Source organism: Pleurodeles waltl, chromosome 4_1 (assembly GCF_031143425.1).
Source record: "Pleurodeles waltl isolate 20211129_DDA chromosome 4_1, aPleWal1.hap1.20221129, whole genome shotgun sequence".
NCBI lineage: Eukaryota > Metazoa > Chordata > Amphibia > Caudata > Salamandridae > Pleurodeles > Pleurodeles waltl.
In genome coordinates this window covers 293,470,638-293,542,726 of record NC_090442.1, presented here as the reverse complement: position 1 = coordinate 293,542,726, position 72,089 = coordinate 293,470,638, and positions in this window count along the sequence as shown.

Genomic DNA, 72,089 nt, shown 5'->3' with positions numbered 1-72,089 from the left:
GTGAGTGTTTGCATTGTTCAGCACTCCGTCCATCATCCTTTTGTATTGATTGGGATATGGGACACACATGATGGCTTTGACTGGCCTGTGGATGACACCTAGGCACATGTTAGAACTTACAGATATATGGTGAACTATGTACACTCATGCTGTTGACTGGTATATGGGATTGAGAAAGATCCAGATTAATAAACTCATTATAAAAAGAAGAAAGTAGCAGTCTTGACCACTGTGAGAAATTGGATTATGATATGAGGGATATGGTAGTCCACCACAAATAATAATTTCACTCTTCTTGGTAGGTCCGGTAAAGGTTGAGTAATTTAAACCTGATCTCAACCCCTGGTATATAGGGCACAGAGCAGACAGGCTTAATTTAAGATGTGTACAGAATTTAGAAGTGTCAAAACAGTTATAAAGTAGAACACACAACACAATAAAAATCCCACACCAATTTGTAATAATAGAGAATAATTGAATGAGCAAAAGAATACCAAAAATGATAAAATCCAATAAGCGGAAATATGAATTATAAAGTTTTAAATAGAAATAGTGCCAAAAAGCAGTAAGCACCAACCACAGTCATCTGGTTGACCTTAAAAGGCATATAGGCATGATTTAAGGCCAACCATGGTGGAGCACAGGTTGATACAGAAACCAGGTTTGACCAGGTCAGAAGTTTCACAATCTGAATTAGACTCTGAAATGTAAGTTGAAAGCCCTCCGTCTGGCAAGGAAGCAGTCGGTGGCCAAGATGGGTTCCATGAGGCCGAATATCCCTCAGGCGTGGTCCCACTAAGGCTGTTGACTTCTGGAGGGAAAGCTCCAAGCAGCAGAAATTCAAAATGTTGTGCCCAAGGAAGGTCCCTCATCAGCCAGGTAGTTTTGGCACCTTCACTCAGTGAAAATCACTATGCATGAACGTAGTCTCCTTTTTTTCGGAGCTCGGATTCCTCTAGCAGGGCAAGGCTGCAAGATGTTGACAACAGGGCTGCACAAGATGAGATACCCTCACAGTGATGTCCTGCTGAAATGATTTTACTTACTGCAGAAATTATTCAAGCTGGAGCAACTGGAATCTTTGACTCAGCACATATGTCCCAATCCTCCGAAGATCTTAAAAGCACAAAAGTTTCAAAGTCCCAGGTGTTTCAGGATGTTAAGTGGAGTACACTTTCACACAGCCAACAGTCCCAGGACGTCAGGAACAGTATGTGGGTATCAAAACTCATTCCAGTAGAATTATTCAGGTAAAAAGCTTCTAGCAGTTTGTTGTGTCCCTGTAGCTTAAGAGTAGGTCAGTCAACTGACTCACTGAGTCCACTTCTGTCTTCCAGAGGTCCAGTATTGTCCTGAAGAGGGTGCTCTGGCATATCACATTTATACCTGGCACTAGCTTGTGGGTGGGAGTGACTCCTGGCCCCTCTGTAAACAATATTGAAAAAGGTCCCTGGGGTTACCACAACTACAAGTGCAACAGTTAATATGTGCTATATCACAAACAACCCCACAGTGCTCCTCTCTACCTACAACCAAGATGGCAGAACCTTTTTTATTCTGTATCAACCAAGAGGTGAGGCCAGAGAAATGAGCTACCCCTTCCCTGTGGTCACTTCAAAGCACTTCTATGGGCAGCTATTTCAATGGGATTGATGTCTGCCTGAGTAGGTGAAATAATGAGGACCATGCCCAGGTGTCAGCAAGCATTTACCTGTGACAAGGCAGGGCTTTTTGAAGTTAATCAAGTTCCTAGGCACAGCCCATATGGTCATCTTGCCAGAGGAACAGAACACCTCTTCTCACCCAAGCCTTTTGTCTTGCTTTGGGAGCACGTTCACATCTCATCAAGGGGGCTATTCAGCTGCTGGGTGGAGCTCATGCACATGGGCTTCTACAGGTTTTAGACAGGGAAAGGGTAACATTCTAAAAGTACCTTTTCCAAATTACTTCTTACATTTCTAATTCTACCAGTGAATTGGGGTTGTAATAAATATTTTAAAAAGTCCAAGAACTACTTTTGTAGCTGTTACCTAGCTGGAGTTATCATTATTTAATTTAATTTTGTATCCCAAAGCTTTCCCATGGAACAGCTAATACTGCTACAGTGAAAAGAGCCTTTGAGGTCTTTTTACTGTAAGAACATTTTTAACATTACACTTATACATGTCCTACTTATGTGCATCATGCACCTGCCTCATGGACAGTAAAGGCAACTTCGGGTGACTTATTAATATTTAAAAGGAGGGTTCAGGCTTGTCAAAAAGGGGTTATATTCACAGATCAAATTTAAATTGCAATCTGTTTTAAAACAATGCAGACAGGCTACCATGGTAGGCGTGCAGTCCACTAGCGCTATTTAACTTGCAGGTCCTTGGTACACTTCACATCAAATACTAGGAACCTATAGGTAAGTTAAATATCACAATTAGGAGTGTAGATGGTTTGACATGTTTGAGGGGTCAGAGCAGATACACCGGGGCCTGGGTAGCAGTGTCCCAGTGCATAAAGACAAAAATCTAGCAACATCAGTTCAAAAAATGATGGTGGTCATGCAACATAAGCATTGTCCTACATACAACCGCTAACAAAAAAAAATGTATGCCTCAGAAACAGAGAATTCCCATGCAGAAAAGGATATGGGCAGCAATGCTTCTTCACACTTCAGTGGAAAATATATTAGCTCACCACACTCTCAAGAGTTATCTTGACACAAATTCTACTGATTAATAAATTGAAATACAAATTCTGGATAGTCACATGAATGCTCCCTGCAGAGTTTACAATGTAGAAATACAAACCGAGCATTAGATATTATACATTATAGAAAGGTAGTTGTCTGGTTACATTGGTCAGAGGCCAAGATATAATTCTGGCTTAAGATGATTGTCCTCCTTCCTTTTTTAAGAGACATGTCTCTTTGAGAGGAAGTAATACTGGAAGCTTTGGGATTGTAGTGCCTAACGTTCTCAGAGATAAATATGCATTGGAGTAGTCTTTGAAACAAGCTCCAGTGTTGTACAGAAATCAAAGGGGCAGGATAAAGACTCTTAAACAGACAACATTCCTTTTCGGAGTGAGGCAAAGGTACACGCTCAATAGTCATTTAAGCCAGAGGCGAAGCGCAATTTAAAAATTATTCTGACACTTAACTACAGTATCACAGCATCACTTGATTATAAATGCTTATCTATTTCCTTTGGTTAAACCAGAAGATACTTATTGTACAGTACTGCAGTATATATACTCACAAATGTACAAGATTACCAAAAGGATATACAAATATGCCAGGTTTATTCATAGAACAAACAATTAACATTTTACAGGAAGATGCTGATGTGTTGTTATATACTGAAAACATAGATTTCACTGACAACAAAATAGGTGAACATTTGGAAATGATGGACAAAACTGTGGAATTTTAGCCTGAGACAGATATAAAATACATTTCAGAAATCTTGATGTAATTCTTTTGGGGTATGAACTATTCCCATGATGGCAAAGAATTGGCACCACATTTCTTGCAGAATTGTGCTAGTTTGCAGCCTCGGATACAATCAGATAGTTAAAAAACCTAACAAGATTCCCGAATTCTGGAAGGGCTTATCTGTCACACTATGCAAAGTGGGTGTAAACATTATGCAATTTAATGTCATCGACCTTTTCGGAAAAGAGCTGGACAGATATACCTATGGTAGTTCTATGTGGGTTACAAGAAGGTATGTTTGAGGATGAATATTTACAAAGAGGGACAAAAAGAAATACCTATTCAGTAGTGTTGTTCCAAGCACATCAGGCTAAACATATGCTTTATTCATTGAGGAATTAACAACCTCAATAGCCTATAAATACCATCTATATACAGCAACCGAGGGGCGATTCACTGCAACTAGGAACATTTTCACAGCTGTCCAGTCAGCCATTTTCATTACACATGGAAAACATTTTATAAAGATTATAATAGTTTCTGTCATACTTATTTTAGAGGCAGCTGCTAAAGTTAGCATAACAAATGTATTTGCATTAAACCTGAGCTGGGAGCAATTGGTCTCACCTCAGAATTTAAAGGATATAAAATATGAATACGACTCCACACTCAAAACACAATAACGTTAGCAGGCAATATTACAGACCCCTCACCACAATACATGAGTATAAGGTATTTCCAAACCTGTGGATGGCAATAAGCAAGAAAAAGATGGTGCTTGTGCTGCTGTGCAGGGAGTTTTCCGAAATGGCAACTTCAAGAAGCTACTTACTCAAACTAAAACAATGGGTGATTACACTGCAGCGAGGGCTGAGATTCTTTCCTCCTACCAGCCCTTCAGAAGACAAATAAATTACTTCTCACATTTATTGTGTCAGACTCTATTTTCTGTCCGTAGAGTTACAATGTAGACCTAGCCTATGAGTGCTTAAATATATTCAGAAATTAAAAAGATAAATTGATAAAACCTGAACAGCTTTGCCACAAGGAGGTTGCCCTGCAGAATGGGCTTTCTTTGACCCATGTTCAATATACTATGGCCCATAAAAGTGAAGGGATTCTCACTAAAGGGAGCTGTGAGGCTGAAGTGACAGTTAAGACAGCTGTGCAAGCCTGCATGGTTGCAGCTGTGACACTATCTGAAACTATGATTGTTGAAGATGTAATTGTAGTTGTAGGGTTACATTAAAAGGGATTAATCTTTATGAAGGATACCGTATTACATTCCAGTTTACTTGTTGATCATGTCCCTTTGGTGTTTATACCATGGTAAGGGGATAGACTCCTCCCAATGAAGCAATGGGTAAGCCCTCTTAAAGGCAGAGCATGAGAGCATTGCACCTACCCATGCAGGCGTACATTTTACAGTATCAATAGTACAGCAATAATATTGGTGGCCATATATGTCCAAAGCTACAAAGGAATTCATACTACATTGTTCTATTTGCCAAAAGATGAAATCCTCTACTGCGAGGGCCAAGTGATAGACATTTTGTCGTCATCTACCTTGACTATATCAACCCTTTGCCAATTGGTTGCAGTCAATTTCTACTCTAGATTCCTGTGTGTATGAACATGAGTCCATGAAAGACTTACAGTGCCTACTAGCAATGGGAGCAGTGCTTGCATTTTTTTCAGACAATGGTCCAACATTCATCGCTAAGGCACTTGCTGATGCTATGTCTGCTTTGGGAGTACTACTGCTATTCTCTAATCCATGCCATCCAGAGTCAAACGGAATCATTGAGTGAGCCATTGCTATGTGTAATAATGCCTTTTTGGCAAGAGTATTGTAAAGGACTGTTGTATATCATAAATTATATCAGTCTCAGTGGGCAATCTGAGGAGGGATGTATGAAATTATTGTACAGTGTACAAACTTTTTTTGGGAATACCTATGTATGTTGCTGAGTTACTGCTCCTTCTAAAGGCAGAGATGCAAAATGATTCATCTGACTCGGGTCTCAATCCTTTGATGAATCTCCATGATTTGAGAGGGAAACTCGTTAACCTGAAGAGTTCTTTTGACTTCACCATCTAAGGTAAAGCTTCCTGTGTGTGGGTCTCAAAACTGGAACTAGTCTAGGAAAGGATTCCTAAAAAAGTACCTTTTGGTCAATTATACAGGCCGCCTGTTCCAGTTCTCAGGGTCAAAGGCACAGGCGCTGTAATTTTGTTACCATTACCTGTTGCACAGAGACACGGAAGGTTGACAATTAATCACATCAGAATGTATCATATTGTCCATTCTGTACAGCAGACCCGCTCCATTGCCAAGAAGCCTCTAGATTAGACCAATATGTCCTCTTCCTATTATAGTGTTACCCCAAGAAGACATCATAAGTTGAAATTATCTCCACAATTGGAGGGACTACTTTGCCTCCAGCTGTTCACTGGCCAAATCATGGTAGGGTCCCAGGAACGACTAGACCTACTTCAACTTTCACTGCATATCTGTGAAATATTAAATTCTTTTGCAAGATGATGCATTGCCAGGAAATGATCCTGAAGAAATAAGAGTTGTTCATCTTCCATCTCTCCTAGAAACACAGAAGCCTGAAATCTGTATCAGTCATTTAGGTGGTTAATCACCTGATGCTGTGGGTGTGAAGGGTACCCACAGTCATATATTTTTGGCTTTTCACAGCAAGTTCATCCTTCCCTTTGTGGATAACATTAGTGATTATCATCTTGAGGATGGTGCATGGGTAGTAGTGGAACAAATGTGACATGTTCTGCACATTTTATTGGATGGCATTATTGTGCCAGAGATCCTAGATGATTTGAATTTGAATTCCTATCTTTCAAAAGACATGAAGATTCATATCCCGATGCAGAAAGGTATGAAAAGATTGTTTCCATCACTTCATTCATCAGTCAACTAGCCAATTTTATATATAAATTTGGCTAGTTGACTGATGAATTTAGTGATGAAAACAATCTTTTCATACCTGTCTGCATCATTATATATATTCCTTCAACGGGAACACTTTGAAACTCATTGGGTTGACAGTTTAAAAGATCTGATTCTGCTGCATGTTTTTATTTCTATGTTCCAGGTTATTGCCAATAGTTTTGGTCACTCGATATAAAGCTATGTATGCCCCTGAATTTTCAGAGATCTTTTAAGAATGAGGTTACACATATTGGCATGAATCCATTCCAGTGAAAAGTACTTGAGGCACTGAACCCAGGCAAATTAAAGGATATGATACATTAATACCTGCTTGTTTATATCCTAAAGATTTCATTTTCTCTCATTGCAACAGCTCAGCAAACTACAAGCCTGAGTTTCATATTGTTTAAAGATATGAAAGTTTCCTGTGCTTCATAAGTTAATTACAAGCACTTTCAAGACTGAAAATGGGGAAGAGCTTTATCCAATGATGAAATTAATAAATTAATTACAAATGCATGGGCAAATATGTCATAACATTTTCCAAATGGATTAACATTAGTATGGCCAGTCCATATTAATCAATATATTCAAGGGTTTTTTTGTTTGACAAAAACCAGAGGTGCTTTAGCAAACAGCAAACAGACCGCAACATCACACATTTGCCACATATAGGGCCTGATTACGAGTTTGGGGGTCGGAAAACCCGACCGCCCGACCCATGGAGAGGAGACCACCGCAGAGCTGAACTCATTATGAGTTTTCCACTGGGCTGACTGGCGGAAACTAAAGTTTCCGCCAGTCAGCCCAGTGGAAAACATGCAACAACATTGGACTCGGCTCCACATGAAGCCAAATCCAATGCTGTCGCACGGGCCCCCCCTTGCACCTTTGGAATGCGCACTGTCTGCACAGCAGACAGTGCGCATTCTGACATTGTTGGGGAGGGGGCCTCTGCACTGCCCTCAACAATGTTGTGGGCAGTGCATGGGCCACCCTGTGGCCCTTTGCACTTCTTCCCCTCCAGCCTTTTTATGGTGGTTGAACCGCCATGAAAAGATTAGCAGAGAACATGGTTGTAATCAGCATGGTAGCACTGACTTCAGCACCGCCGTGGCTCATTACAACCACAACCACCGTCATTCTGTCAGAATCACAGATCCTGGTGGAAACAGCAGTCTTTTGGCAGCACCCACTGCCAATCTTGTAATATGACAGTCGGACCTTCACCGCAAGTCTTCATACTGCCAGACTCGTAATCGGGCCTTTAGTGTTGGTAAGCTCTGCAAAGTGATTGTTGTCAAGATCTGTCCTCAATTCAGTGAAAAAGCACATCATACAAGCAGTCCAGGACGTTCCACAGGGTGGCTGCTTTCTGAAGATCTCCAAACGAATCACAGGGAAAGTTCACCATTTCACAACATATGGCAGTGCTTGAGACTAACACTACAACTACAGGGGACATGGCACCCACCAGAGATCTGTTCACGCTATGGTGCTTGCTATTCTGTGACCATGGAGTCTGCTTGCACCAAAACAGGCTGCATGCAGAGATGGACCCTTGCAGCAGTGATGCAGCCTTGAAGAGAGTGGCAGTGATTGCTGATCGATCTAGGTGCTATCTTAACAGAGAGATATTGGAGACACTGGACATTGTTTTCACTGCAGAGTTAGCCCATTTCTCCAGCTATTTAAGTGTTGCCATTCGCCCTGGGCCTTACAATTTTGAGTTGGCTTGGTGCCTGTTAAGATATACTGCCACGGTGAAACTGGCATTAATTGAGTAGCCATGGCCTTCTGCATCAAAAGGAACATTCAATAGCTTAAATTGGCGCCAAGTGAAGTAGGTATGTTTTTTGACTCAATGACATGAGCAGTCTATGCACATGCCTCCAGTAACACTGGTGAAAGGCCAGAAGCAATTTCTGTTTTCGAAGGCTTTGTCTGTGGCAATAAAGACAACAATGGCACAGACACAGAGTGAATTGAAAATGACAGAAGTATCAATAATCATATTGATGGGAGAATCAGCACTCATTAAGACTTGATTAAGTCCTCAATAGGTAAGATGAGGAACGGCATGGCTGCAAAGGCCACAAAGGTTAAAACTATGCATTCTAAACTTGCATAGTAGCAGATGTCAACTGACAGGAATGAAAAACCAACTCAACTGTATCAATACCAGTTCAGATATGGGGCAGGAGATATGGCACCTTTGTCAAAAGGTCGTGGACATGGAAGATAGAAGTTGACATAATAGTGTGAGCATTATAGAAAGACCTGAAAGCCTGACATGATGATGTTTCTGGTTATGTTTTTCAACAATATTCTTCTGTGCAACTTTTACCCTTTAGTGGAATTGCAAAGAACCAAAAGAATGCTCCTGAGGCACAGGAAACTGAAGTAGATTTTGACCTATTATTGCCTGTTTTCTTGCGGGAGAGATGATTGGCCTTGCCAAGCAGCAGAACAGCTGATTCAAACTCCAGGAACACATTTTCATTACCATAGATTTTTATCTTGGGGTCATATGCAAAATGTAGGAAACTCCTGGCCTTGTGCCCAAGATGTCCAAAATAGGGCACAAGAAACTGGCTTCTTCAATACTTCTTCAATACTCCACCATGAAGTTTAAATACGATGGGTCTAATAACAAATTTGAAGAGCTGGAAAACTTCAGAGAAATTTCTTGACACTTTAGGAGTTCCTGACATTGATACAACTTCAGATGGTTCTCAACGTGGTAAGAAAAAGACACTGAGGCAATGAGGAGACCTATTTCCAGCAGGGCTGATGCTTCAGGAGCAGACACTGCTGGTTGGTAGTTGTAATGAGAAGGTGGTAGGATAAAGACTACTCCATTGAAAGAAGGGACAGTGATAAATCGAGATGCACTTTAATAGCATGATTTACAGCCAGGCTGGGATGGATAGTGCCTTATGTTTTTGCAAAATGACTGTACACTATGAAATATATCCTTAGCAGTCTTAAACTTTTCCAGGTCTCATTCTCCCCTTTCCATTGCATTTTTTGGCTCTTTCTTCACTTTCCTATTTTTTCCCTTTGCTTCTTTTCCTTTTTCCTTCTCATTTTCTAATTTTTCTTCCTTTTTCTTATTCATCCCCCCAGTTTCTGTCACCCACTGTTCAATACTTTGCTCTTATGTGATAATGCCGCCTCTTTGATGTTTATATCATAAAGGTGTGCTCCCTTAGCCAGGGGAATGGAGATTAGAAATGTATGCCCACTTGTTTAAAAATGGTCTGCTGGGGTCTGTTATTTTTCCCTTATTGAAGAAATGTATTGTACAACCATTATTTCTAGAAATGTAGACCAAGACTTTAGAGGATATAGACCGTGAACTATCAAGCTATATACATACTTTTGGATTATACATTTCTATCTCACTAGAAATACAGTCAGTTCATCCAAACATCACTAGCCACTAAGAATTAGACATCTAGATGGTCTATCCTACTCTTTCTAAAGTTTGGTCTATTATGTCCCCTGCTACAAACATCAAGATATAGAATATAAGACCTATAACACCAATCTCAGGAATACAAACATTTTGTTTCTTTCAACTTCAATGGCTTAACATGTTATATTTAAAGGTAAAAGAAGGGGTGTGTGGCTAGCTGCTGGAGGTGACAGGCGGATTTCACTGGAGCTCCGCAGGGCGCTCTGGGAATCTCGCTATCCTCCCCATTTGCAGCTATACTAACTGTGGGGATGTGGAGAACTGCCTCTCCTACCCCTGATGGCTGCCTTAATCGTTGCCGGATACATTGATCCTCGGCAGAGCTCCATGCTGCAGGGAATACACGGAGGCTGCTAGCGCGGCCTGTCCTCATAAGTCAGGCAGGGCTCTGCTTCCCTTCTATCACAGATGCTGAAGAAAGCCTCCCAGAACCTTTCAGCGCAGGCACTTTAACATCCTCCCTGCTGACGATTGGTGGCAGGTGTGGGGGGGCTCCTACCTAATATCGAGAGAGTCCCATCAGGTGCAATTGCAGGCAGCCATGGGCCGCCAACCCAGGGAGGACTGGCTGGCTCAACAAGAGAGGTGAGGTCCTGCAGATTTACTTCTGGAGGCCGATGGAGGCCACATCAGTGCCTCTGGCCTGAGATAGAGGCACTCCGCAGCCCCCAGGGGATATTCTTTCACCATACCAGGCTGCAGAAATGGAGTACCATCTTGGGCTCCCTGGCACTTCTGCATCACTCAGGCTGGCTGTGCCTTCTAGATGCCCACTCCAGGACGAGACTTTTTGGTTCAGGTCCCCTTTCTTTATCCAAGGACCTCCTCTGCCTGTACATGGCTCTGGGGTCCACAGATGATGGGGCCCTCCATTGGGTTCCTCCGCACTACCACTTATGACCTGCGAGGTGCCTTCTGGACATTGCTGGGGCTCCTCGCAGACACTGTGGCAGGCCTCAAGGGCCCCTGGGTGCATGTTTAGGCAACAAGATGTTGACTGAAAGGTGGAGTCCGTACTGGACTGCCCACCCCTGACTTCGTACCCCATGACACCTTGCACACCACTCACCTGATTCCAGATTGCAGTCATAGGTCACAGTAAGTGCACAAAACCAGCCCATATGCCATGTCATGACAGTCCCTAGTTGACACTGATGCAATTAGATGGACCTCCTCTCTGCACGGGAGAGAATTACATTCCAATGACAACGGCAGGCACTGCTCTGAATAAGCTCAATCTTATTCTGCAAGAAATAAGAGCCTTCAGACCCCGCGGGTGATAAGCTGCGCTAAAGAAGTACTGTTAGATTTGACAGCCTTAGGGTAGTCACCCCTAACTTTTTGCCTGCCTCCCTCCACTTTTTGGACACTGTTTTCGCTGGCTTTTAGACTCTGCGCACTTTACCACTGCTAACCAGTGCTAAAGTGCATATGCTCTCTCCCTTTAAACATGGTAACCTTGGATCATACCTGATTGGACTATTTAATTTACTTATAAGTCCCTAGTAATGTGCACTATATGTGCCTAGGTCGTGTAGATTAAATGCTACTAGTGGGCCTGCAGCACTGGTTGTGCCACCCACTTAAGTAGCCCCTTTACCTTGTCTCAGGCCTGCTGTTGCAAGGCCTGTGTGTGCAGTTTCACTGTCACCTCGACTTGGCATTTAAAAGTACTTGCCAAGCCTCAACCTCCCCTTTCTCCACATATAAGTCACCTCTAATGTGTGCCCTAGGTAACCCCTAGAGCAGGGTGCTGTGTGGGTGAAAGACAGGACATGAACCTGTGTAGTTTACATGTCCTGGTAGTGTAAAACTCCTAAATTCGTTTTTGCACTACTGTGAGGCCTGCTCCCTTCATAGGCTAACATTGGGGCTGTCCTCATACAGTATTGAAGTGGTAGCTGCTGATCTGAAAGGAGTAGGAAGGTCATATTTAGGTTGGCCAGAATGGTAATACCAAATCCTGCTGACTGGTGAAGTTGGATTTAATATTACTATTCTAGAAATGCCACTTTTAGAAAGTGAGCATTTCTTTGCACTTAAATCTTTCTGTGCCTTACAATCCACGTCTGGCTTGTGCATTCACTCAGACACACCCCAAACACAGGGTACTCAGCCTCACTTGCATACATCTGCATTTTGAATTGGTCTTCATGGGCTGGGAGGGTGGAGAGCCTGCTCTCACACAAAGGACTGCCATACCCCCTACTGGGACCCTGGCAGACAGGATTGAACTGAAAGGGGACCTGGTGCACTTCTTAGCCACTCTTTGAAGTCTCCCCCACTTCAAAGGCACATTTGGGTATAAAACAGGGCCTCTGCCCTACCTCATCAGACACTTGCTGGAGAAGAAACCTGAACCAGAACCTGCATCCTGCCAAGAAGAACTGCCTGGCTACCTAAAGGACTCACCTGTCTGCTTTCTACAAAGGACTGCTGCCTTGCTGTTGCCCTGCTGCCTTGCTGAACTGTTGCCTTGCTGCTGAAGTGCTCTCCAAGGGCTTGGATAGAGCTTGCCTCCTGTTCCCTAAAGTCTCAGGACCAAAAAGACTTTTCTTTTTCATTTGGATGCCTTGTGCACCGAAAAATTCGACGCACAGCTTGCTCCGCTGTGAAAAATTCATGCACGCCGATCCGGAAAGACGCCACTCGAGGCGACGCCTGCGGTGCGACTGGAACTTCGACGCACAGCCTCGCCTGCACAACGCCGCCCGACTTCAGAAAGGAAATCGACGCAACGCCTGCCGTGAGGGAGAAGATTCCACGCACAGCCCACCGGAACGACGCGCAGCCGGAAAACAAGTCTAGGATTCCACGCACAGACCCCGGGACATCTGGTAATCCCGCGAACCACAGAAGGAGACTGTCCGCACGCCGGAAAATGACGCACGACTTCCCCGCGTGAAAAATAACGATGTAAGTCCCTGTGTGCAGGGGAGAAATCGACGCACACACCATTTTTACACGTATCTCTTCTTCTGCGGCCCCTTTGCGGAGATTTTCCACTTTAAACCAGGTACTTTGTGCTTGAAAGAAACTTTGTTTGCTTTTTAAAGACTTAAGACACCTTGGCGGTGATTCTAACCGCGGCGGGCGGCGGTCGCCGCCCGCCATGCGGTTACCGCCAAATGACCGCACCGCGGTCACAAGACCGCGGCGGCCATTCTGGCTTTCCCGCTGTGCTGGCGGGCGACCGCCAAAAGGCAGCCCGCCAGCACAGCGGGAAAGACCCAGCAACGATGAAGCCGGCTCCGAATGGAGCCGGCGGAGTTGCTGGAGTGCGACGGGTGCAGTAGCACCCGTCGCGAATTTCAGTGTCTGCTAGCCAGACACTGAAATTCTTTTTGGGGCCCTCTTACGGGGGCCCCTGCAGTGCCCATGCCATTGGCATGGGCACTGCAGGGGCCCCCAGGGGCCCCGCGGCACTCCCTACCGCCATCCTGTTCCTGGCGGGAGACCCGCCAGGAACTGGATGGCGGTAGGGGGTGTCAGAATCCCCATGGCGGCGGAGCGCGCTCCGCCGCCATGGAGGATTCTCAAGGGCAGCGGAAAGTCGGCGGTACAACGCCGACTTTCCGTTTCTGGCCGCGGCTGAACCGCCGCGGTCAGAATGCCCAGCGGTGCACCGCCAGCCTGTTGGCGGTGCTACCGCGGTCAGAATGACCCCCTTTATATCACTTTTCAGTGATATCTCTACAATTTCATATTGCATCTTTATTCATTTTGACCTACAAATATCCAGATAAATATTATATATGTTTCTAAACACTGTGTGGTGTATTTTTGTGGTGCTATATTGTGTTATTGTATGATTTATTGCACAAATACTTTACACATTGCCTTCTAAGTTAAGCCTGACTGCTCGTGCCAAGCTACCAGAGGGTGGGCACAGGATAATTTTGGATTGTGTGTGACTTACCCTGACTAGAGTGAGGGTTCTTGCTTGGACAGGGGGTAACCTGACTGCCAACCAAAAACCCCATTTCTAACATTGGTGATCAGCGGTGAGGATAGGACTTGTATTTGTGCAGTGACATACAGTAGCTAAGTATTTCACTACCTACCCACAGTTGAAGGTCAACTTGATTTTTATCTCTTTTTTGCAAATTCGTTTTTCCTGACAATTTTCAAAAACTAAATCCTCACTCAACATGTCTCTGGCTGGGTCTCAAGTAGGAGACTTTGACCTAGCCCTGTTGGATACATATACTGTCAAACAGCTAAGAGGATTCTGCAGGGTGATGAGAGTACCCACCCAAGGGGCCTCCAAAAAGGAGGACTTTCAACTGGCTCTGAGGGCCTGGGCAGAAGCCCATTTAGAGAAGGATGATGAGGAAGAGGAGCCAGAAAATGGTCCCTCAGGGGATTTGTTGCTACCAGTGGGTGATGTTACCACTGCAATTGTGCCCCCTTCCAGACCAGGGAGCAGTGTCTCTGTGCAAAGCCTGACCACAGAGGAAAGGAGAGAAGAAAGGGAGTTCCAATTGGAAATGGCAAAACTGAAAATTGAGGCTCAACGGGAGGAAAGAATGGCAGAGAGAGAAGCCAATCAAGCTGAGGCTGAAAGAGCAGCCAAACAGATTGAAGCTGAAAGAGCTGAAGCTGCAGCTGAGAGAGCCTTGGCTGAAAAGAAACTTTTGTTGGCTCATAAACTGAGTCTCAAGGAGCTGGATCTCAAGGCAAAGCAGTCTGAATCCAGCAGTAATGGTGGCAGCATTCAGACAGGACCTGCTGGAGAAAAGAAGGTTCGTATACCCAAAAATGTGGTTCCCAGTTTTGTGGTGGGAGATGACATAGATAAATGGTTAGATGCTCATGAAGTAGCACTAAGGGCTCATGAGGTTCCAGAAGGGCAATGGGGGGTAGCTATGTGGGGTTATGTGCCGCCTTTGGGGAGGGACACACTTCTCACATTGGACAAACCAGATCAAAACACATACCCACTTCAGAAAGCCATTTTACTTGCCAAGTTTGGGCTGACCCCTGAGAGATACCGTCAGAGGTTCAGGGACAGCACCACACTATCCACACAAACTTGGGTAGATTTTTTTTACTTTTCCAGTAAGGCACTGAATTGATGGGTGCGGGGCTGCAAAGTAGATGATTACACAGGATTACATAATTTGATTCTGAGAGAGCATATGCTTGGTATTTGTTTTACAGAGTTGCGCCAGCACCTAGTAGACAGTAAGCTGACTGATCCCAGGAAGCCTGATGAGGAGGCGGACCTCTGGACTAGTACCAGAGTGTCCAAGAAGGTATCTGGGGGGACACCCACAAAGGTGGTCAGGGTTCCCATCAGAAGAAAGAGGGGGGAGAAAAACTTAAAAACAAGTTCTCAAAAGACCCCCAAAATAGTTCAGAAGGGAGTAATGGTAACCAGTCCCGGTCTGATTCTCAAAAGAAAGGTTTCACTGACCATAAGACAGGGAGGTTTGTACACCACTGTTCAGAGTGCATTAAGTATGGGCACTCTGAGGGCGAGTCCAAGTGTCCCAAGAGGGCACAGCCCCCCCAAGGAGGGCAGACACCTGGGTTGGCTAGCGAAGCACTCGGGGAGGAGATGGTCCCAGACAGTTTTGGGGTGCAGACAGAGGTAACTCTAGTGTCCCTGGGGGATGCAGAGATGGTGCCAAAAGCCCACATGCCTGTCAATACTTCCAAGTATAGACAGTGGGTCACCATCAAAGGGCAAAGGGTGGTGGCTCCGCGTGACACAGGAGCCAACATGACTACTATCAAGGGTCAGCTGGTGTCAGCAGAGCAGGTCATCCCCAATACATTTCACCAGGTCATAGTGGCTGACAATCGCGAGAGCCACCTACCGGTAGCTCTGGTTCCCTTTGAGTGGGGGGGGTCTCTGGTACTCTGAAAGTAGCTGTGAGTCCTGCCATGCCTGTAGATTGTCTGTAAGGCAATGACCTAGAGCACACTACCTGGAAGGAGGTAGAGCTAAGGACACACTTGGAAATGTTAGGATTGCCTGAGTGGGTCTGCATGACCACACGGTCCATGGCTGACCGAGAGGGAAGTCAAGGGCGTCTGGAGCCTGGAACAATGGCCCAGACAACTGCCAAGAGGAGGGGCAAGGGGCGCAGGAAACCGGTCCCAGAAGTTCCAGCAGTGGTTGACGGGGTTCCTGAGGAGGAGGCCCCCAAGCCAACTGGGGAAGACATTGCCACCCTAGGTGATCTACCTGAGCTTGCTGGCTGGCAAGTTGAGGGTGGACCCACTAGGGAGGAATTCTGCAAGGCGCAGAAAGAATGTCCCACTCTAGAGGGTATGAGGAACCAAGCCTCAGCCCAGGCATCAGGTGAAGCCTCTGGCGATCACCACATATATTGGGAGAATGATCTCCTCTACACTGAGCCTAAGGTTCCGGCCATTGGGGCAGCGCGTGCGCTGGTGGTCCCCCAGTGTTACCGAACCTTCCTACTGGGTCTGGCTCACGACATTCCCCTGGCAGGACATTTGGGGCAAGACAAGATCTTTGACAGGCTTGTCACCCACTTTTATTGGCCCAGAATAAGGACGAACTCAGATACGTTCTGTAGATCTTGTCCTACCTGCCAGGCCAGTGGTAAAACAAGAAAAAGGGTTAAGGCCCCCCCTGATTCCACTACCTGTCGTTGGCATCCCCTTTGAAAGGGTGGGCATCGACATTGTTGGTCCATTAGACCCCAAAACTGCCCTAGGCAACAGGTTTATCCTGGTTTTGGTGGGCCATGCCACCCGTTACCCAGACGCAATCCCTCTGAGGACCGCAACTGCACCGGTGGTGACCAGAACTCTGATGGGGATATTTACCCGTGTGGGATTCCCAAAGGAGATAGTGTCTGACAGAGGCACTAACTTCATGTCCGCATACATGAAGTCTATGTGGGATGCGTTTGGTGTAACCTACAAGTTCACCAAAACCTATCACACCCAATTTAATGGTCTTGTGGAGAGATTCAACAAGACCTTGAAAGGCATGATTGGTGGCCTCCCTGAGGCCCTGAGGCATAAGTGGGACGTCCTCTTACCATGCCTTCTCTTTGCTTACAAAGAGGTATCCCAGAAGGGGGTAGGGTTCAGTCCCTTTGAGCTTCTCTATGGGTACCCTGTCAGGGGACCCTTAAGCATTGTCAAGGAGGGGTTGGAGAAAGCTCCAAAGGCACCCCCCCAGGATGTGGTCAGCTACATGTTGGCCCTCCGCAACCAGATGAACCGCTTCTGGAAAGAAGCCAAAAGTAACCTTGAGGCCAGTCAAGAGGTAATGAAACGCTGGTATGACCAGAAGGCCACCCTGGTAGAGTTTCAAGCTGGAGACAAAGTGTGGGTAATGGAGCCAGTAGAGCCTAGAGCTCTCCAGGACCGCTGGTCTGGCCCATTTGAAGTAAAGGAGCGGAAAGGGGAGGCCACTTACCTAGTGGACCTCCAATCCCCTAGGAACCCCCTAAGGGTGCTCCATGTCAACCGACTGAAGCCTCATTTTGAGAGGTCTGAAGTCAACATGCTTCTGGTCACAGATGAAGGAATGGAAGAGGAGAGTGAACCTCTCCCCGACCTCCTCTCTGCCCAAGAAGGTGATGGGTCAGTGAGAGGGGTCATTCTCTCTGACTCCCTGACTCTAAACCAGAGAGGAGACTGCAATGAGCTGTTAGAGCAGTTCTCCCCCCTGTTCTCCCTTACTCCTGGACTGGCCCACCTCTGTGTTCATGACATTCACACAGGTGACAGTCTCCCTGTGAAGAACAAAATGTACAGGTTATCGGATAAGGTGAAGGCCAGCATCAAGGAGGAGGTCTCCAAGATGTTAGCTTTAAGGGTTATTGAGAAATCCAGTAGTCCCTGGGCCAGCCCTGTGGTGTTAGTCCCCAAGGCTGCTGCCCCAGGTGCGAAGCCAGAACTCAGGTTCTGTGTGGACTACCAGGGTCTCAACTCAGTCACAAGGACTGATGCTCACCCCATCCCCCGAGCTGATGAGCTCGTTGACAGACTAGGCGCTGCCAAGTTCCTGATTACATTTGATCTTACTTCAGGGTACTGGCAGATCGCCCTGACTGAGGGGGCTAAAGAGAGATCAGCATTTTCCACACCTGATGGCCATTACCAGTTCCAAGTGATGCCATTTGGGTTGAAAAATGCCCCCGCTACCTTCCAGCGGTTGGTTAACGGGGTCCTAGCTGGCAAGGATGCCTTCTGTGGAGCCTACCTGGACGACATAGCTGTCTACAGTTCCAGCTGGGAGGAACACCTGCTCCACCTCAAAGAGGTACTTCAGGCCCTGCAACAGACAGGCCTGACCATCAAGGCTAGTAAGTAAGATTGGGCAGGGTTCCGTGGTGTCCTTGGGACACCTAGTAGGTGGTGGCAAGGTGCAGCCACTCCAGGCCAAGATTGAAACTATCAAGGCCTGGCAACCACCTAGAACACAGACTGAGGTGAAAGCCTTTTTAGGCCTCACTTAATACTACCGCAGATTTGTCAAGGGCTATGGTACAATTGTGTCACCCTTGACAGAACTCACTTCCAAGAAACAACCTAGGTTTGTGAATTGGACTTTCTGAAGGAAGCCATGTGCACGGCCCCCGTGCTCAAGGCCCCTGACTACTCCAAGGAATGTATCGTGCAGACAGACGCTTCAGAGCATGGCATAGGGGTGGTCCTAGCACAGCTAAATGAGGAGGGCCTAGACCAACCAGTAGTCTTTATTAGCAGAAGACTATTACCACGGGAACAGAGGTGGAGTGCTATTGAGAGAGAAGCTTTTGCTATGGTCTGGGCACTGAAGAAGCTGAGGCCATACCTGTTTGGGACTCACTTCCGGGTTTAGACAGACCACAGGCCCCTCAGATGGCTCATGCGGATGAGGGGTGAAAATCCTAAACTCTTGAGGTGGTCCATTTCCCTACAGGGGATGGACTTTACGGTGGAGCATCGCCCAGGGGTTGACCACGCCAATGCTGATGGTCTCTCCAGATACTTCGCCTTAGCGATGAGAGCTCCCAGGAGGTTGGGTAGCTCTCCCCACTTTCAGCTGGGGGGACGACACATGTTAGACCTGACAGCCTTAGGGTAGTCACCCCTAACTTTTTGCCTGCCTCCCTCCACTTTTTGGACACTGTTTTCGCTGGCTTTTATTTCTCTGCGCACTTTACCACTGCTAATCAGTGCTAAAGTGCATATGCTCTCTCCCATTAAACATGGTAACCTTGGATCATACCTGATTGGACTATTTAATTTACTTATAAGTCCCTAGTAATGTGCAATATATGTGCCTAGGGCCTGTAGATTAAATGCTACTAGTGGGCCTGCAGCACTGGTTGTGCCACCCACTTGAGTAGCCCCTTTACCTTGTCTCAGGCCTGCCATTGCAAGGCCTGTGTGTGCAGTTTCACTGTCACCTCAACTTTGCATTTAAAAGTACTTGCCAAGCCTCAACCTCCCCTTTCTCCACATATAAGTCACCTCTAATGTGTGCCCTAGGGAACCCCTAGAGCAGGGTGCTGTGTGGGTGAAAGACAGGACATGAACCTGTGTAGTTTACATGTCCTGGTAGTGTAAAACTCCTAAATTAGTTTTTGCACTACTATGAGGCCTGCTCCCTTCATAGGCTAACATTGGGGCTGCCCTCATACAGTATTGAAGTGGTAGCTGCTGATCTGAAAGGAGTAGGAAGGTCACATTTAGTATGGCCAGAATGGTAATACCAAATCCTGCTGACTGGTGAAGTTGGATTTAATATTACTATTCTAGAAATGCCACTTTTAGAAAGTGAGCATTTCTTTGCACTTAAATCTTTCTGTGCCTTACAATCCACCTCTGGCTGGGCTTAGTTGACAGCTCCTTGTGCATTCACTCAGACACACCCCAAACACAGGGTACTCAGCCTCACTTGCATACATCTGCATTTTGAATGGGTCTTCCTGGGCTGGGAGGGTGGAGAGCCTGCTCTCACACAAAGGACTGCCACACCCCCTACTGGGTCCCTGGCAGACAGGATTGAACTGAAAGGGGACCTGGTGCACTTCTTAGCCACTCTTTGAAGTCTCCCCCACTTCAAAGGCACATTTGGGTATAAAACAGGGCCTCTGCCCTACCTCATCAGACACTTGCTGGAGAAGAAACCTGAACCAGAACCTGCATCCTGCCAAGAAGAACTGCCTGGCTGCCTAAAGGACTCACCTGTCTGCTTTCTACAAAGGACTGCTGCCTTGCTGTTGCCCTGCTGCCTTGCTGAACTCTTGCCTTGCTGCTGAAGTGCTCTCCAAGGGCTTGGATAGAGCTTGCCTCCTGTTCCCTGAAGTCTCAGGACCCAAAAGACTTCTCTTTTTCATTTGGACGCCTTGTGCACCTAAAAATTCAACGCACAGCTTTCTCTGCTGTGAAAAATTAACCGCACGCCGATCCGGAAAGAAGCCGCTCAACGTGACGCCTGCGGTGCGACCGGAACTTCGACGCACGGCCTCGCCTGCACAACGCCGCCCGACTTCAGAAAGGAAATCGACGCAACGCCTGCCGTGAGGGAGAAGATTCCACGCACAGCCCACTGGAACGACGCGCAGTGGAAAACAAGCCTAGGATTCCACACACAGACCCCGGGACAGCTGGTAATCCCGCGAACCACAGAAGGAGACTGTTCGGGCACCGGAAAATGACGCAAGACTTCCCCGAGTGAAAAATAACAATGCAAGTCCCTGTGTGCAGGGGAGAAATCGACGCACACACCATTTTTACACGTATCTCTTCTTCTGCGGCCCCTTTGCGGAGATTTTCCACTTTAAACCAGGTACTTTGTGCTTGAAAGAGACTTTGTTTGCTTTTTAAAGACTTAAGACACTTTATATCGCTTTTCAGTGATATCTCTACAATTTCATATTGCATCTTTATTCGTTTTGACCTACAAATATCCAGATAAATATTATATATGTTTCTAAACACTGTATGGTGTATTTTTGCGGTGCTATATTGTGTTATTGTATGATTTATTGCACAAATACTTTACACATTGCCTCCTAAGTTAAGCCTGACTGCTCGTGCCAAGCTACCAGAGGGTGGGCACAGGATAATGTGTATTGTGTGTGACTTATCCTGACTAGAGTGAGGATCCTTGCTCAGACAGGGGATAACCTGACTGCCAACCAAAGACCCCATTTCTAACATTGGTGTCAGCGGTGAGGATAGGACTTGTATTTGTGCAGTGACATACAGTAGCGAAGTATTTCACTACCTGCCCACAGTTGAAGGTCAACTTGATTTTTATCTCTTTTTTGCAAATTTGTTTTTCCTGACAATTTTCAAAAACTAAATCCTCACTCAACATGTCTCTGGCTGGGTCTCAAGTATGAGACTTTGACCTAGCCCTGTTGGATACATATACTGTCAAACAGCTAAGAGGGTTCTGCAGGGTGATGAGAGTACCCACCCATGGGGCCTCCCAAAAGGAGGACTTTCAAGTGGCTCTGAGGGCCTGGGCAGAAGCCCATTTAGAGAAGGATGATGAGGAAGAGGAGCCAGAAAATGGCCCCTCAGGGGATTTGTTGCTACCAGTGGGTGATGTTACCACTGCAATTGTGCCCCCTTCCAGACCAGGGAGCAGTGTCTCTGTGCAAAGCCTGACCACAGAGGAAAGGAGAGAAGAAAGGGAGTTCCAATTGGAAATGGCAAAAATGAAAATTGAGGCTCAACAGGAGGAAAGAAGGGCAGAGAGAGAAGCCAAGCAAGCTGAGGCTGAAAGAGCAGCCAAACAGATTGGAGCTGAAAGAGCTGAAGCTGCAGCTGAGAGAGCCTTGGCTGAAAAGAAACTTTTGTTGGCTCATGAACTGAGTCTCAAGGAGCTGGATCTCAAGGCAAAGCAGTCTGAATCCAGCAGTAATGGTGGCAGCATTCAGACAGGACCTGCTGGAGAAAAGAAGGTTCGTATACCCAAAAATGTGGTTCCCAGTTTTGTGGTGGGAGATGACATAGATAAATGGTTAGCTGCTCATGAAGTTGCACTAAGGGCTCATGAGGTTCCTGAAGGGCAATAGGGGGTAGCTATGTGCGGTTATGTGCCGCCTTTGGGGAGGGACACACTTCTCACCTTGGACAAACCGGATCAAAACACATACCCACTTCAGAAAGCCATTTTACTTGCCAAGTTTGGGCTGACCCCTGAGAGATACCGTCAGAGGTTCAGGGACAGCACCAAACTATCCACACAAACTTGGGTAGATTTCTTTGACTTTTCCAGTAAGGCACTGAATGGATGGGTGCGGGGCTGCAAAGTAGATGATTACACAGGATTATATAATTTGATTCTGAGAGAGCATATGCTTGGTATTTGTTTTACAGAGTTGCGCCAGCACCTAGTAGACAGTAAGCTGACTGATCCCAGGAAGCCTGCTGAGGAAGAGGACCTCTGGACTAGTACCAGAGTGTCCAAGAAGGTATCTGGGGGGGACACCCACAAAGGTGGTCAGGGTTCCCATCAGAAGAAAGAGGGGGGAGAAAAACTTAAAAACAAGGAGTTCTCAAAAGACCCCCAAAATAGTTCCCAAGGGAGTAATGGTAACCAGTCCCGGTCTGATTCTCAAAAGAAAGGTTTCACTGACCATAAGACAGGGAGGATTGTACACCACTGTTCAGAGTGCATTAAGTATGGGCACTCTGAGGGCGACTCCAAGTGTCCCAAGAGGGCACAGCTCCCCCAAGGAGGGCAGACACCTGGGTTGGCTAGAGAAGCGCTCGGTAGGAGATGGTCCCAGACAGTTTTGGTGTGCAGACAGAGGTAACCATAGTGTCCCTGGGGGATGCAGAGATGGTGCCAAAAGCCACATGCCTGCCAATACTTCCAAGTATAGACAGTGGGTGACCATCAATGGGCAAAGGGTGGTGGCTCTGCGTGACACAGGAGCCAACATGACTACTATCAAGGGTCAGCTGGTGTCAGCAGAGCAGTTCATCCCCAATACATTTCACCAGGTCATAGTGGCTGACAATCGCGAGAGCCTCCTACCGGTAGCTCTGGTTCGCTTTGAGTGGGGGGGTCTCTGGTACTCTGAAAGTAGCTGTGAGTCCTGCCATGCCTGTAGATTGTCTGTAAGGCAACGACCTTGAGCACACTACCTGGAAGGAGGTAGAGCTAAGGTCACACTTGGAAATGTTAGGATTGCCTGAGTGGGTCTGATTGACCACACAGTCCATGGCTGACCGAGAGGGAAGTCAAGGGCATCTGGAGCCTGGAACAATGGCCCAGGCAACTGCCAAGAGGAGGGGCAAGGGGCGCGGGAAACCGGTCCCAGAAGTTCCCGCAGTGGTTGACGGGGTTCCTGAGGAGGAGGCCCCCGAGCCAACTGGGGAAGACATTGCCACCCTAGGTGATCTACCTGAGCTTGCTGGCTGGCAAGTTGAGGGTAGACCCACCAGGGAGGAATTCTGCAAGGCGCAGAAAGAATGTTCCACTCTAGAGGGTATGAGGAAGCAAGCCTCACCCCAGGCAGCAGGTGAAGCCTCTGGCGATCACCACATATATTGGGAGAATGATCTCCTCTACAGTGAGCCTAAGGTTCCGGCCATTGGGGCAGCGCGTGCGCTGGTGGTCCCCCAGTGTTACTGAACCTTCCTACTGGGTCTGGCTCACGACATTCCCCTGGCAGGACATTTGGGGCAAGAGAAGACCTTTGACAGGCTTGTCACCCACTTTTATTGGCCCAGAGTAAGGACAAACTCAGATACGTTCTGTAGATCTTTTCCTACCTGCCAGGCCAGTGGTAAAACAAGAAAAAGGGTTAAGGCCCCCCTGATTCCACTTCCTGTTGTTGGCATCCCCTTTGAAAGGGTGGGCATCGACATTGTTGGTCCATTGGACCCCAAAACTGCCCTAGGCAACAGGTTCATCCTGGTTTTGGTGGACCATGCCACCCGTTACCCAGAGGCAATCCCTCTGAGGACTGTAACTGCACCGGTGGTGACCAGAACTCTGATGGGGATATTTACCCGTGTGGTATTCCCAAAGGAGATAGTGTCTGACAGAGGCACTAACTTCATGTCTGCATAGATGAAGTCTATGTGGGATGCGTGTGGTGTAACCTACAAGTTCACCATACCCTATCACACCCAATCTAATGGTCTTGTGGAGAGATTCAACAAAACCTTGAAAGGCATGATTGGTGGCCTCCCTGAGGCGTAAGTGGGACGTCCTCTTACCATGCCTTCTCTTTGCTTACAGAGAGGTATCCCAGAAGGGGGTAGGGTTCAGTCCCTTTGAGCTTCTCTATGGGTACCCTGTCAGGGGACACTTAAGCATTGTCAAGGAGGGGTTGGAGAAAGCTCCAAAGGCACCCCCCCAGGATGTGGTCAGCTACATGTTGGCCCTCCACAACCAGATGAACCGCTTCTGGAAAGAAGCCAAAAGTAACCTTGAGGCCAGTCAAGAGGTAATGAAATGCTGGTATGACCAGAAGGCCACCCTGGTAGAGTTTCAACCTGGAGACAAAGTGTGGGTAATGGAGCCAGTAGAACCTAGAGCTCTCCAGGACCGCTGGTCTGGCCCATTTGAAGTAAAGGAGCGGAAAGGGGAGGCCACTTACCTAGTGGACCTCTAATCCCCTAGGAACCCCCTAAGGGTGCTCCATGTCAACCGACTGAAGCCTCATTTTGAGAGGTCTGAAGTCAACATGCTTCTGGTCACAGATGAAGGAATGGAAGAGGAGAGTGAACCTCTCCCCGACCTCCTCTCTGCCCAAGAAGGTGATGGGTCAGTGAGAGGGGTCATTCTCTCTGACTCCCTGACTCTAAACCAGAAAGGAGACTGCTATGAGCTGTTGGAGCAGTTCTCCCCCTGTTCTCCCTTACTCCTGGACTGACCCACCTCTGTGTTCATGACATTCACACAGGTGACAGTATCCCTGTGAAGAACAAAATGTACAGGTTATCGGATAAGGTGAAGGCCAGCATCAAGGAGGAGGTCTCCAAGATGTTAGCTTTAAGTGTTATTGAGAAATCCAGTAGTCCCTGGGCCAGCCCTGTGGTGTTGGTCCCCAAGGCTGCTGCCCCAGGTGCGAAGCCAGAACTCAGGTTCTGTGTGGACTACCGGGGTCTCAACTCAGTCACACGGACTGATGCTCACCCCATCCCCGAGCTGATGAGCTCATTGACAGACTAGGCCCTGCCAAGTTCCTGAGTACATTTGATCTTACTTCAGGGTACTGGCAGATCGCCCTGACTGAGGGGGCTAAAGAGAGATCAGCATTTTCCACACCTGATGGCCATTACCAGTTCCAAGTGATGCCATTTGGGTTGAAAAATCTCCCTGCTACCTTCCAACGGTTGGTTAACGGGGTCCTAGCTGGCAAGGATGCCTTCTGTGCAGCCTACCTGGATGACATAGCTGTCTACAGTTCCAGCTGGGAGGAACACCTGCTCCACCTCAAAGAGGTACTTCAGGCCCTGCAACAGACAGGCCTGACCATCAAGGCTAGTAAGTGCCAGATTGGGCAGGGTTCCGTGGTGTACTTGGGACACCTAGTAGGTGGTGGCAAGGTGCAGCCACTCCAGGCCAAGATTGAAACTATCAAGGCCTGGCAACCACCTAGAACACAGACTGAGGTGAGAGCCTTTTTAGCCCTCACTTAATACTACCGCAGATTTGTCAAGGGCTATGGTACAATTGTGTCACCCTTGACAGAACTCACTTCCAAGAAACAACCTAGGTTTGTGAATTGGACTTTCTGAAGGAAGCCATGTGCACGGCCCCGTGCTCAAGGCCCCTGACTACTCCAAGGAATTTATCGTGCAGACAGACGCTTCAGAGCATGGCATAGGGGCGGTCATAGCACAGCTAAATGAGGAGGGCCTAGACCAACCAGTAGTCTTTATTAGCAGAAGACTATTACCACGGGAACAGAGGTGGAGTGCTATTGAGAGAGAAGCTTTTGCTGTGGTCTGGGCACTGAAGAAGCTGAGGGCATACCTGTTTGGGACTCACTTCCGGGTTCAGACAGACCACAGGCCCCTCAGATGGCTCATGCAGATGAGGGGTAAAAATCCTAAACTCTTGAGGTGGTCTATTTCCCTGCAGGGGATGGACTTTACGGTGGAGCATCGCCCAGGGGTTGACCACGCAAATGCTGATGGTCTCTCCAGATACTTCCGCCTTAGCGATGAGAGCTCCCAGGAGGTTGGGTAGCTCTCCCCACTTTCAGCTGGGGGGGGACACATGTTAGACCTGACAGCCTTAGGGTAGTCACCCCTAACTTTTTGCCTGCCTCCCTCCACTTTTTGGACACTGTTTTCACTGGCTTTTAGACTCTGCGCACTTTACCACTGCTAACCAGTGCTAAACTGCTTATGCTCTCTCCCTTTAAACATGGTAACCTTGGATCATACCTGATTGGACTATTTAATTTACTTATAAATCCCTAGTAATGTGCACTACATGTGCCTAGGGCCTGTAGATTAAATGCTACTAGTGGGCCTGCAGCACTAGTTGTGCCACTACTTAAGTAGCCCCTTTACCTTGTCTCAGGCCTGCCATTGCAAGGCCTGTGTGTGCAGTTTCACTGTCACCTCGACTTGGCATTTAAAAGTACTTGCCAAGCCTCAACCTCCCCTTTCCCAACATATAAGTCACCTCTAATGTGTGCCCTAGGGAACCCCTAGAGCAGGGTGCTGTGTGGGTAAAAGGCAGGACATGTACCTGTGTAGTTTACATGTCCTGGTAGTGAAAAACTCCTAAATTCGTTTTTACACTACTGTGAGGCCTGCTCCCTTCATAGGCTAACATTGGGGCTGCCCTCATACAGTATTGAAGTGGTAGCTGCTGATCTGAAAGGAGTAGGAAGGTCATATTTAATATGGCCAGAATGGTAATACCAAATCCTGCTGACTGGTGAATTTGGATTTAATATTACTATTCTAGAAATGCCACTTTTAGAAAGTGAGCATTTCTTTGGTACTTAAATCTTTCTGTGCCTTACAATCCACGTCTGGCTGGGCTTAGTTGACAGCTCCTTGTGCATTCACTCAGACACACCCCAAACACAGGGTACTCAGCCTCACTTGCATACATCTGCATTTTGAATGGGTCTTCCTGGGCTGGGAGGGTGGAGGGCCTGCTCTCACACAAAGGACTGCCACGCCCCCTACTGGGACCCTGGCAGACAGGATTGAACTGAAAGGGGACCTGGTGCACTTCTTAGCCACTCTTTGAAGTCTCCCCCACTTCAAAGGCACATTTGGGTATACAACAGGGCCTCTGCCCTACCTCATCAGACACTTGATGGAGAAGAAACCTGAACCAGAACGTGCATCCTGCCAAGAAGAACTGCCTGGCTGCCTAAAGGACTCACCTGTCTGCTTTCTACAAAGGACTGCTGCCTTGCTGTTGCCCTGCTGCCTTGCTGAACTCTTGCCTTGCTGCTGAAGTGCTCTCCAAGGGCTTGGATAGAGCTTGCCTCCTGTTCCCTGAAGTCTCAGGACCAAAAAGACTTCTCTTTTTCATTTGGACACCTTGTGCACCGAAAAATTCGACGCATAGCTTGCTCCACGGTCAAAAATTCCCTGCACGCCGATCGGGAAAGACGCCGCTCGACGCGACGCCTGCGGTGCGACCGGAACTTCGACGCACGCCTCGCCTGGACAACGCCGCCCGACTTCAGAAAGGAAATCGACGTGACGCCTGCCGTGAGGGAGAAGATTCCACGCACAGCCCACCGGAACGACGTGCAGCCGGAAAACAAGCCTAGGATTCCACGCACAGACCCCGGGACATCTGGTAATCCTGCGAACCACAGAAGGAGACTTCCCGCGTGCCGGAAAATGACGCACGACTTCCCCGTGTAAAAAATAACGATGCAAGTCTGTGTGTGCAAGGGAGAAATCGACGCACACACCATTTTTCCACGTATCTCTTCTTATGCGGCCCCTTTGCAGAGATTTTCCACTTTAAACCAGGTACTTTGTGCTTGAAAGAGACTTTGGCCCTCATTCTGATTCTGGCGGGCGGCGGAGGCCGCCCGCCAGAATTCCGCCCTCCAAAATACCGCGCCGCGGTCAAAAGACCGCGGCGGGTATTTCAAGTTTTCCCCTGGGCTGGCGGGCGGCCGCCAAAAGGCCGCCCGCCAGCCCAGGGGAAAACGACCTTCCCACGAGGATGCCGGCTCGTAATCGAGCCGGCGGAGTGGGAAGGTGCGACGGGTGCATTTGCACCCGTCGCGTATTTCACTGTCTGCCAAGCAGACAGTGAAATACTTGTAGGGGCCCTCTTACGGGGGCCCCTGCAGTGCCCATGCCATTGGCATGGGCACTGCAGGGGCCCCCAGGGGCCCTGCGACTCCCCCTCCCGCCATCCGGTTCCCGGCGGGAGAACCGCCAGGAACTGGATGGCGGGAGGGGGAGTCGGAATCCCCAAGCCGGCGCAGCAAGCTGCGCCGGCTTGGAGGATTCCTGGGGGCAGCGGGAAACCGGCGGGAGACCGCCGGTTTCCCTTTACTGACCGCGGCTAAGCCGCCGCGGTCAGAATGCCCCGCGGGGCACCGCCGGCCTGTCGGCGGTGCCACCGCGTCCCGCGGCCCTGGCGGTTCTATACCGCCAGGGTCGTAATGAGGGCCTTTGTTTGCTTTTTAAAGACTTAAGACACTTTATATCACTTTTCAGTGATATCTCTACAATTTCATATTGTATCTTTATTCGTTTTGACCTACAAATATCCAGATAAATATTATATATTTTTCTTAACACTGTGTGGTGTATTTTTGTGGTGCTATATTGTGTTATTGCATGATTTATTGCACAAATAATTTACACATTGCCTTCTAATTTAAGCCTGACTGCTCGTGCCAAGCTACCAGAGGGTGGGCACAGGATAAGTTTGGATTGTGTGTGACTTACCCTGACTAGAGTGAGGGTTCTTGCTTGGACAGGGGGAAACCTGACTGCCAACCAAAAAAACCATTTCTAACAAGTACTGATTGATTGATTGAGAAATTCATAATTCCGAGCATCCGTAGAACATTGTATCATCACACTGGCTTCAGACATGGGCCTCCACTGTGACAATCATCACAACCTCTGAGACAGAGTCAAAGTAACAGAAGCGGAAATTGCAACACTGGGTCTGCAACAGAAAACCCATGCGGTAGACCTGGCTGAATTACTTTCACAGCTGCCCCACATACATGACAGGGTGGAGAATAATAATAATAAGACTGCCTAAAGTATCCAAGGGGCCCAATACTATGTTGTTTGTGGAAAACTGGCTGAGGACCAATGTGGCTCCGGAGGGGCTCTCTGACCTGTTTAGTGTAGAAAGGGTGGACAGGGTGCCTACTCAATGCCCGTCAAGGGCTGCGCCAAGACCCATTGGAGCCCGTATACTGAACTATAGGGAATAGGATACATTGCTCCAGAAAGCTATGGAAGAATGTACAGATTGTTTTTGACAACGCTAATGCAGCCCTCTTCCCTGACTACACTTAAGTGGTACAACGTAAGAGTGCCTCCTTTCTTGCAGCTAAGAGACAGCTCTGATCGAACGTTCTACCAGCTCTAATGTTTCCGGCATGCTCGAAAGTGTTTCATGACCAAATTACATTGTTCTTTGACACCCCGAGCCTGTCTGGGACTGGTTTGAGATGCAATATCCAAATGTCAGTAGGCCCCTGGATCTCACTGCCCCACCAGGCAGTGCTACGAGCCTCCCTGACACAGGATGAAATCCTCAATGTGATATCTGAACACTCCCACATTAAGAACCCTGGTATGGATCGCTTATCAGTTGAATTTTATGCCACTTTTGCATTTCGGTTGCTGACACATCTAGAAACCTGATACAAAACATTGCTTGAGAATGGCTACCTTCCCACAGCACAGCAAGAATTAGTCACGCCAGGTCGCAATTTGGAAGATATGTCTTCTTACAGGCCCCCATCTTTGTTAACGACTGCATATAAGAGATTGAGCAAGGTGCTAGCAAGATGGCTGCTCCCTATTCTGCCTGACTTAATACACACTGATCAAAAGGGGTTTGTCCCCCACTGGAGCACCTCTTTGAAAATCGGACGTCTGTGCCAGGTCATGGAGTTGGCAGAGGATCATTTCCACACTGCAGGATGCCTCTCCCTTGACCTCCAGCAGGAGTTTAATAACTCTGGGTTGGAAGTATATGTTTGCCACACTGATGAGGTTGGGAACCCCCTAGGTCCACATTAGTTGGGCCAAAGCTCTATACACAGATCCCCATGCAGGAGCACGGATGGGCACACACATATCTTCTCCTTACACAATACATAAAGGCACTAGGCAGGGATACCCCATGTCTCCACTTCTCTTCGTACTCGCAATGGAACCATTAGCACAGAGCATCAGATAGGCAGCAGGTGACTGGTGCATAACACAGGACATGCAGCAACAAGCCATAACCTTGAATGCAAATGATATGATCATATACATACGTGAACTGACCAAGGTTCTTTCACCCCTTGCCATTCTGCTTGATATGTTTGGCAAACTTTCTGGCCTCCACGTTAACTATGCCAAATCTCATGCTCTCTTCTTCTGGGAGTAAGCACAGGGGATACGGTATGCATGGGTACAGAAACCATTCCCATTGCCCTTCACACCTTCCGTTACCTCAGCATATAGGTTTTTAGGTCCACGATTGAACTGTTGGATAGAAACATAAATAAGGCCATTATTCACTCCGCTCACAAATCAGATTTTTGGACTACATTGCCCCTTTCGGTGGTGGGAAGCATGGCATTTTTCAAAATAGTAATGCTGCCCCACTTATACTTTTTTGTCAACTTACCTGTGGTGATTCCCATGGTATACCTTAAGCTACTCAATTCTTTACTCATCACTCTGGTGTGGGGCATGGGGAGATGCAGGCCTATAAAAACTCCAGCTCCTGTCGGCGTATGGTGTGATGGGCACCCCTGACTTAAGGGCCTACTGTTACGTGGGTCAATTGCAGTGGTTGTCTTATTGGTTAGATCGATTTCACCTAACAGAGATTTGTTACATGCCACAAATGTTACAAACAGACAAGCTGCATACTCTACTGCTGCTGGGACCGCAGTGTCCCCCGTCTACCATTATTAATGACTAACATGCTTATATATTGGAACAGGCCCTTAAATACATCACTGTCCCCACATACTACATCCAAAACATACCACTTTGCGGAATGCCTACTTCACTGGGTCCACTTACAGCTTGTCCATTAGACCCTTGGGAATCCATTGCAGAACATACACTAGGTGATATGTTCACGGATGGAGAATTCATGGCCCACCAAAACTTCATTATGACTTACGGATTGTCTGACTCCCTTTTTTTTGACCCAGGATAACATCTCTTGCTACGCCCACACACATTGAGTGCCAGGGAGATCAGAACATGAGACACCCTCACTTATCCAGGCAGTGTGCGAAATGGGCACAGGTAGACACCTAGTAAAATGGCTATATAGAGGCTTACAAACACACTTGCACTTCTCGTTGGCACCCCTAAGTGCCTGGTGGGAGGAAGATCTTGGCCATGTCCTACATGAGAAGCAATGGCACTTCTTCCTGGAACATCCAAACTTTATCCTCCGCAACTTCTGGGTCAAATTCATCCAGTTTTTACTACTGCACAGGGCATTTCACACACCCCAGAATTTGCATACGTTGTCTCCTGCTGTGCCTCTGCACTGCCCCAGATCTCATGCAGGCCCTGCAACCTTATTACATATGCTTTGGGATTTCCCTTGCTTGCGGCCATACTGGGTGGATGTTCTGATCGCCCTGGTTGAATTGACCATGGTCCTCCACTGGAACACTGTGGAGCACTGCCTATTGGGTCTGTATTCACACCCTAAAACTTCCAAAACAATGTCGCATTTTGTAGACCGTGTGCTCTTGCTTGCCAAGCACCAGATTACCAGGTGCTAGAAGTCCCTCAGAGCCTCCTCTTGTGGCCAGCTGGTGTGAGGATGTCATATACCGGGACACTGCAGAGGGCTATGTACTGCACAGAGCGGAATATCAGTGACTTCGCAAACAGCCCATTGCTTCTGTGTGGGATGGCTATCTCAAAACATTCACATCTCGCATGGGTAGCAGCTAGTGGTTAACGAGTGGGCTGGGGTGCTACCTTGATATACACCTTGGATGAACCCTCCATGGCCCTCCCTTACAGAACTACACTCATAGGTCAGGGCAACTGTGTTGCCCATATGCTCAGGTTTAAGTTGGGCCGAGCTTGTCTACTGTAAACTCTCCCATCCCCTCGCCCCAACCAACATGTAGCTACTCCTTTCCAATAGATCCTATTGACAGAAGATTAGTTGGGGTTAGGGTGGGGGGTTCTTTAAAACTATTAGTTCAAACTATTACTGTCCTGTAATACTATGACACATGCTATATGTATACTTTGACTACCATCGGTTATAATATTTTATGTATCACTTGAATTCTAAAGACGCAGTTGATGATGACCATTTCTGCGATGGTTCCATGCTGGACTTTTTCTGTTTTTTTCATCAAAATGTGTACAGCATGTGCCATGAATACTCTGTTGTCTATCAAAACCTAATAAAGTTTGTTTTAAAAAAATATTTAAAGGAAAAAGAAAATTGCATACCTCGCCACTAAGCACCATGTAATTGCTCTGGTACCAGAAACTAATTTATCTCCTTCAAAGTCTAATAAGCTGAAAAAGGGACTGGGTTGGTAGAGTAATATGCATTTGTAGTACTGATCATAGAAATGACAGCAAGGCAGAAGTGGCTACTTTTTGAGAAAGGGGTTGCACCATATTTTCATAAATCATTCCGCAAAGAATTTTGAAAACCTAGTGGAATCTGGGAGGGCAATAGCTACCTTCCTTAACTGTTGAAGACTTTGGTCTAATTTGGTGTATTCAGGTGTGAACAAATTGGGTATGGCTAATTTTGGTAATGGGAAGAATGTAGTGGCTTTGCCAGCGGAAAAGAGAGTTTTGCAAGTGTCAGGTAGCCTAAAGTCTAACATACAAGCAATGCTAAAATAGCACGCAGCACTGCAAATAATCAAGAGACAATTGTCATGTCAACTAACCAGAGCTCTTGCTCAACACATTTAGCTGGAGCATGTACAAATAAAATGCATGCGAATCTGAATTTTTTTTTTTTACCTTTTTCTCTCAGTTCAAGACTATGGAGCACAAACACCAGCCTGTAGCTTGTTACCTTCAGTGAAATGTATCTGATTAGAAGGCTTTAGGATCTTCTAGCTAAAATATACCACATGCACATGCTGCAGAGTTCATTCATTTCCTAAAATCATGCTTCGGGTTGCCAATATCAAAAGAGTAGTAAGGAAGGGGTCTCCTGGCACTGTCACTGCAGCTCATCCCATGAAGGGAGGAAAGGAATGGGAAGGAAGATGGGATATTCCTCTGTTATATTTCTTTTAACTGATCTCATGAAAGGGAGGAGGAAAGAAATCTTGCACTCTCACCCAAAACTCGCCTTGCATTTGGCAGACGCCTCCCTGACCTAACCAATCAGCGTATTTTCTCTATCATCCCCTTCCCGGATGACTAATTGCACACCTTTTTTTAGCAACCATCAAACAGTATAGGCCCTGCATAGCAAGCAAGCAAACAATTGTACGGTAAACGCGTTAGACTTTATCTTGGTTCAATCTAGCTCACACTTTTAACCAATTCATCAGATCTAGTGATGGACCGTGCTCCACCCAAATTCCCCTGGAGAAACTTCTCTATTACCTCTCGTGCCTCAGGTCATTGTGTGGAGTCGGGGCCAGTACTCATTCACCTGTCTACTTCCTGCAGAGTCTATTTCCAGTCTACAATGCACCAACTATTAAAATAAAACACAACACGTTAGGAAGCCCAAAGTCTAACGTGCTTAAAACTAATAACCAAGAAACAATTGTCATTTCAACTGACGACCTCTTGACCCACAATGGTTCAAAATATGGCATGTAATGGGAAAAACGCATGCAAATCTGAATGCTTTTTATACATCTTTTGCCTAAAAAAAAGTCTATGGAGTACAAACGTGGTAGAAACCTGTTATTTTCAGCAAAACGTAGTTCTTGATTTAATGAGCAGGTGGTGGTATCTTCTGAAAGAGAAAATACGATGCATAATATGATCATACTGTTCATTAATTTCCTAAATCACGCTTCTGGTTGCCACTATTGAAAATGAGGGTGCGCTTTATTACAGATGCAGGAAATAAGCAAATATTACTACCTTGAATATAATGGCTTCTAGATCTACTAGAATCATTAAACTCAGCATGCAGACAGAGGCTAAAGGACAATTCAGTTTAATACACAAGTGACATTCACATTTAATTATAGAATATAGTAAAGTATGTTCTGATATACAGGTGCAACGGAACATTAAGATTAAAGCAATAGGAAAACATGATTATGTATTCACACAAGGGGGCATATTCATGATGCCTGTAGTGCCACCTTGCGCCACATTTGTGTATTTTTTTTTACGCAAATGTAATGTTAAGGTGGCATTTCCCACACACCATATTTACAAAATGGCACAATGAAAGCATTGTGCCACTTTGTAAAGCTTTGCGGCCCATTATGCCTGTACCAGGCACAATGTATGCAAGTGGTGGCATTCCCACATAGGGAGGCCCAGAAAAATGGGGGGGTTAAATTTACTGGATTTCACTGCACCAGTTTAGCGTCATTATTAACACCTGCCTAAGGCAGGAATTAAGATGATACTTAAATTATGACGCTAATTTGGACATGACCCGCCATGGTGCACTGTACTGTAAATACGGCGCGCACATGGTGTCATTAGGGGGATGCAATGGGGTGCTAGAAAAGTGGCAAATCATGAATGATGTACCACTTTTACGAAAATATGCTCCAAGGTCTCTTGACTGATTACATTGATAATCAAGGTGCAAGTGTTATGGTTAGCAGGTGAATCCGTGCTTGAGAGGGATTTATGTGAGATGGGAAACGTCCTAAACAACACGTTGTGAACAATGCAGACATTTCCCATGCAAGTGTAACCATGCTTGCCGGACCAATGACTGCCTTTTTCTGTGCCTTAACCACGCATGTGTTGAACTACGCATATGTGTGCTTAAGGCACAGAAAAAGGCAGATTGGATCGGGAGAGGACGTGGTGAGGTAAGTGGGGCTGGGGCAGGGTTGAGGGGTAGTTTTTAGGGGTGGGGTGGGTAAAGGGCTTGGGGTGGGTGGAAAGGCATTTGGGCTAGGGACAGGGGCGAGGGGGTATGGGTATTTTGTTTTTAGGGCTAGTGCTTATGGTGGGGGTCTGGCTCTTTTTTTTTAGGGGAGAGGTGGGGGTTTGGGTATTTTTTTTTAGGGTTTAGGGTGGGGGGGCGGGGCGGGAAGATTTAAGGAAGGGCGGAGGAGGGAGGAGAGAAGAGGAGGTAGGGTCGGGAGAGGATGCAGTGAGGTAAGTGGGGTTGGAACAGGGTTGGTGGGTAGCTTTTAGTGGCGGGATGATTTAGAGCTTAGGTGGGTGGGTGGTCGGGGTAGTTTACTTATTAGGGGGAAGGTTTTAGGGCTCAGGGTGAGTGGGGGTGTCAGGGTAGTTTAGTTTAGTTTTTAGGGGCAGGGGTTGAGGTGTCAGGGTAGTTTTATTTTAGGGCTCATCGGGGTAGTTTAGTTTTGGGATGGGTGGGGGCGGAGATAGGTTTTTTTTAGGGCTTGGAGTGGGTGGGAGGTCGGGGATAGCTTACTTATTAAGGGTAGGAGGAGGGTTTTAGGGCTCAGGGCAGGGGAATCGGGGTAGTTGTGAGGGCTAAGGTAGGATTTTACGACGTGGGCTGGGGAGCCTGGGGTAGTTGTAAGGGTTGGGGTAGGATTTTAGGGTTCAGGGTTGGGGGATGGGGCATTTTGCAGGGCTGTGGACAGTTTTAGGGCTCAGGATGGGGAAGCTGGGGTCGGGGTAGTTTTAAGTAGGGGGCAAGGTTTTAGGCGTTAGGAGGGGAGTATGGGTAGTTTCAGGGGCAGAGTGGGATCCATTTTAGGGCTCAGGGCTGGGAAGGTTTAGGGCACAAGGCAGGGGGGCAGTTTAAAGGGCTGGGGTGTTCGGGCCAAGGGTAGGGGAGGGATTTACTTTGCATCTTCCTTTGCCATACATGCTCTTACAACAGAATTTGTTGTAAAGGCATGCGTGATAAAGACGTGGTCATTCTTAAGACCGCGTTGTTCTGGCATGGGTGCTTTAGGCATTCGTGCTTCCATCATACAATCATGTGAGATGCCACACTGCACTGCAAACAGAAGGGTGAGATATAGAAACAATTTGAGGCCTAGATTCAAATGCTCGCTCCTACCTACCAAACTTCACCCACACCTGGCATTTTAAAAGCCCCCCTGACAGCCATATTGGATAATAATAATCTCTTTACGATGCAGGTCGAATACGCCTTCTATCATATAAGATTCAGACAATATGAATCTAGTGTGACGGCTAGCTGACTTTTAGAGATTCAGTTATATCAGAAGGAGGCCTCTTCCTCTATTCCAGCACTTAGGAATGACAATGGTGATTTACTTTCGCATCCCCTAGATATCTCTAAAGGAATTTCAGAAGTATTACATTTTGTACCACTTACAATTGGCTACCAGTCAATTAAAGAAGAGTGTTCTTGCCTCTGTACAATTACCCCACAAGGAATAATCACAAGGGAGAAAATCATGGGCTTAGACAGTACATTCATAATTCTGAAATTACCTACGTATAAAAAAAACAAAATATGCATTGACAGACTACTTTAACAAATAGAAAACCATTTTATAGTGAGATTGTCCAAGTAAAATCATTAAATACCTTCCCTTGTAACATCACTTTAGAGTTAGTCAAAGTTCATTGATTTCACAAATATGTAAACACAGAGGAGAGAAACAAATGACAAAAAAGAGTCTACGTTCCTAGGTATTTGAATTCTTTACTTCTCTGGGCTAATGCTGCCTTCCCTTAATTCGATTCAGGGGAATTTGTATAGTGCATAGCTACCCGGAGGCTTCAAAGTGCTAGAACAGTGGAAGATGTTGACTCACTGGTAAGAGCTAACTCGAATATAGCCAGGTTTTCAAGGTCTTGCAAAAAGGGAGTTCAGAGGGTACAAGGTGTACCTCCTGAGAGAGAGTGTTCCATAACTTAGGAGCTAGATGGAAAAATTAGCAGCCAATCTGGATCTTCTTACTTTCGGAACTGGCAACAGGTGGGCAGAGTAGGATCTAAGAAGTCTTCCAGGAATGTAGGGAGTGGTGAATGATCTTAACATAGAGGGGGCTCTATTCTGGCATGATTTACGCAAAATGCAAAACGCCTTTAATTGAATTTGTAGCTTCACTGGAAGCCAGTGGAGGGCATGCAGGGCCTTTACTGTAGATTGATGCCTTGGAAGGTTCATCAGTAGCCGGGCTGCAGTATTCTGTATGATCTGAAGCCTATTAGCCACATATAGGGGGAGCCAAAGTGAAAAAATATTTCCGTAATCAAGGAGGATAGAATGAGGGATTGGACAATTAGTCTTCTTGCTGGGAAGGGGAGAAAATGTAGGACCTCTCTCAAGAGTCTGAGCATGCCAAAAGAGTGGGCCACAAGTTTCTTTGCTTGGTACTCCATATTAAGATTTAATAAGGCTCTTAATCACACCTTTGGGGCTGGGGAGCCCTTCCAGACAAGCAGATAGTGAATTTGGGACTTCCGTGCTGAGGTTATTGCTCAGCATCATAACCTCCATTTTATCAGCGTTAAGCTTAATCTTGCAGCTGGCCAAATAAATAGACAATGCCTGAAGGCAGGGGGCCATGTTGTGATGGTTAGAGCTGGGATCGGGAGAGATGGGTATCACCAATTGACAACCCAGAAGAGCACACTATTTCGGCTAAAAGAGGCATACAAAGATTAAAAAGGATAAGGCTGAGAGAAGAGCCCTGTAGCACCCCACAGTTTAGGGAGAGACTGTCAGGGTACCAGAAGTGATCAAGAAACTGGAAGGTTCTGTTTTCCAGGAAGGAAAACAGCCATTTCAGTGCGGGACCATAGATGCCCACTTTAGGAATTCTGTGGATCAGTGTGGAGTGGTCAACTGTGTCCTTTTGGTCAAGAGGAAAAGGTCTCTCCCCCTCTCTAGGGCCGTAAACCGCTGACGCATTTTGACCTCTAAATGGATGGGGATGTCTTTTTTAAGAGGTCATCATCAGGGTTAGGTTCACTCTTATCATCCAGACTGGCTAAATTAAAAGGTGCATATGCACAAAGAATCAAATCTAGTACATTACCACAAGACATTCTTACAAAGTAAAAACATAAATAGAGGCACTTAATTCCTTGAAGTGGAAAGCAACAAAACATGTTTGTGTCAAATGTGTAAAATAGTGTATCAGATATATTGTCAGAACAGATCCGGCACATATCCAGAGCAGAAAGTCCTTCCAGGCAGGCCACCTTAAAAATCCTAGAATAAAATTGATGTAAAGAAGCATGCGGCAATGGTTACAGTGCTTAATTGCAAAGAGAACATAATACACCTCCACACCTGTACCAACTTTTTACATCTAGTCCTTGATTAGTGCTGGCTAATTCTATTGCAAACTTCTTGGCTAGTTTGTCCTACATATGCCTTTTTACATGGGCACAGAATACAGTAGATGACTCTTCTAGACTTACAGTTCATGAATTCTTTATGCCTTATTACTATGTCTTAAAATATGAATGTATGACCTTCAATTGTGAATTCACATGCCAAACAACTTCCACAGCATTTATGGCACGTGATAGGTGCAATCCCAATATGTTTTTCAAGTTTGAATGAGGTGTCTTCTATTCTGTATTAGAATGAACCAATCTATATTTGAGATTCTTGTTCCCTTTGGATGACGAAAAGGGAGAGTTCTTTAAACTCATCAAGTGCAGAGACAATGCACCAGTGTTTGCATATTCCTTTTTTCACATCCAATGTATTTGAATTGAAGGTAGTGACACATACGAGGCTATCTTCCAGGCTGTTTTCAGATAATTCTAGTGGAGCCTCTCAAAGGGTATACCATGCCCGTTTAACCGTTCTCTTTAGTAACCTCTGTGGATAATCTCTAGCTCTTGGTTTGGTAACCAGTTGATGGGCATTGGTAAAATAATCCTTGAAAACGTGATTGAAAATGTACAGTTAAATGGAAGAGGAACTAACTTTAAAAGAGATACAAGAGGTTTTAAGGACATGGTGACAAGGAAGTCACCAGGGGAGAATCGCTTCCATGTGAATTTTACAGAATCATTGACATTCAGACTGCAGCTGTGCTTCATGCCATGTTCAAGCAAGCAGGTGAGATCCAAGATCTGCGGACTGAAGTACATACAGCCTTAATTGCCCTCCTTCCTAACCAGGGTAGGAATCCTCTGTAGTGCTTGAGTTACAGGCCTACGTCGCAGCTAAATGTGGATATCAAGATCCTCACTAAAGTCCTAGCTAACACAATTGTGGGGGGATCCTCTAGTGTTGATCTTGCACATTCTGTGGCTAGTTTAACAATAGACAGATCAGAAAATATCTCTCTCTTTAGATCCAGAAAATTCTTGAAAATGATTCTAGGCTCACCACCATATACCCTCCCCCCATGTCGGTCTATTATGGTTTCTTGCTCTTCAGCTACTGTTACATTGGTGTTACCAACAGCAATGGTGTGCACATCTGCACCTAATCTGATGCCTTATTACCAGCAGTATAGTTGCAGTCATCCTTTGCCAACATTGAATTGATTGCATGGTCTATGGTATCCCCAACTCCTACAAAGATTTTGATTACCTGCTTCTTATTCTTACTCTAGTAACTGAAACTTAATTTGATTGCTTCTGCTTTGGAGGTTCAATGCCTTTCTGTGACACAGGTCTCATTTAAAAAAGAAGAGTATTCAGTGATTGCTACAGTTCTTGCATAACCAACCTTTGCTTCCATCTTTTTGTCCCTGTTTTCTACAGACTATTTCTGCCTTGCTACTTGGTCATATTAGATATAAGGTTTTTGCCTTGCTTAAACATTTATCAATGTAGACATCGACATATCATCTAAGTGCTATTGCATATGATTTATGTTTTTGCATTCAGTTAATTATTGTTCAGGGGAGGAGTTGGGTAAGATTTTGTGCCTCATGAATCTCTTAGAAGCCCTTCACCATTCATGCATTTGCTTAGTTGCCATAATAGTCATTATTCATTTGAAACAGTTGATGCATTTATGTTCATTGTCATCCAACAGTGTGTATCACATTCATGATACTTTCTGATAGTATACTTCTACTTCTCATATTCATATAACTGAATGGTCCTTAGGAAAAGGCTTAGTATTTTTAGCCTTTAAAATGAATACCAAGTGAATTTTCAAGGTGTTTTCTTTCTCCTGCTACCATGGTCAAGAGGTTTATTTTTCTGAAACAATTTGAATATTATAAAAGAGCTATTCACAGCCCTCTCAGTCAAACAGGATGGGACTTTGATACTTTCTTCTTGTCAACAGAGAGCAGTACAGCTCACGCAGCGTGCATCAAGGCCATCAGTGCCATTGTCTCACAAAAAACTTTCCACTGAGACATATGCTCGTATCACATCAGATACGGGCTGGCCATGAACTGGAACAATAAATGAACTTCAAGTACGCCAGTTTTGACATTGAAGTGCTTAGCCCTCACGATGGCAAACCTTACTGCTAAAGACTAGGCATATAGGGATGCTTAACAATGCACCAGCTAATATTTTGTCTATTTTTTAAAAGTTTGCATCCTGCGCTTTCACATTCCCTGCTTTGTTATTTATTTCTGCAGTTGTATTCTGGATTTACTCTCCAGTGAAACCGGTTTAACGTAAAAGCGTAAATGTAACTTTGTAGATGTCTTGTGGGGAAAGGTTGCCCGAACTCGCAACAATAAAGAAAAATGCCTGACAGTGCCTGACAGGTTTGTTACATGCCTGACACATATTGTCAGCAGGTAAGTTTCAGAGAAATGCCTGGGTGTCAACTCATCTGTTCTTTCTGCTCATGGTGATAAGTTGATACACAACTGCAAATGTCTATGGCATAGATTTGGGATAGTGTGCATAGAACAGTGTGAAAACATAAAAGTGGTATACCGAAGCATATGGCATTGGTTGACACGCAGTAGCATTGGATGGCTTGAGGTACATACCTGCTCACTGGATGGTATGACTGGCATGTATTGGAGAATACCTAGCAAATGGCATTGATTGGTATGCAATGTGGCATAGCAGCCCATGTGGTGGAGTTTGCTGACATAATGGAAACGTAGGCACAAGAAGGAGCATTGGGCCATATGTACGAACACATTTTCCCATTGACACAGAATGGGAAAAACCCTTTGCTACATCTGGCCCAATGTTCTGTTCGTGAGGTCATATCATTGATTGTTTATATACATCCAGTGTAAATGAAACATTGGTATTTGAGGAAAGCATGTTTATTTTAGAAATTGGGAAACTGATGTTAGAGGTTAAATGTGTTTATATGCTAAAATACATGATGACTTAGGGCCAGATGTAGTAAACTCCAATTTTGCGAGTTGCAAATTGCGAGTCTGACCGACTCGCAAATTGCAACTCGAAAAAATGGATGCAGAAATGTGTCTCCGACACCTTCTGCGACTCGCTATGGGGTCGCAAAGACCCATCTCATCAATATTCATAAGGTGGGTCGCAGTTTGCGACCCCATAGCGAGTCCCTGCACTCACAGGGATGGTGGCCTGCTGTAGTCAGCAGACCTCCATGTCTGTGACTGCTTTGTCAATAAAGCAGTTATTTTTTTTCATTTTGCAGCCCGTTTTCCTTAAAGGAAAACGAGCTACAAAATGAAAACTAAACCGAAACCATTTGTTTTTGTTTTTTTCAGAGTAGGACCACTGCCTGCTCTGAAAAAATATTTTTTTTCGGCATTCACAAAGGGGAAGGGGTCCCATGGGGACCCCTTCCCTTTTGCGAATGAGTTACCACCAGTGTAACACTGGTGGTAACTGTGAGTTGGTTTGCAACCGCATTCGCAGTCACAAAGCAACTCTGAATGGCGATGCGGTCGCAAATAGGAAGGGAACACCCCTTCCTATTTGCGAGTCGCATCCCCAAATTGCGAGTCAGTACCGACTCACAATTTGGGGATGAGCATCGCGTTCGGCCTTTTGCATGCCGCAAACTGCGTTTTTCGCAGTTTGCGACATGCAAAAGGCTTCGTACATCTGGCCCCTAGTATCCAGGAGCATTTTGTATTTTTGTTATAAATTTACCATCACTGAGTATAATTGCTCTCTGAGGCATAAGCTTCTAAAATCAAAAATGTACCAACCACCACTGATATCGGACTGTGAGAACAACCTTTGCTTGGTGAATGAGGCACTGCTTTCTCGTTCCTAAACCTGTAAGATAAGTGTAAGCTAGTTCTGTTATACCAATAAGATCTGTCTTATCTGACAAAGTGCACTTGCGTCCAATAATGAGAATGTGTCACAGCCAAGTAGATTCACATTCCTATTACAGGACTGAGAATCTACTTGAAAGGGATAGAATCTAAAGAAACCAAAGGGGAAGTGGAGGGCTATGTGTTTTACTTTGTGTAAACATGGGGGGCGTCACACTGTATTCACAGAAGATGTGAACAGCTGATAAATGCATTGTTTAGCACAATTTCCAAAGTTTGTCTACACAGAGAGAATAGTTACCCACTCTCCTGCCCTCTCCATCCTAATTCCTGTGTCCAGGATCACTTTGCTCCTTTGTTCTGTGCAGCTTTGGCATAACATCCGTGTCCCACCCGGTTTATCCAGTACGATAATCATGAATGATTTAGTATTTGCAATTATGCCTTTTATAGAATACAGTTGTCATATTGAAGATTATTTAGATGCTGAAAATAAAATAGCAAGTTCCAACGTTCAGCAACATGGAGGGAGCGTTAGCTAAACCAGCTCTTACTGAGCGACAGATGCATAGACTGCATTCCTTGCATATTTCCCACTTCCGGAAGGACATGCCCAGGGTGAGCTTCACGAGCCCTAGATGCGGAGATCCCACATTCAGAGCGTGTTCTTCACAAACAAGCTCTCGCATTATCTCTCAGCATCCTCGTGGCTTCTGCCTAAGCCTAAGGAGCAAATGGAACTAATGGGGGTGACGGGGTGACTCGCCCACGCAAATACCGCCTAGTAAAGAGCACTCTTTCAAAATAACACCCCGAGAACATGTTCTGCAAGTGTGTTTGCCACTGAAAAGCTAATGCAGGAAGATAAATGAATCAATATTACATTTCTGGAGTATTGATCTGGGCATTCTTCTAAATCCTATCCATTTCTTCTTGTCATTAAAAGAGATTATTAAAAGCTGTGTCTTGGGATCTGTCACCCGCACATGACGAAATAATTGCCTCTTGTTTACAGAGGTGATGTTAGACCCTTTCATCTGAAACTGCTTGTCTGCACATAAGAACGTGACCTTTGCAAGATAGTTATGTCAGCCGCTCAGCTTGAACAATAACCGCAAAATAAATGACCTGGCAGTTTAATGAGAGCTGCATCCGAAGGATTAGACGTTCAGTATCGAGATGGGATTTAACGAGTATTCTAAACTGTATATTGGCATGGATTAACATTCAACACTAAAATTCAGCCTGCCCCAAACACCGAATGGCTCGAATCTGTTTGTTGCAGCATTTCGTGGTTCCCTCTCTTTCTACTATTCGCCTTTTATTTTTGTCCATTGGAGGCAGATGCAGGTCAGGATCCAGCAAAATTCATATATTAAGGGTGTAATTCACATCTGTGTATCATGGACAGAATAAAGAAGCCCGGCTGTACTGCCTGTCCCAAGCTACGTCCAGGTAGTGAATCACAGAGGTCCACCTTCTCTCACGATTCATGATTTTCTGTGTCTACGTGGTATTTCTATTCTGCTTCTTTCCGGAGTAAATTTCTTGTAGCCTTCATATGTTTGCTGTTTTTTTTTATTGGTATTCACGTTGATCTGTCCTACTTATGTAACATTTTTGGACCAACTTTCGAGAATCTGTATTGTGTATCATATGTCCAGGAATTCGTCCTGTTGGATTACCTGAATAATTCATCTTGCTTTGCCCTTGGCCATGCTTATGCATGCCTCTGCTTAATATTTATATCTCCTCGGCTAATTAATGCTGTATTTGCCTATTACCAGTTCCAATGCTTTGAAAATCATCGAAAGCCAAAACAGAGGATAAATGTAAGCAGTGTTTGCATTAGACTTCGCATGATCTCCCTATACCCACCAACAGCAAGATAATAACAAACAAGGTCTTAAAACCCATCTTTATCATCACAATCAAGAGTTCTTTAGTAGACAGAATGTAGAAAGAACTTCAGAAACGGTAGGTGATTCGAAGAGTACATTTATTCATGAAGAAAAGAGCTGCCCAGGAGGAACACACAGGAACTCCTGCGCTCCCCTGACCCAGCATCAACTGTTACAAATCTAAACACAAGACTCTAAAACACAGAACCAGAAGAGCCAGAATATTCCACTTCAGGCAACCTATCTAAGAGTTGGATACAACACAGTAGTGGTAGCAGCAATAGCAACACCTCTACAAGCGCACCAATCTTATCATCCAACTTTATCACCCCTTCCATTGTACCTGAGACAGTACCTGCCCTCTGGATCGAGATTTATGAATACACTCTTTTTACCCATGACTTCAGCAAGCAACCTAATGGAACTTTATGCAGACTGAATGCTATCATTCTGCCACTCTGGTGAGCATGTGATAGGCACTGGCAGAGTCACCATACCTTGCCGGACTCAGGCAAATGCCAACGAGTAAGAAGTTGGTCCTCATTGAACAGCAGAAAGAGCCAACTTGATACACTGACAGCAAGATTTAAAATGATGACAGTATGGCTCTGTGATGTAAGCGAGGAGCACGGTAAGAATTAAAATGCTTTTATTTTCATTTTTAAGCATAAACAGATCCCAAATCTTCGAGCGCACCAGGACAAAGCCGCTCGCTGCTCCGTCTCCCAACCGTCCTCTTCGTGTTGTCCACGCGCTTCCATCGAGCGCCTAGCAACCCAGTCACCATCGGGGTTCTAGTCGCGAGGCTACTCATGCAAATACAACATTGAGGTTTTTTTTTTTATACATTTTTAATAAATATTATCAAACATCCCACTAAAATTAAAGCACTGGAACTAAAACGCTAAAGATAAACATTATTGTTGACACCGTTTCCAGAATAGTAACCCATACCCTCATTGACGCAGTTTCCAAGGTAACTTTCGTATTCTATCACTCCTGCGCAACAGAAGACCATTGTCTCCACTCTTACTCAAGTCCGATTTTAACATCAACTCTCGCCTGGTCACAACCTGAGGATCCCAGTTCCCCTTCAGTTTAACCACTTTGGATTTGTTCCACCACTTGTTGCCTTGAACCCTCACTGCATTGCCCAAAACACGTTCAACACAAACAGGTTCGGAAAATTTTGCATTACCTTTCTTAACAAACGTTGGCAGTTTTATCACTACCCAATCACCTTCCTCAATAAGTGACTCTTTAACCCCTTTCTTATTGTCAAAGTATCTCTTTTGTGCAAACTGCTTGCTTTCCACATTGGCCTTGATAACATCAGCACGTCCTCCGATTAGCATTTGTTCAAAAAACTTAGACATCCACCCAGGTTTGATTTGGGTATTAGGCTTTCTCTCTTTCAGAGCTTCAAAAGGAGATACCCCGGTGGTAGAATAAGGAGTTGTTCTGTAAAACCAAAGCATAGTCTGTACCGACGCCAACACATCACACCCATTCTTCAATGCCCACCTGATGCAGTCCCCCACCACATGGTTGAATCTCTCCACCAAACCGTTTTTTTGAGGCTGATAGAGGGAACACCTCAGGTGTTTGACTGAACCTTAGTTCAGAAATGTTTTAAACTCCTCAGACACAAACTGAACTCTACTGTCCGCAATGATTTCTTCCGGAAAGCCCTCATTCATAAACACTTCTCTTAAGAAAGTCACTAAAGATCTAGCATTAGGCTCCTGTACAAATTTTACATATGGCCACTTCGAGAAATAATCCACCACTACGTATGCATACCGTAGACTGGAATTAAGCAAGTGAAAGGGTCCCACCACATCCACCCCCAATTTTCGCCACGGACCTCCAGGACACGCAGTAGGCATAAGGGGTGGTGTCGCAGTTTTCAAACACTTGTCAGAATTGGAACACACAGCACAATTTTTTACCAATTGCTCAATATCACTGTCCATACGTGGCCACCAAAAGCTGTCTCGTATGCGTCTTTTGGTCATAGTGGCCCCCAAATGGCCTTCATGCCCCTTCTTCACTATTGAACTCCTCAATTCCTCCGGAGGAATGAGTTTATCATTTCTCAAAAGAATGCCCTCCTCAATTGTAAGTTCATCTGAAATTTTCCAAAATGGCAGAATCACCATCGTCAAATCTCTCTTATATGGCCAGCCTTCAACAATGAACCTCATTACGGCACACAAGTCATTGTCTCCAGTCAACTTCTCCTTCCACTCTGTCTCAGAGCAAACACAGACATGGTCAACCTCAACCGTTGCAATCATACAACATTCATCATCCACCATTTCATCAGTCGTCGGACTAGTCTGACTGGGAAATCTCAACAAATAGTCTGCTCTTATATTCCTTCCACCAGGAATATGCATGACCTCAAAATCGTATTGCATCAGCCTAGCTACTAACCTAGCAATCCTAGGTGTACCAGTCTTATCGTTTGTCCCTTTTAAGATAGAAACCAAAGGCTTATGATCTGTTTTTAATACAAAATGCCTCCCCCACACATAGCTTCTGAATTTTTCGATTGCCCACACACAGGCCAACAACTCCTTCTCGATGACAGAGTAATGCACCTCTGGTGCCCTTAACACTCTAGACGCAAAACCAATGGTGTTTTCCTCCCTCTCAACAGTTTGAGTCAACACAGCCCCCAATCCAATATTGCTGGCGTCAACCGTTAGGCAACATTGGAACCATTGATCATACGGTTTTAGCACTTTGGCTTGTGTTAACAGGACTTTGACATCCTCAAACGCTCGTTCACTCAGCACTCCACTCAAAACTGGTCTTATGCTTCAATAAATTCAACAAGACTCTAACCCGACTAGCATACTCCGGTATGAACCGAGAGTAAAACTCACACATGCCTAAAAACGCTTTCACCCCGGCTTTGTCAGTGGGCGGGGGTGCTGCCTTGATGGCATCAATCAAACCAGGTTTCGAGCTAACTCCCTCCTGACTAATCACGTGACCCAAATATTCCACAGAGGATTTCATGAACTGGCACTTTTCCCTTCTAAGAACGATGCCATGATCCTTGAATTTCTGCAACACCTGTCTGAGGATCTTGTTATGCACCTGTAGATCAGGGGCGTGAATTAGAACATCGTCCTGAAACACCTGCACATTGGAAATACATTTTAACAGTGTACACATAGGCCCTCATCCTGACCTTGGCGGGCGGCGGAGGCCGCCCGCCAAAGTCCCGCCGTCAGGTTACCGTTCCGCGGTCGAAAGACCGCGGCGGTAATTCTGACATTCCCGCTGGGCTGGCGGGCGGCCGCCTTCAGGCCGCCCGCCAGCCCAGCGGGAAAGAGGCTTCCACGATGAAGCCGGCTCGGAATCGAGCCGGCGGAGTGGAAGCTGTGCGACGGGTGCAGTTGCACCCGTCGCGTATTTCACTGTCTGCGCAGCAGACAGTGAAATACATTTAGGGGCCCTCTTACGGGGGCCCCTGCAGTGCCCATGCCAGTGGCATGGGCACTGCAGGGGCCCCCAGGGGCCCCGCGACCCCCCTACCGCCATCCGGTTCCCGGCGGGCGGACCGCCGGGAACTGGATGGCGGTAGGGGGGGTCGGAATCCCCTCGGCGGCGCAGCAAGCTGCGCCGCCTTGGAGGATTCCAAGGGGCAGCGGAAAACCGGCGGGAGACCGCCGGTTTTCCTGCACTGACCGCGGCCAAAGCGCCGCGGTCAGAATGCCCTGCGGGGCACCGCCAGTCTGTCGGCGGTGCTCCCGCCGACCCTGGCCCCGGCGGTCTAAGACCGCCGGGGTTAGAATCACCCCCATAATCCTTTGAAACACTGAGGCTGCAGACGCCAGCCCAAAGGGCATACGTCAAAACTGGAAAATGCCAAAAGGCGATACAAATGCTGTCAAATACCTGGAATCCGGATCCAGTTCCACCTGATGATACGCACTGGCCAAGTATAACTTCGTAAACACTTTTGCGCCTTTAATGGTAGACAACATTTCAGTTATATTAGGGAAGGGATGTGAGTCTACCAATATCTCTCTGTTGAGCGCTCTCAGGTCCACACAAATTCTCAAATCTTCATTCTTTTTCTTCGCTACTACCAATGGAGAAAGCCACATGGAGGACTCAATGGGTTCTATAATCCCCTTGTTCTGTAAAATTTCTAATTCTCTTTCCAGATCTTCTCTCACACTGAAAGGCACAGACCTAATCTTATGTTTGACTGGGGCGGCATTCATTTTCACTTTATCTTATGTTTAAAACCTTTCAGCTTTCCCAATTCACCTGAGAAGACTTTAGGAAACCCGTTGAGTAGACCTTCAATCACATCTGTTTCTCTAATCACTGCAACCTGTTCTGATGTACCTGGTCGCAACACCATTCCAAACAAACCCTGATGGAACCAACCTAAAATGTTCAAACCTTTTGCTGCTACATAGACTTTCCCATGTATACGTCTTCCCCTAAACTCAAGAATATCCTCAAAAAACCTTGGAGCTCAATCTTCCTCCCTTCATAGGACACTGGAGCCCTGTCCGGTGGCTCAAGAGCTCGCTGTTCTCAATTCTGCTTGAACAAGTCTAGAGTAATCATGGTGATCCTAGCCCCTGAGTCCACAAGCAAACGCAAGGACTTGTCACCAACTCTCATGCACACATACGGATCCACACAGTTATCTGGATCACCAGACTTAACCACTCCACTATTAACAACTAGAACCATATCCTGAACCTCTCCCATGAGGTGCTCTACTGCTTCTTCATTCTCATCCATCACTGTCATAACAGATTCACGCTTTCCACCTTGACACACTTTAGCAAAATGGCCAACTTTGCCACAATTCCTACATTGGATATTCCATGCAGGACAACTCTTAAACCCTTTTTGATGAGGTGCATTTCCACATCTAAAACAAACATTCTTTTGTTTAAAAAAAACATTAGAATTGGCAAACTTAATGTTCTTCTGTCCACTTGCTTTGAATATTGTTTTTTTATCTTCTCTGTTGATGACGGCGTTAACCCTGCTAGCCGTTGCCTGTTCTATTTCTCTGGAGGTCTTGATCGAAGATTCGATGCTCTTTGCAATTCATATAGTTTCAATCAATGTTGGATTGTCCAACGATAACAATTTCTGTCTGATAGACTTGTCTGTCCCTTGACAAATAAATTGGTCTCTAATAAGTTGATCACTCAGCTCTCCACACTGACATTCCGCAGCCAGAAGACGCAACGCCGAAATATAAGTGTCAACATCTTTGCCAGAGCGTTGTTCTCTCTTAAAAAACGTATGCCTAGCCACCACTAAGCTGGGAGGTGCATCAAACCTGACGCTCATTTTATTCACAGCTACTTGGTACTCATCCATTTCACCATCGTCCAATTGTAAGTCCGGTAGGTGCTTAAAAATAGCCCTCCCTTCGAAGCCAATGGAATGCAGAAGAAGACACTTTTTGCGTTATGGTCTGTACCGTGATGCCCCTATCGCCCCTAAATATGTCTCAAAGGCATCATACCATTGCTTCCAGACTGTGGGGTTATTACAACTTTGGAGGAGGTGTTAATCCGTCCCAAAAGTGACGGTAAAGTGACGGATATACCACTAGCCGTATTACGAGTCCATTATATCCTATGGAACTCGTAAAACGGCTGGTGGTATATCCGTTACTTTACCGTCACTTTTGGGATGGATTAACACCTCCTCCAAAGTTGTAATAACCCCCTATATGTGGTTCACCAGGGCTCTCTAGAAATGGTGGTGGAGGGAGAACGGATTACATGATGCCCCCCCCCAAAAATAAAAAATGTTCCTGGAAACAAAAACAAAAACGTAACGCCCTTTGTTGTAAATGTTTTTTTAAGTTGAAGACAAATAAATATCTCCTAGAATGTGTTGCAAGTGACCTTTACGCATCCACAGGGGGTAGAGGTGTTCTTTTCCTTTTTAAATTATAAATCTTAACTTTTTTTAAAAGGTTCAGCGCAGGCGCTTCAGAACCGAACTCTTCTTTAGCAATGCCTCACCTTCACTTGTGTAACCTCTCCACATCAAAAAACACAAAAAGTGATTTCCATGGTTGGTTGGAGTAACACCGGAGCAGGAAACCCCTCCCACGAGGTGGAGCAAACCGGTTTCTGACAGGAAACGCCTGCCGTCTTTGTGTAGGAGGAGATCCACTAACGATCGTGCTGGCACCGAGACAGGCGCTGGAGGCGACTTCGTTGAAAGCTGCTCATCAGCTGATGCGTGGGCCCGCAGTGCTCGAAGACCGGACCACCTCGTCACCACAATGATGTAAGCGAGGAGCACGGTAAGAATTAAAATGCTTTTATTTTCATTTTTAAGCATAAACAGATCCCAAATCTTCGAGCGCCCCCGCTCGCCGCTCTGTCTCCCAACCGTCCTCTTCGCGTTGTCCACGCACTGCTGTTGAGCGCCTAGCAACCCTTTCACCATTGGGGTTCTAGTCGCGAGGCAGTGCGCAAGGCTACTCGCGCAAATACAACACTCTGTGGGTCCTCTATTTGGTATACAAAGTCAGTCAGTAGCTATGTTTCAGGCAGTTGACTGTGAAGCTGTGGGGGATGAAATTTGCACTGTTCAACTCCTTAGTGCCAATTCAAGTACAAGTTGCACTCTAGCGACTGGACCTTTGACTCGAATTGAGGCTTAATATCAACAGCTCAACAACATATTAGTGACAGTGAAGCACATTTGTCCCACAAGGTAGATGGAGAATAGTACATTTTCATGCTTATTAGCTGATTAGCAAACTTACAAACTAAAATCATTCCGATTGATCTATCAATAATCACCTTGTGAAGCTTAGTTCAGTATAATCCAAGGCATAAATCAAAATACCAATTACAAAGATGAGTTATTTAAGGAAGGGTTGTCTTATGGGAATCATAGAAAATATAGTTTTCCTGAAGGGAAATTTACTAATGATAAGCTAAGAATTCAAATGAGGTCAATTAGATTTAGGCAGCAGGTGTCAGTGACTAAAGCTTCTAAAGGCAGAACCAAGTGAATGTTCTATCAGACATGAAATGTCTTGTGGCTCTTATTATGGTAATAAGATTGCGTGTTTAGAACGCTAGCACCACCGAGTGTGGGAGACTGAGTCAACCCCACACCGTCTGAGAACTCTCAGCCTAACTCCTGGCTAGCCCAAAGTACCTCACCTACCCCATGCAGGGTAGTAGTGATTTGTGGCAACCTAAACCTGACACTGACTCACTCCTCAGGGAAGTCATGGTGAACACATCACACCCCTTTAAGTCAGTTACCCAAAGATTCACACATGCCAAGGCAAGATGAGAGCTGCAAGCTGGAGTTTATTATATTTCTTGAAGCAATTGCATTCTAGTATATAACACAAGGGCAGCAATAATACGGCAGATAAAACATAACACAGTGATCATCATTACAACAACAGTGAAAAATTAAACCCCACTGTTTTGTATGGCTCTAGGAAGTCTAGTGATCCCAGCCTAACCCCTATATATGAAAGCATAGTGGTAGTTACCCATCTGCTGATCCATCTCTAAGGGACAAACCCCCATACCTGAATTGGATCGCAGGGGTTTGCCTGTTGTCTGAATGGCAATCCTCTCTGGAGATGATGGGTCAGCGCCAGGAGCGGCAAAGCTGTCTGCAGTATGATGTAAGCCCCAGAGCAGTCATGACTAGAATGCCATCTTTCCTCTTTAGGTCTATGTATTTGTTTATATAATAAACCCTACACAGTTTGTAGGTCTGATGTCATGATACATCTAGAGAATAGGAACTCTCTCTTGAGAGGACAATCCAAGCTGGCATATCATGTTCCGAACGTAACAAGCTTGGAGAAGGCACAGAATGCGTGTTGTGCTAAAGGCTGATGAAAATGTGCAGTACATGCTCTGTCTCCCTAGTAGGAGCTGCTGATTAAACATATAAAGCAATGCACTAAAAACAGGCTCTGCTAGAGAAGTGGCAATGAATACAATATATGTGTGGGTTTAAAGTGCAGACTATGAAACTAACTAAAACCTGGGTGTCAAAACGGTACTAAAGGTTGCTCAACAGTCTAAGGACCTGATTCAGATCTGAGCAGAGCGAAAATTCTGTCACAAATGGGACGGATATCCAGTCCGCCATATTACAATCCCCATAGATATAATGGGGTCATAATATGGCCAACAGGATATCTGTCACATTTGTGATGGAGTATCCCCCTCTGACTAGATCTCAATCAGGCCCTAACTCTTATGAGTGGTGCAAAGTAAGAATAGGGTTTCAAGAGAGAGGAAAGGGCATCTACTTTCGAAAGGGTAGATAGGAGCATCTGAACAAACTCAGTAATGCATTATTAATCTACAAATTCTAAAGTGAACCACAACTCTTTATGGTTCGCAAGAGGTGGGGACCAATGACAATCCATCATTTCTTTCATAAAGTGTCATCACCCCCTTTCTGAGACATTGTACAAAGGAAGATTACAGCCACATGGCCTTCAGAGGATATCGTGTACAGGATGGTGCAGCACATTCAGACTGTCCTCAACATAGGTGCCAGAAACCAATTATTCAGTGTTAGAAATGGGGTCCTTGGTTGACAGTCAGGTTACCCCCTGTTCAAGTAAGGACCCTCACTCTAGTCAGGGTAAAAGAGAGTATCTCTAACCCTACATCAGCTATGTCAAAAAGGACTACGCTATTCTTCTGGAGTGTAGGCACTAAGACGTCTCAAAGTTTCAGAAAATTCAGTTCATTTGTAACAATTCACTGGGTCCAAGTAAAGAATCAGTCAATCTTAACTTTGGTAGCACTGTTCACTGAGGCTTTTCAAGCAATTTTCATGGACCCTCAATGTCATGTGTTCTTAAGTCAGGCTCACTCTCAGCAAAGTACATCCAACAAGAGCTGAGTACCTTTGACTAGGCACTCACACTTTCTTTGATCTCATGGTCAATGGATTTTTGTCAATGAAGAAAGACAGAAAGGTTACCAAAGTGACAGTGAGGATGGTCTCTGGGGATGCACCCCTCTAACACAACCACTCAGTCTCTCACCCTTCCTTAGCCACCTTTCTCTCAAGGCCCCCCTCTGGGTTCACTGCTCGGCCCTTTTTCAGGATGAGGATTATCATTCACAATCTTTTCAGTTTGATTTACTGTGGCTACATTTGGCTAATTCTCCACAGGCCCAGCACTTGTCTCAGGTTGACTTTGAGAAACTTACATACACTCTTCTGCCCCTTCTGATCTTTTGAGGTGCTCAGGAGCTTGGCTTTATAAATCAGTGGGTGTGGTCACCACCTCTTCACCAGTTTGTCTCACTCTTCTTGTGTGAGAAGCATGCACCCAGTTAGCTTATGCGACGCACTTCAGAGCAGTGTTGGTCACTGTACTGGACTGGCTGCCGGCAACTAACCCAAGCAATGTCAATCAGGTACAAATCAATTAGGAGACTCAGTAAGGAGCAACACACTGGTAGTGAGTACAATGTAGCTTGGCATAAAAACATATGAGGAATGATGGTTGTTTCTTCTACATTTGTGGAATGGTTATATGCATATCACGAGCAGGCTGAAGACACTCATAATACAGCAATTCGAGGAACAAAAGTAATTTTGTCAATTAGACTAGCACAGGAAAATCTAGCCTTTCACCGTGGATGCTGAACCCAGATGTCCAAACAGTCGCAGATCGATTTACAGGTATACGGTGCAATACTAGCAGAATAGTGCTGAAACACACACACAATCTGGGACCAATTGCAATGCAGTTAGTGAAAAAAAAAATGATTCTCTAGTAGGTCAATATAAAGTTGTAGAGGCATGCCGTTCACCTCCCTGGGACTTAATTTTACTCAACGTCAGGTAGCCCCAGTCAATCACTCTCGGACACAGTGTAATGGGGTGCAGCTATTACGGATGACAGCAGATGTATATAACTCCATCTGTGAGCTTCACCAGGGCATCTGCCACCCCTCCTTTTATATACTAAAAATTGGCTTGTACAACTTTCTGTCCCCTTCTCGCAAGTTCTTCCACTGCGTTTCAGTGTTTAGGACTCTGCTCTTACTAGTACTCATCAATCATCCTTCCAGGTATCTCCCAAACCCTTGCAGGGTCAGTGCTCTCTCAATGGTATGTCTCTCCCATGATTCACAAGGCTATCTGGTAAAATGTACAAAGTAATTTAGTAGATAGTGCCTCTATGGAATGTTTAAATCAAGCATCACAAGCTCAGTGCAGCCTAGTATGATAAACAGAGCACCTTGGCTGATAGTTGCATCTATGGCATGTTGGAAACAAGCACCACAAGCTCAACGCAGTATGCAGATTTTTTCTGCACACATTTTCACTCATCAACACTGCCCAAGCTACTTAACTCTTTTGCGTCACAATATCTTCTGCACACTAGGCCTATACTGCACAGTTATCCAAGATTAACTTGAAAGGAGTCATGCCAGCGGGGCTCACAACATAACTGCCTGGTGTGTTTCTTCATTTGGGCACAGTCTTGAGGACTAAGGTTGTGGCACAGCTGGGGCAGAGGAGGAGTTGCCCCTTTGACATGATAAGAGACATAGTGCACCACATCAGCCAATCCCTTGCAGAACCATAACATTTGTAATATTCACAAGCACAACTGCAGGCACAGTGGGATGTCTCATGGCTCTCCCCATGAGAATCTCATGCAGGGACAGTCCTGTGCCCTGGTCAGGAGTACTTTGAAACTCCTCAGCATCCATGGAAGAACATCCAGCCTCGTACGGGATGTGACGCACACACTGTTGTAAGTCAGGCCTTCACTGTACCATTAATCTGTTCGACAATTCCAGAGACTTCAGGCCAATAACTACAATGAAGTCTCTGATCCACTTGCAGAGCTACACACATCATCATCAGCACTGGTATCAATAAGAAATGACACAAGGTGGCCCTTCACCTCTCCATCCACATATGGGCCACTCTGGTTTACCTCAAAGACTGAGCCAGCACTCAATTTCTACCTCTTCAGGCACCGTCATGTGAACTAGATCTCTAAAGCTTTTGAGGACCAGGAACTGGTGGAGACTGTCATAACTTCTGAAAGGGGTATAAAGAATTCTAGGGATCCGGTATATGTTAAAACTTTGGCTGTTCATACTGGCTTGGATTAATGGAGCTTGAGGCATGTTAGGATTCTGAACTCTTTGTATTTGCATATTCTGAGATGACATCACATTTGTATTAGGCACTTGACCTTCAATTTGCATTTAATTTGAGTTCAACCTACATTCCCTCTTCCTATGGCCCAACTTAGTACAATAATGATATAGAGTAGTCTGTTTCCACATGGCTATATACACCCCTGAATTCTGGCCAACAGCCATTCCCTGTCCTCTGCCTTGTGGGACACCGTTCCCGTTCTGCATCATGTGACTACCACCTTGATACCCAACTCCATGCATTCCAACACCAATATACAGACCATTCTGAAACCACTACTGTGCTAACTTTTTTTATGCCAACATGAATTTCTCTTTAATTTTCTTCAATCTTGATTCCAATCATTACTGCAATACTTTGTGTATCAAAGGATCTCATCTAAAGGTTTTGATTACTAACAGATCACATTTGGCTGAATATGCGTACACATCTCCGGGTGCAACCCAAGAATGAACAGAGACACAAAATTCCCAAGATTTCATCTTTCGGAAGTTTCAACACCACTATGCTGACGGAAAGCCTGCTTGAAACATTTATAGTAAGCATGCACAGACTCTTTAGTTTCTTGGGTTGCCTTGGCTATTTTCAACCAATCAGTCTCTTTCTGCAGAATCATAGTCTTGAAGTAGTTAACCACCTGATTACACCTGTCCAGGACAGTAGGAGAAGGAATCTTCATTTGGGGATCCCTCTGTTTTTCCTCAGTTGGCCACTGCACTGCACTTTACACTCCCACTTTGCACCCCACCCAATTTTAATATGAATTAGTACATATGTAACTGAAATAGAAAATAGTGAGAGCATGTCAACCAATGCAAAACAATATAGATGGTAGATGAAGGAGGTGATCCAAACATGTTCACACTTTGAACAAGTACCATAACTACCTGTCTGTAGATCCACCACAAGGACACTGTGAGAAATTAGATTATTATTTGGGAAGGGTCAGGGATCAACCCTGAAAGTCAGTAGATTATCCTGAGCTCACCCTCCTGGTAGCTATGGCAAAGAACAGGCAGGTTTAACCTAGGGTAATGTGTAAAGTATTTATGCTATAACAAAACAGTAATAAAGTCCACATGTAAAACAACAAAAATCCCAAAATGAACTAGAAACATAGAGTTGGTCAATTTGAATTAACAAAGTGACACCAAAATGACAAAAATCCAATAAGGAGATTCTGGGATATGAATCTTAAAAAGTTTTAAGTAGGAATAATGCCAAAAAGCATAAATTGCCAATGATAGCAGTAAACTGGACCTGGTGCGACTAGAGATTGACCATGAGGGAGCTTGGCTGAGACACACCAACATGGTCAAATATTTTCCCTTCTGACTTCAGTTCTTTAAGCTCCAATCCACTGTAGATGAACACTCCTAAAGCCCACCAGGCACTCGGGGGAGGCACTAAGAGACTCACAGGGTGCCAGGCAGGGATCAAACAGCAGGGTCCAGGCCAGGTCCATTTTTCACTGGTCAACTAGACTGTTGTAAAGACCTCTGTAGCTTGGGTCCCAATTGCTTTAAAAGGTCGGCCTGATGACCCCTGGAGTCCACTTATTTGTCCTGGATACAAGAGAGAGCAGTCCGGTCCTTCAAGGCTCTTCTCAGGTCATGGACAGGAGGCTCAGTCCTCTTCTGATCTTCCTTAGGTCCAGGAGTGTTCTAAAGAGGGTGGCTGGAAGTGCCACATTTTCATCTGGCATGGGCTAGTGGGTTTGAATGACTCATGGGCACGTCATAACTAGTGGGGTTAAGGTTCAGCTGTAAAGGCTGGGAGTGTACTATTGTACTTTTCCTGCCCTAACACACACAATGTTAAAATCCTATTGAGGACAATCATTGTACTCATAATAAGCCTAGTGACAGAACTCTGAAAGTACCAAAGCAGGGTTATCCAGCAATCAGACAGTGGAGAAACAAGAAATGTTTTGGCATCCTGCTTCCCCTGTCATTTGTTAAACTAGCAGATCTTTCAATCAAGATTAGACATTCAAGCAGGATTTGACACTGCAATGTCAAAAAGATGCTTACAGACCCACCCTGTATATTCTGTCAGGCTCAAAGGTGACTGTGAATTTAGGTCAACCTATTGTTTGCTTCTGGGAGGCACTTTGCACCTTTTCACACCTATTCAGACGCTAATTACTGGCTGGCAAAAGAGGGACACCAAATGCATATATAGCCCCCTGGAACTTCAGGCAGGGAAAAGGTAACTTTCTAAAAGTTAATTTTCCATAATATTTATCAGTAGATTAGAATCTAATATAGTCATGCAAAGCATCCCAGTGTTTATGGGCAATGTAAGAAATTGAGAGTGTTAGTTGAGGAGGGTGAGAAATCACCTAAAATAACATTCACAATCCTTATCAGGGCAAACCACTAAAGGTACTAAATAAACCTGTGCTTAACTCACTTAACAAAGTTAGAAAAATATAGTATATTTTAATAGATAACATAACATCAACACTCTAATAAGTAGAACTGCAAATGACAATTTTTAAGCAAAAGAAATAGCAGCATAAGGCATGAAGCATCAACTCCATTAGACTTGGTCAAAGTCAAAAGTTAAGGCTAAATGCGAAGAAGCACGAGTAGGATAAAGGGTCCAGGTTTATCCCAGTGAAAAGTTTACCTTCTGACTTAAAACAATTTATTGAGAAAAACTGGTCATTGATGCATCAATGGTGGGACAAGCTTCAAGCTGGATCTGAAGTGGGGCTCAAAGATGGCAGGTTGCTAAAGAACAGGGTCCGAGATTAGTCATCAAGGCAAGAAAGATCTGAGAGGATGAAGTCCATGCTGGGAAGGCCTCGATGTCTATCGGATACTGTTCATCATCGGTCTAGGTGAAGCCCTCAACGTTCAGACTTAGAAACTGTCCTGGAAGTCAGATCCCATTCAGCGGGGCAAACCATGAAGCAGAGGACGGCCAGCGATTCAACATCCACAGCTGCAGCTTTGACAGTCCCAGTCTCCAACAGTTCTCTGTCAGAAAGCTGGCAAAAATGTTATAGGTCCAACTTCTTGCAGTTTGGGGACCGAAGGAGTACAGTCTAACACCAGCTAATGACCTGGGGGCACAATTGTGGGCTAGGACTCACTAAACGGAGGTTAGCAGCAGGATCCAGGGCAGGTCTATTTAGAACTAGTGAGTTGGGAAGTTGCAAAGAGAAAGAGGCCTCTGGAAGCTTGTTGTGTCCCTGTACCTCCTACAGGAGGTCAAGTCAACTGACCTTTGGGGGTCACTTTGGGTTACTGGGTTCAAGACATGTAGGTCCAATCTTCCTTCAGGTTTCAGAAAGTAGGGTAGTCCTTCTTCTGATCTTCACAGATCTTGGTGTGTTCTGAGAAGAGGTCAGTGAAGTACACTGTTATGCCCTGTATCATCCTGTGGGTGGAGGGCAGCCTTTGTCCACTCCGCCCCATACCAGTTCTGGCAAGTTCCTCTATCCCCAATACTTTCGTATCAGCCTGACTATAAAGACAAAGGAGAGGCAGGCCTAGATCTGAGCTTCATCTGTCAGTGATGAGGCAGACCTTTGAAGTTCAGGAAAGGGCTGGGCACAGCCTCCCGGGCGATCCTGTCAAAGGAGGATTCCCCTTTTGTCCATTGTCACACCACAGGGAAGCCATCAGGGGTCAGATGGAAGCGTAACATTGGCAGGAAAACCTGTGTATTTAGGCAGGAAAACTACAACTTTTTAAAATTGTAATTTCTAAAACAGTTATGTAAAACCTGACTTGACCATTAAAGTGTATTTCAAATTACTATTACAATCGGTCTTTCATCTATTTTTCTAGCTACTCAAAATCTGAATTCAGCACTTCTTAAAGTTAATAGTGTAAATCAGTGCTAACCTATGGGAGAGCCAGCCTTGCCCCAGTGAAAAACAACTTTGGACGTTTTTCAATGCCAGGACATGTAAAGCATTAAATATACATGACATTATACAAAAAACAGAGCAGCCGGCTATATTTCCATGCACCTACCTCCTATTGCCTAACCTATACTAAAGCATCAAAAATCATCAGCAAATTATTGACGTGTGCATCCGTTCTAACACCTGCTGCCAAGGTGCAAACCAAGAGAAACTATAAGAATAATTGACCAACGGTGCACCACCAAAGATAAGTTAAAGTATCCAGTTCATAATATCAGTCCATTTGGATCTTCTTTTTATTCTTCTTTCTTTTTTGAAAATAGACACATATTCATAGCAGCAACAGCCAACATGTTTCGTCTATACAACAGGACTTCTTCAGGGCTGTAATATAATAAATATAAATCTCATACAAAACATACATCAATACATATACTATGACACCAAAATGTATACATGAAAACAGAAAAAACATATAAATAATTTACAGAATAATTATTGAAGATACAAGATGCACAGTATATGTATTGATGTATGTTTTGTATGATATTTATATTTATTTTAATACAGCCCTGAAGAAGTCCTGTTGTATGGATGAAAGGCATTGGCTGTTGCTGTTATGAATATGTGTCTATTTCCAAAAAAGAAAGAAGCATTAAATATACAAGTCCTACTTTTGAAGTGCCATGCACCCTGCCCTGGGGGTATTTAGGCCCTACTTGTTGGTGTTGCTTATAAATGTTTAATAAGTGCAGAGTATGTAAGGCCAGTGGTTTCTAAACATTGCGGGAAGAAGGAGCAGTCCTATGTTCAAAAACAACAGCATAACTTAAAGTAGTTAATTGTGCTGCAGAGTGGTGGAATTTATTGGTAATTACACATTACAAGAGTAACACAGAATTACCAAATTCCTCCGATTCTGCCGGCAGAGTTAAAATGTTGCCCAGGCCTAATTAATTTATGCTGAGTTTTAAATTTCCATTGACTTCTCTGAAAAAATTGGAGGTGAGCCAGTCTTCTCACTTCCCAACTTTAGTGGAAGAACACTTGTTGGTCCCTCATATGATTTGGACTATTTTTGCCTTGTCTTCATGCTATTTATTGCTCCATTTCATTGAGACTTATAGTAATTCCCTATATTTAGTATGCATTTTGATTAATTTCTATTTTTTACATTCTGTATTGCACCTCAAATCGTTTGAATAACCCTTAATGATTTACATTTTATTTCTGACTCTTGTGAATTTATTTCTTTGAAATGCTACGTATTGAGTTTGTGTTTGGATGCTGTGAGGGACACATTGTCTACTACAGGTTTGAGGTTTAACACCATCCCTGGTACTCTGTAGATACTTTATCTGGCAGAATAGCATCAACAAGTCCAAGTGGTAACATCTGCAGTCCCTAGTTAATTTATAATAGGTAACTTGAGAAGATAAATGTGGGTCAGGAAATGCAAACTGTTTTCAAAATACCTGTATTTGACATAAACCCAGAAACATAGAAGATTGTGCTTACAATGCTTACTGCACTGTTGTATGAGACTATAAAGCGTTAGAGTAAGGGATTTTAATTTGACAAACCGCACTGAAAAATTACTGGGATTCAATTTCTCCCCTCCAGTTTTCTGTGTGTGGTGGGGTCTGCTGATTTTTCAGGAGTCAGCAAACTAGTCTGCCTAATCACACTGCTGTTACATTTCTCACACCCTTCTGATACAAGGCAGGGCTGCACAAGTCAGAAGAGAGGGAGCCCAGGGGGGCAGAATTGGTCTTGGTACATCTTTCATCAATGGATCGGAAAGATCCACCATAATGATGTAATTAAATGTTTGATTGCAATGTACATGTTTAAGCTTTTGGCCATAGTCGCTACATTAGATACCTATTATTGTGTTTAGCCTAGGGACGTCATTTAGGAGTTGCCAGGGGTCACAGCTGCGACCCCAAGCTTGCCATTTGTGACTCCTGACGCTGCCTTTGCAACCCGTGGCCTTAAAAGTGGCACAAGGCATTGCCAAGGGGGGGCAGCACATTCATTATTTGCTTTCCATTTTCATTGCACTAATGGTAAAAAAAAAAATCTGTTATTGACATTTAGTGTAATTAAAAAATGGAGCACACTTATCTGGAACAGGACCTTTGATGCCAGCTATGGTAAGTAATAATGGTTTTAAATGTATGGTGAGAGTTGTTGAAGTGAGAGTTAGTGCGTGGATATGTGGGCAAGTGTGCCTATATGTATAAGCACATGTTTGTGAGTGAAACTGGGTATCAATGAGAGGTAGTGCGTGAGATTGTGTGAGAATTAAGCCTAGATTTACTATTCTTTGACACAAGGCAACCCTGCACCAAAGTTGCTGTGCTGCCTTGTGTCAAATGGAGAGCGAAAAATGCACCCTATCTGTTGGTATAAGATGTATTTCTTTCTCTCTCCTTGTGCTGGTATACTTTTGGCAGCATGCCCCTACAAACACATTCTTGTGCCAAAAGGCAATGGTGTGTGCATTCTCTGAAGCATAGGTTTTGTAATGGAAGAGGTCCCCCTCTCCTAAAACTATGTATCATGGCTTTTCCCAATTGCTATGTGTGCTGTACAATGTAGCACACATGCAAAGTTGAAAAAACAAGGAGAAACAAAAACATTTCTCTCATTATGCCTGCCTCAAGAAGGAGTATGATTTTGGTGCGAATTCCTCTCTACTAATGTTTGAAACAGATATTTGCATCATGTCCCATAGGTGATGGCCTGGAACGCCCATGATCTATCCATGCAATGCCCCCTTGATGCAAAGTAATGCAAATCAATGCAAGGTGCAACTTTGTGTTACTTTGGGATATTATCCAACACAAATTCTGATTTGCACTGGATAGTAAATCCCATCCAAACAATTTGTATTGTATTTGTGTCACAAAAGCAACAATAACTTGCTGCAAAGCTTTAATAAACCTGTGTTAGAGTGTCAGTAAATAAGAATAAGATTAAGAGTGCATGCAAGTGTGTGAGCGAGAATAAATAAGAATGAGTGTAAGGGGATGTAAAACAGAGTGAGAATGAGTGAGTGAGTCTGAGTGAGAGAATGAGTGCAAGTGATTAAGAATGTGATATGATGCTAGAGAATTTGTTGTTGGTCCTGGCAGTAACTATTGGCCTATAGAGATACCCAAGGCAAAATACCAATGCTGGCACACTTGCAGCAATTCTTAGACAGACACCTGTGACAAAATACTAGCACTGCCACCCCGAGGCTAATTTGTGGCATAAATGACACCAATGGTAAAATGTGGGTACTGGCATACTCAATGTAAATCATGGCATATAAGACATTCGTGGAAAAATACTGATTCTGTGAAACATCCCAACATGGATAGACCAGTGGGTATATTCACTGTAAATAGAAAGATCAACTGAAAGAAAAAAGAAAGGGATTTCAATCGCTTTATTTCATCGGGTAGACTCACTGAACCCTTCTTCTACAAGTTATTGATAGTGAGGCACAGAAGGTCCAAATCAGGTGTCTCCAATTGGTCAATCATGAGCTACCAGTATCTCCCAGACCTCTTCAGAGTAGCTCATGACCCTGAGTTCATTTCTAAATAATCACAGGGTCACATTTTTCCTTTTAAAGTTAAGGGAAAGCTGTGTTTATTTTTCATTATTATCATCAGGCTGCAGAGAGCAGGGCCTGATAAGAAGCAGTGCTGGAGTCAGATTTATGACCCATGGCACAGGTGGAGAATTGAAGCACTAAATAATTTAACTCTTAAATAAAAGTCCTGGTTAACTCAATATTGGAGGTGAGAACAAAATGATATTTTTCAAATGCTTTTCTAAATTTTGGAGAAAAATAAAATGAAGAATTGCCTTATTACTAAGTAAACTTTTCATTTTAATTTTCTCAAACTTTTGTTTTCAAAGTGTTGCATTTACAAACAGCAGGTCTCTTCTCCAAGTGGCAAGTAGAACACTGTGCCTTATTTATAACTGGAAAAATACAGTCATTTTTTTAAATGGGAATAATGTAAAGTTCAGAAAAATATTCCACATTATGAATATTTTGCACTTTAAATTTCTTCCATTAAAAAAATGGTTGTATGTTTGTGTTATACATGTAACGGTGCCATATATGGCAAAAAGTATGTCCTGTGTCACAAGTACATATGACATAGGCTCTCATTTGCCCATACATATATATCACATTCAAATGCACATATGTTCATACATCTCAAAAGACCACACTCTCACTGACACACATGGCAGCCCTGTCACTAGGGCCCCTAGTCAAAGTATTTTGTTCAAACCGTTGTATCTGGCTCTGTGGTCATTAAGCTTAAAGTCAAGGAAGGTTGGCTTGGGGGGTGTTTGGTAATAATGCACAAGTTATTTAGACTTCAGTAGTTCAAAATTAATTTTACATATCAGAAGTAGCTCTCAGTACAGAAAAGGTAGGAGGCCCCTGGTCCAAATCTTGATAAATGGTCTACTTACTGCAAATGCAGTTACTGCCTAACAGGAAGAGAGTGCTGGACCTTGTACCATATTACCATGACCATTTTGTCATGGTTGCTACGCTCCCAAATGCCAGATTGTCCACCTTTTTGCAAGAAATTACCTCACTAAATCCTTCTTCTACATGGTAAAATGGTGGCCCTGACAAAACCTTGCAGTTGCACTGCCTTTCCAATAAGAGGCATTCAATCATGAAATACGATCAGCCTGCAAAACAAGAAATGAAAGGTGGCCAGCTCGCTATCAGCATATCAATTCATGAAGTCAAACTGCAAAGGGCCGAGCTCTCTAAGCTGAGGAATCAATATAAAAAGCGAGACTGGGAAGCAAAGCAAGTGGTGAACGAACTAACCTGAGCTTTGTTATTCAAAGCGTGCTTGCACTATGACAGCATCCAATTATGGAAATGCATGAACCAACTCACTGAGCCAACGGGACCACCCACAACTTCAGCATAATCAGTTGAACAGCACAGCATGGGAAAACTGTGTCACTGTCTCATATAGGACTAACACAGCCACGTACGAAACCCTAACATCTTGCATTCAAAAGATTTTTATATCGCCTCGTCCACTCATATTTCTGGGGGGAATGCCTTTGACCAGTTTGAATGCGCAGGCCCCTTGTCGCTGGAAAATATATTTTAAAAAGTAATGACTGCCAGGGCTCCTGGCCCTAACAGACTGCTCACCACAATTTTCAAATCAATTAGCCAATTTTGGTCAAAGACAATGAGCAGGGTCTTCGGCAACATCCTCCCCACTAGGTTGGTTTCCCCCCCCCCACCATCTTGGTAGAGGCTGTACGTCATTCCCCATCCACAAAAAGGGAGTAAGAGCAACCTTGCAAACTACAGAATGATAGCCCTGCTTGACGTGGAGGCCAAATTTTTTGCCTTGCTGATTTTGCATGATCTTCAAGGTTGGGCAAACCAGGCAAACTTGATACCATAGCTCCAGACCACTTCTGAAAAAACACTGACACCACTGACAATATTGTGACTCTCTCCAATCTAGTCCATAAACCCTTGCCAGCAAACGAGCTCTGAACGTGCACTTCATAGATTACAAAAAAGCATTCAATAGCATTGATAGGAGCCACCTATGGCACAAATTGAGCAACTGGGGTCTGAGGGCAAGATACTAAACCCTATCATCGCACTGTATTCTACTAATTAGATAGAAGAGAAACCCAGCAGCAATGGCACACTCTCCAACAGAGTCTATATAAATAAGGGGAAAGTCTGTAATACCTTTTCATCACACTGTATACTAATAAGTAGATCGAAGTGAAACTCAGCAGTGATGGCACACTCTCCAACAGAGTGTATATAAAGGACTAAACCAGAAATGTGTGCTAGCACCCATTCTTTTTATCTTATTCAAAGCCAACACAAAACCAGCTGTGAAAAATCAAAATGCATGCCCCCCCAAAACTCAATGGCCAACTACTTCATATACTGCTATATGCATATGACGCAATGCTGCTTGACTACTTGGCGACTGGTCTCCAATATTCACACAACAATCTGACCTCTTATTGTAAGGCCAATAGCCTAGAAAAAAAATCGAATAAACAAACATTGCTACCTTCTCACAGATAGTAAAAGGCACTTTTGGGTGTGGAAACTGAGGCAGCAAGCAATTTCTAGGGCCAATTTATATAAATATCTTGGTGTTGGCTTTCAAGTCTCAGATGCAAGCATACTTCATATGAAACTACTGTAAACAAAAGTCCACAAGGATGGCACTTGCATTGAGCAACATGGAAAATACTCTCATTCTGGCATCTATTGCAGGTTATAAATACTAGGGGGCATATTTATGACTTCTGTGGTACAGGGCAGCGTAATAAGTCACCTTGCTGCACTGCCCTGAGTCACAGGGAAAGGACAGGAATGTGTTGCATATATCCAATTGAGCACATTCCTGTCCTTTTCCCTTCTGCTGGCACCATTTTGGCAGCCTAGCACCAACGCAGGCACCCTTCCACCATGTTGCAAGGATGTCTGTGTTGTAGACAGCATTGTTTTTGTGCAGGAAGGGCCAGCTTCTTGCTAAAAAATAATCCTGAAAGGCTCTTTTCTCTTCTATGTGTGCCGCATTCTGCAGCACACACAGAGAGAGGAAAAACAAGGAGAAATAAAGGTATTTTTTGTTGTAATGCTTCTCCTTGGGTGGCGTTTCTTTTTGGTGCATTCCCAGGTTTGCAAGGTTTGGTAAATGTGGAAATGCACCAAAAACCATGGGAGTTGCGTGGGAACACCCATGCAACGCCCATGGAACACTTCCCTTGTGCAGAGTAATACAACACAGTGAGTTGCTCTACATTGCGTTACTCCAGATTTTTGAAGCCATTCAAAGCCACACAAAATGGCTTTGCGTGGATTCAATAATCTGACTTACAGTTTGCATCGCTCTTGCTCCACGTTGTGTGGTGGAAGAGTGACCTAAACCAGATCATAAATATGGCCCTAGGTTTTTGTCCATGCTTTGGCCTTAAAGCCTTTCCAGACAATTTCGGAGGATGGCTAAACTTACATCAATCAAGGCTATTTAGATCAGCCTTTAGATTCCCAAACTCCACTAGTGAAGTTGAGACCTTACAGAGTAAGTATTACCACAGAGGGCAAACTTTCTGAAGCTCCAGTTCAGATTAAAAATGGCATAGGCTGTGGGTTTCAAACTCTACCTCAGTCAAGACTTGTCCAACTCCCCTGCCTTGCGCTGGCAAACTGCCATAGAGGAGTCCCTCACACATCTTCAAATGGTTCAGCCATGGTCCTTGAACATCTCCTGTGGCTGCTTCAAATGTCTCATAAAGAAAATCATAAAAATGCAATCAGTGAAAAATGATCAGCTCATGCTACAAACCAAGACTCACAACCACTTTATAGCACCAGCCTATGCAAAGCCGCAACCACAACAATACTTATCTCTGCTCCTGTCAAAGTAGTCTACACTAAAGTTTTTAAGAGTCCGGATGGGCCTATTTGAGGTAGGGAAAGTGGCTCACAGATGGAAACATGCAAGCCTAGATACCTCCTATCACCTTAGCCATTACCCAAAAGGATATTAGGCCCATGTTTTATGCATATGCCCTACCTTCATGCAGGAAAGAAGGATACTGATCAAGCCACTATTCCAGGAACTGAACATGCGATACTGCCAGAAGGCAATCAAACACTGCATTTGGGAAAAAACTGTAGATTCTCATCGAAATTCTCGAAGTTTATGGACAAAGATTCCAAGAAAACTGTTCAACAGCCAAAGGCAGGCAACCACCCCAGTGAAGTATAAATGTTAGGAATTTCACAATGCTCAGAGCACTTTTCTTGCAGTTGCCCCCACAATTTGACATAAGAAGTTTTAATTCCATTTCCCTTAAACGCATTGCATTTGTGCGCTATCGCTATTAGGCAAAAACCCGTTGTTAGACTTTTCATCCTCGGCATGGTCTCCCTTAACGTTTTGTCTCTGTTTCCCAGGTTGTTGATGTGTGCTGGACTTTTTTTGTGCTGTTTTTGTTACTCTGGGCACTTTACCACTGCTATCCAGTGCTAAAGTGCAAGTGCTTCTATACAAAATGTGTATGTAATTGGTTCATCCATGATTGGCATATTTGATTTACTGGTAAGTCCCTAGTACAGTACACTACAGGTGCCCAGGGCCTGTAAATCAAATGCTACTAGTGGCCTGCAGCACTGGTTGTGCCACCCACATTAGTAGCTCTGTAAACATGGCTCAGACCTGCCACTGCAGTGTCTGTGTGTGCAGTTTTAAACTGCCAATTCAACTTGGCAAGTGTACCCACTTGCCAGTCCTAATCCTTCCCTTTTATTACATGTAAGAGCTAAGGTAAGCCCTAGTTAGCCCCATGAGCAGGGTGCATTGTATGTTTAAGTTAGGACATATACTAATGTGTGTTATATGTCCTAACAGTGAAATACTGCTAAATTCAATTTTCACTGTCACAAGGCCTATCCCTCTCAAAGGGTAACATGGGGCTGCCTTTAAATATGATTAAAGTGTAGATTCCCTTTGGGAGCAGATAGATATTTGGAGGTTGGGGTCTCTAAGCTCACAATTTAAAAATACATATTTTAGTAAAGTTGGTTTTAAGATTTTGTGTGTTTGAAAATGCCACTTTTAGAAAGTGGGCATTTTCTTGCTTAAACCATTTCTATGACTCTGCCTGTTTGTGGATTCCCTGTCTGGGTCAGTTTGACAGTTGGGCTGTTTGCACCTCTCTCTAGACAGTAACACAAAGGGATCTGGAGTGTAGCCTGCATATCCTGAGGAGCCATCTGTGCTAGGAGGGAGGGGAGGAATGGCCACTCACACCTGAAAGGGCTCTGCCTGCCCTCCCACAATGTAGTCTCCAAGCCCCTGGCATGTGTCTGGGACCTGGCCTGGGCAAGGCAGGATTTCACAAACAAGAGAGACTTTTCTTTGAAGTAAGCCTACTTCAAAGGGCAAAGTGGGTATAAGAAGGGCACCGAAAACCACAGACTTTAGATCACTTCTGGAAACCAAGAGGAACCTCTGCCTGGAGAAGAGCTGAAGAGCTGAGGAAGAAGAGCTGCCCTGCCTGTGACTGTGCTTTGTGGAGCTATCCTGCAGTTGCTGCTTCTGCCTGTGCAGAGGACAAAGACTGGACTTTGTGTGCCTTCTTGCTTGTGAAGAACTCTCCAAGGGCTTGAAATAGAGCTTGCCTCCTTTTATTGAAGTTTCAGGGACAGCAAAGACTTCTCTCTGTCACACCTGGAGCCTCTGCTGAGACTCCTACCCTGCCAAGTGGTGCGCATCCAGTTCCTGGGACTCTGAAAGGAGAAGCTGGCAGAACAAGAGTAAGAAATCCACGCACCGACCGCCATGCGGGGAAAAGATCGACACAACTCCGAGACGCGGCTCATAAATTGACACGCTGCCAGTTTTCTGGCTGAAAATCGACACTCGCCTGCAGCACGGCTGGAAGATCGACGCACATGGCTGGAGAAACGACGTCCAGCATCGCTGACAGAGGCTGGTGAGATCTCAACCTGCGCTGCATGATTTTTTAATCATCGTGCAGCAGGATTTCCGACGCAAACATCGCCGGGAGTGGAAAAACAGCGTAAAGCCTGACCAGATCCAAAAGTGCTGTTAGGATTGATGCATCGCTCCCCTGCGGAGAGAAGAAACGACGCACGCCGACCCAACTGAAGGAGAAACGACGCACGGTCTCGCTCATGAGTGATATTGACGCATCACAACCCCATTTTGTCGCACACTCACCCGTGTGGGGTTATTTTTGATGCGCCCAGGTACATTTCCATGCTAACCGCATTAGCGTTGTGTTTAAAATTACTTGAAGACTCTTTTTGTTTTTTAATTGATAACTTGACTTGTGTATTGTGGATTTTTGTCATTTTGGTCTTGTTTTGTTTAGATAAATATTTTTTATTTTTCTAAACCTGTGTCGTGTCATTTTGTAGTGTTTTCATTGAATTAGTGTCTGTTGGTACAAATGCTTTACACCTAGCACTCTAAAGTTAAGCCTATCTGCTCGTGCCAAGCTTCCAAGGGGGTGGGCGGGGGTTAGCTGAGGGTGATTCGCTCTTACCTTGACTAGAGTGAAGGCCCTTGCTTGGACAGGGGGGTAACCTGACTGCCAACCAAAGACCCCATTTCTAACACTTGTTTTAATATTTCATCTGCATTCTAGGAAATATTTACTCTCTTGTAGTTTTCTTCCTTTAGAATGAATGGTATTGTTGCAATATATTTGAATGGTTTTAATGAGCTATCAAATAGAGAATTTACACTAATTAAGTCATTTTTTACACAAGGGTCATGTATGGTATATGATTGACATACATTGTAACATTCTGGCACCACCATATTTTGTGTCATTTTTGAGGGGCACCCATGGAATATCAGGGACCCATGAAAAAATGCTGGGCCTGACACAATGGAGGTATTTGATTACATGTGGGGGGCACCCATACCACATTTCCAAAAATGGCATCAACTCCTGGGGAATGTCAGGTTTCATTGGCTTGGCACTCCATGAAATGATTTCAATATTTAACGAGTGACCCTTCCGCGCCTATGACATTTTATTAAATTTATATGTGAAAATGTGTGCTTTGAAAAGTATGATTTCCCCTCATTAGTTTCTAATTTTAATCAGGGGGGAGAAAGCCCCTAGAAGAAGACTGGCTTGCTTCAATTTGCTGGCAAAGTGCCATTCAGATCAAGTTTTATAGCACAGAACTTTCAAAGATGAAAGCACCATAATGTAGGTGGTATTCAACATAGACATTTGTCTGTGTTGTGCTGTTATATTAATCATGCAGTTATTATGGAACTTCAACGATGTTAATTGTTGTGATGTTAGGGTCATGGGACATCCACGCCCATGGTTTAGCCATGCCCTGCTGGCAGGGTTTGGTACAAGAGACCTCTAAACGCAGAGTGCCATTCCATGGAATGTGGCTTATTGTAGAAGCAAAAAATGTATGATCTAGCATAAGCTCAGTGCTTTAAATGGGCCGTTACTGAGTACCGGCACTTTTTTATTTGAAGAGGGAGAGTACCTGCACTTCTCAAGAAAAACTTAATACTTTTCATTGGAGAGTACTGCCACTTGTCAGAAACTTTTATTTTTCCATTTCAAGCACTGCATAAATTGGATACCATTGCTGGAATACGAGCCACGATTAGCCAAACTCAAGTTTCGCTTTTCTCTAATTGTAAAGCTGGGTGACAATAAATCTCAAAGTGGGTGGACTTCTCTTCCTTCTTATGACGTCAGAGTCTAGTAAAAGAAGTATTGGGTAGGGAGCAGGTAATGGAATGATTCAGCCCGTGGATCTTACCTGATGTACCTCTAGGGAGCTGAATGTCGTACGTGAGTTAACGTACGAGACGCGGGGGCAGAAGGTAGTCCTTCCTCTATGTTAGGTCGCCTCCTGACGTCACAGCCAATCCGGATCGAGGATGGTTGTGACGTCGGGTCGGGGCGGCGCGAGGAGGACGAAAAGCGGAGCGCACGGACTCGGGCTGGCGGTGGTGCTCCCGGCGGCTCCTCGTGGGCCTTATTGTTTGTGGCAAGAAAATAAAGAGTGATTTAATGCAACGCAATCGCCTCGCTTCCTTCATTGCTGCCACTACAAATGGCGACGAGGGTCACAGCTTCTACTATGGCCCACGAGTGTAGTCCAACGTGCCTGGTGTTTCCTGCTGCTGATGGGGCGCGCTGATATCTCCTCGCCGATGACCACGTGCACTGCCTCCGGTGAGCTGATGCGGGGGAGCTCTATGCGAGTGATCTGTGACGACCCCTGCCACGTGAGGACCAGGCAGTAGGCCCGTGCCCCGGGTTTCCTGTCAACTTGTGTACACCTCATTGGACGTGGCCGGTGTACTGGTGGGCCCCGGCTATCCTGTGCGCTGGGGTATCCTGCCGCGCCGCCTAGGAGCCTCCATAGTTGCTGCTGCACCTGTTTCACGTGGTCTCTCCGGGTGTGGTGCCCGCCTTCCGGTCATGTCGCAGACCGTTAGTATCTGCGTGCCTCCTCTCTTCCTGGACTCTCCTGGTAAGCCGTGCATGAAATGGAAGGGATGGCTGCGCGCATTTGAGAACTATATCGTCTCCATTGATGGTAAGGGGTATAGCCCCGAGCGCAAAAAGTCGCTGTTATTCGGACTGTTGGGGAAGGCTGGCCAGGAGGTTTTCGATAGCTTGCCGGTTTATGTGAATCCCCCTGGGGCTACAGCTCCTCTGAATGAATACCAGGAGGCCGTTAAGCGACTTGAGCTGCAGTATGCTGAGGAGTGTAACATCATGGTGGGGCGCCATAAATTCGCACTGCGGAAACAGGAGGAAGGAGAGACTATCGAAGAGTATATTGCGTGCCTACGAGTTTTGGCCCAAGATTGTGAATTTGCAGAGATGATTGATACTTACATCAGAGACCAGGTGGTGTTCTACTGCCATTCTAAGAAAGTGCAGGAACGTTTGCTTTCATGCAGGAACCCTTCACTGAAGGAAGTGACGGCCATTGCAAAGGCAGTGGAACGCTCCATGGTGTCTTCTAAGGAACTGGCGAGCACTAGTCAGGCTTCAAATGTGTTCTATGTGCAGGACAGACAGAAACATGCGCCCAAGACTCCAGACAGGGCGGCGAGCGATAGAGGGGGAGGCAGGAGGCCGCTCGCTTGTTTTAGATGTGGGTCAAGGGACCACTTAGCAGACAGCAGGACCTGCCCTGCCTTGTACAAAAGCTGCTCTAAATGCAGGAAGGTGGGCCACTTTGCAGCAGTGTGTAAAGCCAAGAAATCTAGT